This window comes from Lactuca saligna, chromosome 8, assembly GCF_052625555.1.
Source record: "Lactuca saligna cultivar CGN05327 chromosome 8, ASM5262555v1, whole genome shotgun sequence".
NCBI lineage: Eukaryota > Viridiplantae > Streptophyta > Magnoliopsida > Asterales > Asteraceae > Lactuca > Lactuca saligna.
In genome coordinates, this window is record NC_136424.1 from 188720869 (window position 1) to 188792520 (window position 71652).

Below are 71652 nucleotides of genomic sequence, written 5' to 3' on the forward strand. Positions count from 1 at the left end.
TAATCGATGCACATCCGGAACGATCCGTCTTTCTTCTTCACGAACAAGACCGGAGCTCCCCAAGGTGAGAAACTCGGTCTTATAAAGCCCTTGCTGAGCAGTTCGTTGAGTTGACCAGATAGTTCTTGCATTTCGGCGGGCGCTAGACGGTAGGGCGACTTAGCTACGGGGGTAGCTCCTGGAATTAGGTCGATTCTGAACTCAATCTGACGTTTGGGAGGTAGGCCGGGAAGATCCTCCGGAAAGACATCAGGGAAATCGCATACTACGGGAATATCTTTTGGATCTTTCGATTTCTGGTTAGTGTCGACGACGTGGGCCAGAAAGGCGCGATATTCCTTGCGTAAGTATTTCTGAGCTTGAACACTGGAGATGATACGAAGGCTCGTACTCGGCTTATCTCCATATATCAAGATGGTTTCGTGATTCGGAAGGTTCAGACGAATGGCTTTGTCGAAACATAGGATATCGGCACGATGGAGACTCAACCAATCCATACCAACAATGACATCGAAATTTTTGATTGAGACTGGCATAAGATCGATTGGAAATGAGTGATCGTCTAACATGAGAGTGAAACCTATGTAGATTTCGCTAGAGCTTTCCGTTTTCCCATTAGCCATTTCTACGACAAATGTTTCTTTTAGTGGTTGAGGGGTTTGTTTGAGTAAGTATTTAAAGTTATGATTTACGAAGCTTCTTTCTGCACCACTATCAAATAAGACACAAGCATAGGAGTTGTTGAGAAGAAACGTACCCGTGACTACTGTGGGATCTGCTACCACTTCATTGTGACCAATAGCGAGTAGCCTTCCAGTTCCTCCAGCATTTGTGGTCTTTGGACAGTTTCTCTTAAAATGACCCGCCTCTCCACAGCCATAACAAGTTGGGGTCACTCCCGTACCAGGAACCTGCGTAATAGGTTTGGGAGGGGCCTTACAAAATCGGACAGTATGGCCCTTTCGACCGCAGTTGGAACACTGCAGTTCACGGCAGGGGCCGTTGTGGTGGAAAGGGCACTTGGGACACTTGGGCAAGTTCCCACTGTAAGCTTTCGGCGGGGCTGGAGCAGCTGGAGTAGTCGGGGTGGTGGCAGCATGGACCGCCACAATTTGTTGGTCCTTTGAGGAGGTTTGAGTTTTCTTGCCCTTCTTCTTATCCCATCGCTTCCTCTTTCTGTCAGATGAAGCGGGTGGTGCAGTGGTTGTTGTGGTTACTGTTGCTGGAGTGGAGGAGATTTCGTGATTGATCAGACTCTGGGCCAATTCCTTGGCGCTGTCAAAAGTTGTAGGACGTGAAGCTAGAACATTCCCTCGATACGGAGGCACTAAACCCCAGATGTACCGTTCAATCTTCTTGCTTTCCGAGGGACCATATTGGGGCACATAGCTGCCAAGTCACAAAACCTGGCCGTATAAGCCGTTATATCAGTCCCCTTCATCTTGAGGTTGCAGAGTTCTTCCTCAAGTTTCTGAACCTCGCCCTTAGGGCAGTACTCTCCTCTCATGAGGTCTTTCAGGGTGTCCCAACCCATAGCATTGGCTGTGACCAAGGAAAGTGAACTAACATGGCCGTTCCACCATGTCAAGGCCCTGTTAGTGAGGGTAGCAGTAGCGAACTTGATTTTTCTCTCCTCGGGACAAGAGCACATCTCAAACACCGCTTCAGTTCTTTCGAACCATTGGGATAATGCCAGGATTCCTCCGGTACCGTCGAAGAAGGTAGGTTTACAGTTCATGAAATCCTTATAAGTGCATCCCTGCACTCTATGATGGACTTCACCGAACCTGGAGTTACCACCGCTCGCATCCCCAGAATTCATTTGGGCCATGGCTGCTGTCACGGCCGCAGTCACCGTTGTTTGGAATAGCACCGGATCGATCTGTGGAGGAGGAGGTGGTGGAGTAGGGGTTTGAGTTGCAGGCCTTCCTCTGGTGGGACGCTTTCGTGGAGGCATCCTTTACTGGAAGAATTATAGAAATGATAGTAATAGTAAGAGCCTATTGCGAATATAAATAGAGTGTTTCATGGATTAAATCAACATAATCCAAGATCAGGATGAGAGTTATAGCAATAGAGAAATCAACTGCCAATATATTGGTATTAATGATGCAACACAAGTTCATGAAAATTTGATCTAGCAATAGGTCTTACATCATACCATAGAGAAAATGTTGGCAGTTTAGAGGTTTAACTAGAGTACTTTTAAGCTAGGAAGGTTTACAGATAATAGATCTACGGAACATAGAGTGAAAAGGTTAATCCATTAAACAAAAGATTGAGGTAACTAGACGTCTTCTACTGGCGACGGTTGCTTGTTGGGCGAATCCTCAGATCTGCTAGCTGACGCATAACTTCTTGAAGGTGTCGATCATGAATCCTTTGGCGTGCACGGAGTTCTCCAACTTCGGCTCGGGATGCAGCCAGCTGGTGCTGCAGAGCCTCGTTGGTCCTCCTTGTCCTGTCCATGGCTTCTTCGAGTTGGCGGATGCGAACCGTGTTGAGATTTGAGTTGGCATCCACTCCCACAACTCGACCTATTGTAGCTTGACCTTGCTCGACATTCCTAAAAATCCTTCGGATCATGATGGGCAGAACCCGATCTGCTGATCCTCCTTCGTTTATGTTGTAGAAACTTCGATCTCCATTGTATGGCATGGGCTGACCCTGCTCTTCGCTCCATCTGTGTAAGGATATGGCCCACATAGGAGTGGGGCCCTGAAATGTCGGACGGGGGTTGGGGTTAGGAACTCCGGGAGGTAGGTTATTAACTTCTGGCTCGGAGTCAGAGTTATCCGGAAAGCCTTCTGCTCGGTGGTCATCCAAAGGGATTGGGTGATCATCGTCCGACTCTTCACTGAGCCATCCCCCATTACCCTGGTTTGGGTAGTACGGGTCGCCAGGAGGGTTGAAGCCAGCCATGGTATCTATGCGAGAAAAAGGGGAAAAGAAGATTAATAGGCGCACTAACCTAAATTACTTATAAGATGGTCGTCACGAGTTGGACCAATACTTGCATAATGCATACTAATTACATGTGACTGGGGCAGGATAGTCCGTCGAATAGATGATCCTAACTCTAAATCCACAACCAAACAAGGAACAGGAAGTAAAGCAAAGATCACAGATTCTAAGTCTATAACGCCCTAGTCACATGTAACCGGAAAGTATCCATTTAGCAACTATTGCTCCATCAGTAACGACCCTTTTTAGTTCTCACAGATGTATATTTTTAGAGGTACCGAATACTCCTATAGTATTCTAATGTTAACGTTATGGTGGTAGTGTCGGTAAGTTTTAGACTTGTTGTAACACCACAACCAAGCTTAGGCACATGCTAGTCACTCCCAGGAAAACGTAGTTTATCAGGCTATATCCCCCTAGATGTGACTATATGTCTCTAAGCCCAATTGTGCTATCCAACAATCTTAATACTTTTGTTTTGTTCTAGGATGATACTGACTTCTGTGTTTTATAGTGATGTGTGTATATATATACTTAGTTAAATCTTTTAGATACTTAGCAGTATATATTCTTGGTCAGAGTGTCTTAGTCCCGAAGTGTTTATAGTTCGTATATCTTTTATAGGTTGATATACCTGATTCACTATAAACAATGCTCTGATACCAATCTGTCACACCCCAAAACCGATAACGGCGGAATACGTTTCGGGGTGGATGACGTAGTGTACAGTATCATCACATTTGTATAATAGTAAAAGCAAGAAACATACAACCATTTCATTTACATAGTAAGTGTATTTACAAGTGTGTTTTGTAATGTTTGACAAACACCAAAAGTAAACAAAAATAAGAGATGGGTCTTGCATATTCCATCTTCTCCAAAAATGCTGCAGCTGTACCTGTCTATCTTTGACCTGAAGATACAAGTTATTTTGAAAAGAATATCAGCATAAAGCTGGCGAGTTCATAAGAGTTTAGTGTGAGTTCTTGTATAAAAAGCATTTGAATCATTAGTATGTAAACTGAAGTTTGTAATCATAAGTAATAGTAAAACCTAGAAAATCCTATATTTTCCAGAACTGTATAGTAAATAAAAATCTTTAAGAAGTATATTGATTCTATCTTTGAAAGCCATTTATCGTAGAAGTGTAATAGTGACTCACCATTAAGTAAGGCAATATAGTGAGTTATTCTTGGAGTACATAATAGTGTTGCAGCATCCTTTAGTATTAGATACTTATTTACTTCGGGATATTACTTCATCTTTCTTTTAGTATTTTAGTGCGGTTATAGTGTCTTTCCTTGTATGTTACCAATAGTGTGGGTAATAGCGGACCACCATGACCTTCCCTGTCATACATAGTGTAGTAGAGTAAAGGCATCCCTGGACCTGAGCGGCTCGGACTGAAGTTATCAGTCGGGATGTAATAGCGTCTGCCCCGTATAGATCTATACATATAGTGTCGTCTTCCTATCGGAAAACTCCGGGCGTAGTGTGTAGCGTATAAAGTATCCCGTAGTGGATTAATGAATTATCTCATAATTAGTACATTCTCTTGTATTATAGTGTAGTAGTCTTTTGTATAACTTGTATTGTATTCTCTTATTAGTGTATTTCTTCATAATAGAGAGAATTATAGTAGTGTAGAGTAGTAGTTAAAACAAGGGATAGGGTCCTTAACTATACCTATTATAGTTAAATTAGTGTGTATGGTTCTAGTTAGGTTAGTGATTTAGGCATCTAATGAAATAAGAAGTACTCGTAACCCGTACTAATATACGAGATATATAACTAAGAAATCAATGACAGTCGGACGGATAACCACTACCCTAAGCCCACAATCAAACAAGAAACAGGAAATAAGGTGAGCTATCGGTCCTAAGTCCTTCAAGTCTTACTTATATAAATATATTAGTATGGTTACATTCTTATAAGGAGTTTTATTAAACAAAAGTGTTGTACGAAAGAAACATTTAAAACTTTTTTGTTTATCCAAGATAGTTTTGAAAACAATTGATTTATTTGTAAAGCATAGTGATAAATCACATGTGATTCGAACTACAGGTTGTGAATCACATGTGATTAATTCTGTAATCTGAAAAATTATCTTGTATAACTTTTCATAAACATGTATATTCAACTTGTATCTCCCCCCTAAAACATATAAAACATTTGAAAGGTTCATTAAAGGGGTATGAACTCACCTGAAATCGCGTAAATCGGGTGAACCGGGTAAATCGGGTAAAAGTGTCGGTTGAGCGTTTTGTTCCAAATAATGACTTGTACACCTTTAGGACCCTAATGTCATATGAAAATATGTGTTTTACAATAAATTAATCATTTTATGCTTTCCGTTTAAGTATTGAGGCATTCTAGCATCAATTCGGGGTTTTAGGGCCTAGAAGGGGTTCCCGGGAGTGGTTTAAGGCTAAGGAGGGTTTACGGAAGGGTCCATGAGCTCACTCCCTTGGAGTTTACGGCCTAAAGGCCACTCCTTGGGAGTTTACGGCCGTAAGCCCCCTAGGCTTGGCCGTAAGCTCATGTGGTCTTCCAAATTGCTTGTTTAAGGCTTTATTTCACTTCCTTACTTTAATGGCATGTGTCTTGGACCAATATGGAGGGATTAAACTCTTGTTTTGTGACATTTTGGGGAGTTTACGGCCAAGACTTGTTCTTGGGCCGTAAACTCCATTAAATCCTTCAAGATGGGTGTTTAAATGGTACAACATGTTCTCATTCACCTTAGATAAATCCTAGAAGGCCTTACAATGAGTTTTGGGACAATTTGGCATGAAATTTGGGGAGTTTACGGCCCAAGAATATCCTTGGCCGTAAAGTCTTCATTTGGCCTCAAAATGGGAAGTTTAATGGTACAACACCCCTCCAAAGGCCTTAGCTAAATTCCTTACATGCATTTGAGGGGTTTTGGGACTTGTTTGACACAAAAACATGGGTGTTTACGGCCCAAGCTTAGCCTTGGCCGTAAACTCCTCTTTTTGCCATCAAATGATGTTGTTTGATGCATTTAAGCCTTCCTTGTTGTCAAGTCTAATTTACCAAACACCCTAGATGAGTTTTTAGGACTTTAAACAAGGGTTTTTGGGGTGTTTGAGGTGTTTACGGCCTAAGCACAAGCTTGGGCCGTAAACTCCTTTTTAAGCTTCAATTCTTTGTGTTTTAGTGTCCAAACTCCCCTAGGTTTATGCCTTAATTAGTCCATGAGATTTAATAAGGAAAAACAAGGTCTTTGGCATGATTTTGGGGGTTTACGGCCTAAGGGGCTTCTTAGGCCGTAAACTCCATTTTGTTCCTTGTTTTCTATGATTTTGGACTCTAATTGCAGTAAAGTATGTTTAGATTAAGATAGGGAATGAGTCCTTACGTTTGGAAGTCGGAAATTCGCGGATTTGGGGTCGATTTCGGGTCTAGAGAGAGAAAGTAGTGAGAGAGAGGTGAAAGTGTGGTAAAAGAGTTCAATTGTAGTGTTCAATCATTTTTATATGTCTCGGGTATTGTACCCGATACACGGCTACCCGATGCTAAAGTTTAACGGGGTTAAAACTTTTTACCCGGGTGAAGTGGTCGAAAAGTAATATAACTCTATTTAGTTAAACGGGGTTAACATTTACAAGTTATAATTACTTATGATAATACCGGAACATGTAATTAACTAGATATTTGTTTATTGACGACCCAGACAATACCGAGAAATAACATATAGTGACGCATTCCGTTAGTGAAAATAGGGTTTGTAACGACAATATATTTGGGGTTGTCACAGATATTGGGTGGATCAATGTCATCTGATAGAACTCAAAAATTGTTTGATTCAATGTTGATACTACACCTTAAAAGTCTACCAAAACCGGAAAAGCTTAAAGATGTTGGACTGGTAATTTAATTAACTATTGTTTTTTATCGATTACAACCCTAACATACCAAATTAGCTTATTGCTATAAAATTTGTTTTATGCCAGGTTTTCTTCCCAATAGTTGATAAGAGTAAATATTATACGATATGCTTTGATCTAAGGGTTCCAACTTACTACATGATAGACCATGTGAACCGAAATGGTGTTGTTGAGGACATCTATGGAATAAAACACGTTCGTGTGGTATGATTCAGTTTTATTTTTTATAATATTTAAAAAACATGAGTTTATTAGTGTATTGTTAATTGATTGTATTGTATCGTAGAAAAAATGGCTTGGGAATTATTTAAAAACAGAGAATTACCAAAAGTCAACAACTTTTAACAAATTTAAAGCTTGTGTAATGAAAATGCCATGGAAAGTAGAGAAAGAAGGATCATACTATGGAGTATATCTTATGAGGCACATTGAGTCATATATGGGGGAAATTGAAGGGAATTGGGATTGCGGTTTTACAGGAAAAAAAACAGAGTGATGTAGTTGCTTTAAATAATATAAGAATCAAATACATGGTAAGACTTATGAAATCGGAGTACAACAAGCATAAAAGTATGTTGGAGAAAGATGTAGAAGAGTATGAGAGGCTCGATACATTGCAGAAATTGGATGTGATGAATGAAGTGAAAGAAATCAGGGAGAAGTAGAGACGTGGAAGGCGTCGATTTTAAGATGGGCATTTTATGATGTTAGGATAGTCTGTGTTGAAAGACTATTGTTATTATGTTTGGTTTAAGTCTATGTTTTTAGGAATTGAAGTATGTTATGTTCCTTTATTTTGTTTTAGTATTGTTCGTTTTGGGGAAATTGTTTATCAATGGTAGGATGGTTTATGTTGAATGACTTTGGGTATAATGGTTTATTTTGTTATAGATATTAGGCTTGGTAAAGTATGTTAATGTGTTCTCGGGAGATAGTTGAATGTGAATGATATTTGCTCTACTAGTTTTATATTTTTTTTGGTAAAAGATAGTATTTGTTTTCCAAGAATGTAATTATTATATACATTTGTTGTGGAAGTTTGATACTAGTTAGTGTACACATTAATCGTGGGTAAAAAATGTTATAATTATTTGTACCATATATTCTGGTAGAATTATTATATGCATTTGTTGTGGAATCAAATGTTATAATCTAAGAATCAAATACATGTAAGTTTTGTTTTCCAAGAATGTAAGTATTATATGCATTTGTTATGGAAGTTTGATACTAGTTAGTGTACACATTAATCGTGGGTAAAAAATGTTATAATTATCTGTAGAATATATTCTAGTAGAATTGTTATATGCATTTGTTGTGGAATCAAATGTTATAATCTAAGAATCAAATACAGCTAAGTTTTGTTTTCCGATAATGTAATTATTATATGCATTTGTTGTGGAAGTTTGATACTAGTTGGTGTACACTTTAATCGTGGGTAAAAAATGTTATAATTATTGGTACAATATATTCTGGTAGAATATATGTAAAGTGGAATGCATGTAACAATACATGTAAAGCGGAATTCATATAACAATGTATGCTGGTAGAATATATGTAAAGTGGAATGCATATAACAATATATTCTGGTAGAATACATATAACAATATATGTAAAAATCGAAATGGTTGTGAATTTATGAAAGAATATATGTAAAGTGGAATGCATATACAAATATATGATAATTATATTAAAGACTATGAAATTTGTAATCAATAAATGAAGTTATTGGGGAACGAAAAAGTTTTAGAGTAACATAAAATTAAAACAAAAACTACATGTAAAACATACTACTTAGTCACGTTTTTTAAGAGGACAGTTACATTTATCATGGTTAACCAGCTGTTTACATAAAGCACACTTTCGCTTAGGCTTTGAACATGCTTTTTCCAGCATTTCTTTCTTTGATTTTAATCTCTTACCACGACTGCCAGTTCCCTTATTACGAATATCCGATGGGTTGTCAATATCGGGAGCATCATTAGTTAATTGTACGCCTATAATCTGGTTGTAGAATGATTCTCTTGATGGCATCTTAGGGGCTGGACAATCATCTAACAATTTTTTCTTCAACTTATTCAACTCTTCAAGATATGACTTTAACTTCGATGCATCATGGCTTAAAAATGAAACACAACGATCTACATTTTAGAAAATTTCAATAACCGTCATGTCAGAGTTAGAGTCTAGTAAAGAATTAGAAAAACGCCTTTTAAGCAATTCTGTTCGAACAACATCCTGACGCCACCGTCTCATAGTGTATTCTTCAGGAATCTGTTCATTACTGTAGTACTTAAATACATAGAATATGTGCCTACACAAAAGACCGACATGTTCAAAATGCATGCAGGTTTGAGTGTGTAACCTGGAATATGTATGATAAAATAAGAGTTTTAGTTATAAATTGTTGTTGTTTGATTAAAACAAATAAGTATGCGGTGGTAATGAAATAACGTACCATGTATTGGGTATCATCTGTAAGAGAATCGTAATGGTATTCCTCAACTTTGTCATCAACAATAGGACTTGATGGTTGCCTTGTTGTTATGTTCTTTTGCTTCTCCAAAATAATAATAGTGTCAACACCATTATTAGAAGTAACACTCATCTAGAAACAAGTTTTGTCGGAATCAGAAATCTCTTTCTAAACCTGGTAGAAAATTTTACGAGTGTAGACTTTTGAAGCATGTGGTTCAATTGGAATAGATGTGATTAATCTAGGAACTGTTGTAGCAGTGTTAAAGTTGTTTACAAATTGATTACGCCTTTGGCGTTCCATAACACCCTCAAATGCGATCATAAACATTAAAAGATAAGAACCGATAAGGGTGTTGTTCTAAAACGACCAATTTTGGCCTTCTGATAATGATGTAGTTCTCATAAGACTAGACATCGGTATGTCCTTGAAGAATGCAGGTACCCAACGTCTACGCAACCCATACATCTCTCGCATCCACTTGTTATTTGAAATGTTAAACTCATAAACAAGATTTCCATTCCTTTTCAAAAACATGTGGTTCTAGCTTAGAATTCCAAATTATGGAGTGAAAACGCTTTCGAAAAGCTGAGTTTGTGGCTAGTTCAGATGTTATCTGAAAAAAATAAAAAATATATATTGGTATAAAATGTATAAATGTGTTAAAAAATGAATGAAGGGTACGAATGGTGTATAGATGAATTCTTGCAGAATTTAGCTTTTATTCTATCAGAATACACCTTTGGAATGCAGTTCAGTCATATCATTGGTTCTGAGAAAAATTAAATTCTGATTGACATTGTTTTGAATATAAAAAAAAATATACACCTTGTTTGGAAGGTAAACATATTGACATATTCTATCAGAATACACCTTTTGAATGCACTTCAGTCATATCATTTGAATGCACTAACAAGGTAAACATATTGACATTGTTTTGAATATAAAAAAAAATATACACCTTGTTTGGAAGTTTTTTGTAATATGCCACATACGAAACCTGTGTGCAGACATTGGAAATACTTTATTAATAGCCTTGGTTAAAGCTGAATCTTGATCTGTAAGAACAAGCGTAGGATATTTTTTGAATGCTTTCAAAAATGTTGTAAGCATCCAAGAGTAAGAACTACCATCTTCTCTACTCAAAAGTCCAGCACCAAAAGTCACACATTTCTTATGATTATCTATCCCAATGAAAGGTACGAAAACCATATCATATCTGTTTTAAAAGAAAAAAAATTATGTGTTACTGGAAGCAAGAAAACATATGTGAAAACATTGCAGAATGTAAGAATACTTATTCAAGCTGAATGTGGCATCAAGAGAAACAACGTCTCCAAAAGCATTGTAGTTGTACTTTGAGGTTTCGTCAGCCCAAAAAACAGCATTCAATTTTTTCTCAACAACTTTAAAATTAAAAGAAAAACTTGGTATACTTTTTTTCCTTTCCAGCATCTTCCTTACAAGGAATTTTGCATCCCTGGAATCTGTGTAAGAATTGAGATTTCTAGTACTGTTCTTGAAATCAGAAACCAACCCACCGCGAATGTCAGAACCACCCTGAAGTCCAGTATACAATCTATGTGCTCTTGAGGCACCAATATTTTGCTTTGACAAATTGTGAATAAAGATCTCCTGTGAATAATCAAGTTTCCTCTTGTACGAGACAAAAACATATTGTCCTTACCAAACAACTTATGATTGTGTTGTTCGACAAATTGAGCAACAATATATTTATTAGTACCATGTGCTAGAATAAAAACCATTTTGGTTTTGCATTCGCACCTAAATGAGTCTTTCCATCTCTGGATCTTATTATTTTGAGGGTCTAAAGTATCCACTTTAGTTGTTCTTGGTTTACCTTCCCGATTGCATAGCAATTGTCATTATCTTATAATGCCGGATTCAGTGGTTCTAATAGGTCCAAGTCTGACATCAAAGCCTGCTAATGATGCGTAATTATAGTACATTGATAATGTTGCTTTGTATGAATCAAAAATTGAATTGATTTTAGGTTTGATGTGGTCTGAAACAACAGGAATCCAATAAGACGATCCACCAGGCGAAACATAATCATGTGTAACATGAGATTGTTCTACATCGTCTATAAGATGATCCACCAGGCGAAAAAAATTAAAAAACAGACAAATAATTAATCTATTTTATTAAAAATTTTACTTATTTATATACTAAACTTTCTGAAAATCAATGTTATCATTGTCTATATTATAATTTGCCTCATTATCATTGAACTCGAGTTCGTTTTCTGCCTCTTTATGACTACTACAATCACCGAAATGATATTCGAAATTGTCATACATCTAATCTTGAATATGTTCTAATGGATGCTCATCTTTTCAAGTGCAAGTTAGGCCATATTGCAAAAAACAATATAAAATATCAACATTATTATTATAAAATATGGAAGTATAAAAACTTATAAAGTAAATTCACCTAAATTTAGATCGCTAGTATCGGATATTTGAAATCCATATTATGTAGAGAATCATGATCAGCTAACCCGAAATCTTCATAATCATGTGCATAATCCTTAGGATATTCATGTTGATCATAAATATGATCATCACTAGCTGATACTGTATCATCCATAATATAAGTTACATCACGATTGAAGACGAGCTGATTGGAAACACCAAAATAAATTCAATATTACAAACTTCGAGCCAATTGAGTATATATTAACAAATGGGAAACCGTGTAATTGATATGTAACTAAAAAGGCGTGATATATGCATTCATTGTTAACAATTATTTAGTTTTTTAAATTTTTATAAACATTGTACATATAAGAATCAACAGAAAATCGTATTCTTAATCATGATATTCTAAAATATTTGACATATTCACATTCCTAATATAATAAATTCCATAGATAATACTTCGGCACATCCTGCGTTTTAAATTAGACATTTAATAAATTTATTCAGCAAACTTAAAAAAAAAAAAAAAACAACAACAAAAAAAAAAAAAAAAAAAAAAACAAACAAACTTTTTTATGAATTTACAAACGATTAATTATTTATTATGGCATAAATGCATATACTAACAAACGAATGTTTATTACAAGAATATTGTTCTCTGAGAATATTTGAAACAACATTTACAAAAAAAATATTTCTCACACATTTGTTCTGTATATTGTCGTACAACTGAACAGATACATGCTTATAACACGTTATCATTATACCACATTCCTATTCTGTAAGAATGTATTGAATAAGAATAACAATACATTTTTTTCTTCGTGTTTTATTTGTATATTGTAATACAACTTAACATTTTGTAAGAATTTGAACGGAATCTTTGATTAATCATTAAGTAAAAACGAATTTGGGAACACTTATTCTAAACAAATAATAATAAATTTCTATTTGTTTATTCTATATCTTTGTAATCAACAATTACATTCTAGAACTTTTTATATCTTTCATTCTAATAGAATGTGCACATATCTGTAATCATATGATAAGTAAGAAAATGTATGGAATTTTAATCAAACTCAAAATGAAAATTATTAATATTAATTGAATGAAAACATAAAGTTACAAGGAGAACCCTATAATTCATGAATCCATATAATTATTATACTGAAATAAAACTCCATAAACTCCGAAAAGACTAAATTGAAAACATTATTCGATTCCTAAAATATGTTGACGAAGTAAACATCTACTCTGTGTTGACCCTTGCTTGAGGACAGTTCCTCATATCATGACCAACACCAAAACAAATCTCACATCTTCTTATTTTCTTCCGATCTTTGTGAACTTGACATTGATTCACATTTCGATCATTGTTATCAGAAAAGTCATTCTTGTTGTTATCAATATTATCTTTGTTCTGAAAAAAAAAATATGATATGAATCTAATGAAAGATTATTCTGAACAATGAATATAACAAAATTTATCTGCATATAATAAACGATTATTCAACAATATCAAGATACAAAAGTGAATGAACAATATACCTCCATTAACGAAATATCAGATTAAGACTAATGATATGAAGATGATGAAAGATGAATCTGTAATCGACTAAAACGTATACGATGCATATAAATATATATAAGTTATTTTGGTTGATAAGATCCATATTTAATAGCCTTATATTTAGGAATTTTATTGATATCAATCACACCTTAATTAACTAGGAAAATATATATTATATAGTAATATTACATTAATACCCCCTTTAAGAATGATTGGTCTATATTTGTGCATACAATAACACAATACATAGAATAAACACCTAAACCTCTCTCTCTCTCTCTCTGTATATATATATATATATATATATATATATATATATATATATATATATATTACCTATGAATAACCTCTTTTTTCATAATTTGTTTGTATAAATGCCATTAGTTTTTTTGTTATTCGATACCATGGGGAAGGAAGAAACAACTTACTAGGCTGAAAAACAAAAAATATAAACATTTACTTACAATGTATATAAACTATTAGATTATATTGTTATCTATAAAACTTTACCTAAGTGGATGGAAAAAGAAAAGCTCTTGTTTTTTGCCCAGTTCTCTGTGGTCATATTTTTTGGCTTCCTCTAGTAGGGCAATGTATTCTTGTATAAATATTACAAAGCCATTATAAAAAAATAACAAAAAAGAAAAGAAAAGAATAAATGAAAAGAAAGTTATCTTGAGGCGTTTTTGGTCAGGATAAGATATCTCATAGACCCTTTGCAGATATATAACAACAAACTTCTTCAACATTCATGAAAAGAAACAACCAGGAGCACGAACACAACCACGAAAAATCACAAAATAAAAACTAAAATCAAGCAACGCCTCACCACACCAGAAATAACCAAGGGGTAAAATGGTCAAGGTAATAAGATTTCCATAGTGCCACCATATCACCACTCTTTTCCATAAGACTCACAACTCAAAAAAAACCATTTAATTGCATCACAATGTTTCCCTGCTTTATAATTATCGATTTCTTTGTTCTTTATAATTAACAGCTTTATATATGCATTTTCAACATTACTAAATCTGCAGGGAATGATCAAAGAATCTACCAAGTAAAATCCATGGCCCTTAGTTCTCATCTATGAATTAAAAAAAAAAGGACAACTTAAAGTTCTCTCTAAACAGGGTTCACTCAGACATTTTATCAAACACATAATAGGCATGAAATTATGTCACACAAAGAGTTACTTAGCAAAATAGTCATGAAAATTTATACAGAAGAAAAAATTGAAATCAATTATTGGGGACATGATATAGATATAGAGAAAAGGGTGAAAAAAGGCACCTAAAAGTTGTGTGTTGAAGGCACCTCCGACATCCTCCTTTTCTCTTGCATCCATATTTCATCTGCACTTTGTTCCCGAAGATACACTTCTCTTTATCAAATCCTTTCTTCTTTCCTTTCAAAATCCCAAATCAATGCTCTCAATTCATATGTTCTCAAGGAAGTTAAGTTTCTTGGATTTTTTTATTTTGAGGGGAGATATGGAAGAGGTTGAAGCTGCTTATAATTCTCGATCGATGGTTTTGGAGAACATCAAGCGCAAACCCATAACAAAAGCCAAATAACACAAAACCCGATTTCTGCTTCGTCTTCTTCCAACCAATCACAATGCATTGCTATTTCTCTTTCTTCTCGCCAAAACATCGATGGGTCCCCGGTAGCGACCCACTAGTGAGTGCTAGGGGCGGTGTTTCAAGGTGGCTAGCGAGCGCAGCGAGGCCGGTGGGGACCTCCTGTAACACCGTTAAAATTTCAAATAATTTTTCATTTAATTTTAATAAAACATTTCATTTCCAAATCATTCCAAAATCATGTATCTAATATTTTCACAAAACACAATACATAATTCATATCCCAAGATCTCAAAAACATATCATCTACAAGTGTGTACTGATAATGTCGGCGCCTTCCCGAGATCACCACTGGTACCTAAAACACATAACACACAAACGGTAAGCATAAATGCTTAGTGAGTTCCCCAAAATACCACATACAACACATACGCCTTTCCAGGCCATAACAATATAGGATCTTCTGATCCAAGTGTCTTAGGGGATTTCCATCCCATAACTCTATTGACCTTCCGGCCCATACTCTGTTGACCTTCCAGTCCACATCATCATACTCATATCATAACATATCACATATAAAACATGCATCACATAAACATCATACACATAAGACCTTCCGGTCACACATAATTACCCCATCGGGTTAGGCATAGTGAGAAGACTCACCTCGCTGATGTTGGATAATCACTCGTGCTCGATTCCCCGACCTATCGTCCTCCTATATCATAAGTACATCTCTAATTAATACTTTCCTGACTTAGTTTGACTAACACTATTAAGTCAACACTAGTCAACCCTGGTCAACGGTCAACCTTTGACCCAACTCATCGAGTCTTGCATAGACTCGTCGAGTCCATACGTGAACTCGAGTCCTTTGAATCCTTTCTGACTCACCGAGTAACTCACCCAACTCGGCGATTCATCCACTGATCTGAGTCACGGAACAACCCGCTCAAACTCATCGAGTCTGTTCATGGACTCGGCGAGTTCATTTCATGAACAACCTCAAACAACCTTCTAAGGTCAGATATATTCCTCTAATCCTTAGATCTAACCTTCCCAAGCTCATTAATCACGTAAAGTCTCTATCTTGATGCACATGCAACATCTATATGACCATATATGATGATTTAGCCCCAAATACCTTATCCCAAGGTCATAATCTCCATTGTTCTTCATAAAGTTTGATGAGTAAGGCTCGTTGGACCTCTATGGATCCAGATCCAAAGCCTCATCACCAGAAAGGGACTATTTGGACATCAAATCAACCTAACAAAGGGCCCAAGAAACCATAAATCCATATATTTATCATAAAACAGAAGAAGAGTCGAATTACTACCTCAAATATGGTGATCTTAGCTTCAAATCCACATAATAGCAGCCTCCTTTGCTTCCTCTTGGCTAGGACCTCCTTCTTCTTGCTAAACAACACCACAAAGGTCAAGAATGGCTTCCTTTCTCTCTCAAAACGCTCAAGCACTGTAGGGTTTCTCTCTATGGACTGGTAGCTGCAAATGAATGCCATAAGGGCATTTAAATAGGTCCTAAACCCAAACAATTAGGGTTTCTTTCGCCAGCTCTGACTCAGCGAGTCACTCCTCTGACTCGTCGAGTCCCCTCATTAACCACGTCATCCAGTCGGGACCAGACTCGACGAGTCTAAGCACCAACTCGTCGAGTCACCTTACATAATTAAAGAAATACAACATAAATCAATATACCTGGGAAACTGGGTGTTACACCTCCACTTCGTTTAGCCTTACAATGTGGGATTGAAGAATAAAGCAACGAACTAAAAATGAGCAAAAAAATATTTGAATGATAGCAGCAGCAAAAATCGTAAACAGATGCAAGAGCTAATTCATGAAATCTAAAAAATTAGGTGAAACATGAATCAAAAAACATACCAAATTAACACCAATATTGCTAATTATCATGAGAATCCTGCTAATTTGGGAGCTGATTTCTGGACTATAGTTAGGAACGTAGCGGAACTGAGGAGTGTAGAAGAAATGGGGGGATTTGTGGAAACTCATATTGAAAGAATGAGCGGGAAATTTTGATTGGAAGTGGCTTAGAGAATGCCATGTGGGATAAATCCTCTTATTTATTATGATAAGGGATTTCTATCCTGATTGGTCGTTCACTCATATAAAATGACTTTTATACCCTTTTAATCTATTTTACATTTTTTTTAAAACTAAAACTATTCAAAAAAATAAAGAATAAATACCCCACCCCGCCTTCTTCCTCACATCATCGAAAAAATCCACTCGCCACTAAACCACTAACGACTTCTCGTTGCCTACCTCCTCCATATTGGTCCCAAGATGAGATAGTGTTACTGATTGATGCATATTGTGGTAGGCCTTTTTTCTTCAAATCCATATGTTGATATGATAAATCAAGATGATGATGTATTCGGGTTTACTTGGCTCTCCCTCTCAATCGACGATCTTAGGGTTTAGTCGACTCCCATACATTTGAGTTTGTATTTTTTTAGGATTTGATTTAAGTTCCATCTTATGATTTTAGTTTAAGGTCTCATAAAATGTGTCTCCTTCTTCCCTACTCTCTTCCCATTTCAAAATTAAACATCAGGTCTGAATGAGAGTATGGGATAACGATAGTCGAGTATTAATTTGGCGGCGGAAGTGTAGGTTATAAGTAATGTTTTTGCTTATGGTGTAGGTCGTGGATTTATATCTTTGTTGCAGATTTTCTAGTCCAGAATTGATGAAGGCTTGGTTGTAAGTTACACCACCATAAAGCTCCTTAACCATGAACTTACTCCACCACCAGCTTGGTTCTCAACCACCTGCGATCAAGGTAATCAAATAAGTTCAAAACATCAAATATATTTGGAATTATGTCATCGTGGCTCTCTGAAACTTATAGTTTCTCTCCCATGAATCGAATATGATTGTTATTTGGTTAACCGGTAGTATGTTTGGCTTGTTCAGTGTTAATTTTGGTTGATGCCTTTTAATTTGACTTGTAAATTGTAATATGTTTCCTGATCACCCATGTGTTGACTTTTGTTAATCAAATATGAAATCTTTTTATGTTTATGGTTTCTTTATAAATTCTCTTTAATTGGTGTGTATTTATGATATGATAATAATTTTGGACAATCCTCCGGTGACGACGGAGGTCCGGTGGTGGTGTTGGTTGCTTGAAAATGAACATAGTAAGAGAGAGGGGGTGGGGTGGGGGTAGTCTTTACTTTTTATTTTTTTGAATTGATTTAATAAAAAGGAAATAGAAAAAGAAAATAAGAAAGATAAATAAGTATTTCATATTGGTCAGGAACTAACCAAATATTGGTCAGGATCTAACAACGGTAGAAATTGAAACCACATGCATCTTACATAAGACCGAAAAAATGTAAAGATTAAACTTGATATTTGATAAACCATGGGGACCATTTATGAAGTTTTACCTTTCCCAAGATTTCTTCCATAATTTCTAAAATATATGATTGTCTAAACATATTTAAAACTCAAAGCAAAAACAAAAAAAAAAGTTCTAAAAATGTTTAATTGGATTATAAACACACACACACACACAAGGTTATAACCTGTGAGAACCATGGTTACAAAACTAATTAAAATTTTATAATAAAACTTATAATTATTAATCAATTGTTTTCAATAAGTGATTAATTAAATATGATTTTGTAGGATTTTAAATATAAAAATACAATTAATTATTGGCAATCATAATCGAACCTTATTGAAGACGAATTTAAATTTCTCCTAAAAATCAATGATCAAATAAATAATTGCTTAATTTATTATCAACATCAATACTTTAAAAAAAATAAAAAAATGATAAGAAATGACAAGTGTCATTTTTATAGAGGAATTGAAAAGAAAACGTAAATTATGAAAAATGAAAAGCGGCATTAATAACTATTCTTTTATTACTATAGGAATATATATATATATATATATATATATATATATATATATATATATATATATATATATATACACCCTTTGGTATGAATGTTTGAATTGGAGGTAGACAAATGTTTAAGCTAATATGATCTAGATGTGTTATCTGAGATCATGATGATCTAACTTGCTTTCAACAGGTGCTCCATGTAAGTTGTAAGTGCTCCAAGTTAACTTCAAGTGCTCCATGTCAACTTCAAATGCTCCAACATCTGATTCTTCAAACACTTGTTGAAACTTTAGTGTAACATCCCTAAAATCAATGATAAACATTTTTATTATAATCAGTCATAAATGTAACTTGATCCAACACTTAAAAACATTTCTAATTAACACAATCGTAAGAGTTGAATCCTAAAATCATATATTATGAAAAAACACGGGTGTATGCGTTACGATTAAGATGGGCCCTTCACTTCCGAACCGGAAGTACCTGAAACCAAACCACAAACTATAAGCATGAAACTTAGTGAGTTCCCCAAATACCACATATAACGCAAACATACTGTTAGGAATATTTAGGTACCCGACCTACCATGCCGAGCATATTTGGGTGCTCGACATACCCTTATCAGACATATATGGGTGCCCGATCTATCCTTGTCAGGCATATCTGGGTGCCCGACCTACCCTTCGGTCTTATTCCAACCGATTACAGGGTCTATCCCACCCCTACCAATACCATATAAAATCATGCATATCTCATATAATCATCAATCAATACATACCACCTTAATAGTTATCACAAAGACAATCATTAAGCTATATCAATACTATTGGGTCGGCCTTGGTGCCTTCGACCCACACATTCTACGAAGGGAGACTCACCTTGAATGCAGAAGCTCACTAAAACAAATCCTTAGTTACTGCACTAACGACTTCCCAAGCTATCAATACCAAAATATCACCCAATTAGCAATTGAGTTCTAAACCATGATCCATAATCCAAACTTAGGGGTAAATTGACCATTTTACCCCCGGTTTGACCATTTTTCCCCCGGTCCAACAAGACTCACAACCAAGGCCCAAGCCCCAATTAAAAATTGATTTCTAAACCATGATCCATAATCCAAACTTAGTGGTAAATTGGCCATTTTACCCAAGCCCCATATTGGGCCCAACCTTATATGGGCGTTACCCAAAAGCCCAACGATTCCCGGTCCAATAATAATCCTCCGATGGCCCAAAGGTCCAAGCCCATTTGGCCCACTAAAGTCCAAAACCATTAGGAATCTTGGCCCAACTAGACATGTCCAAAAGTCCCAAAACATTCAAATTCTTCTGACCAAAAACCCCCCACAAAAACCCAACCCAAAATCGAAGCCCAAACATGAAACAAGCCTAAAGGCCCACAAAACACGAACGCGGGGCGTACGCTTAGCCTACGTTGGGTGTACTTGAGGAACCTGGATCGTGACCAAAGAGGAGGCATCTTGGGCGTACCTCTAGTTACGCAGGGCGTAATCGTAGATCCTCTAAACTCAATTTATGACTTAACCGATTAAGCACTTCGCATTTAAACTTCAAGGAACCTCCAACTAAAGCTCTTAATGCATAAAGTCGGCACCTATATGCATTTTCATGACCCAAAAACCCTTTTAATCCATTAAAACCCAATCAAGAACATGCATCAACCTTATCTAAGCATCAAGCACGCATTTCTATAAACTTACAACCTTAGATCTGCTAAGAGTGGCAACTCAAAGCTTCTATAGTGGTCTCCGACCACTAGATCTTGCTCATGAGGTTAAAATGGAATCAAAACCCACATAATCGTAGATCTCAACTTCTAATGATCAAGATAAGAACTTTTTACCTTCAATGAGCTGAAAATTTAGCAAATAGTCCAAATCCACAACCCTTTCCTTGAACCACCACCTTGTCCCAAGCCACCACTTCTTGAAATACACTAGAATCCACCAAAAATACATACACAAGGCTCACTACACACTTGGATGAAGTTATAACTCGAGAGTTAGGGTTTAAGACAATATAGGATGAAAGGGAGGCTCACACCTTGAACTTAATGTGCTTAAATTGTGAGCCAACCCTAAAAATTAGGGTTTTGGAACTCAGCCCACTACGTTGGGCGTACAGCTCTAAGTCATGCGTTTCACTTATCCATCACTACGTTAAGCGTACCTAGCCAAACACACGCATTCATCCTTGCATGCAGGGGACAACCTTGCCAATTATTTCCATTAGGGACCAAAACTGCCAATAAGTTCAAAATACCATAACTCCTTCGTCTCAAGTTCATTTCCAATGGACCTTATATTCACGAAAATGTAGCGAGAAGCCCTACGCTCCTAACAACACACCCACGTCTTATATCCAACGGACTATATATATATATATATATATATATATATATATATATATATATATATATATATATATATATATATATATATATATATATAAAAGTCACCAACTTCTTCGATGTTTATAAAGAACCTACGTCAAAGCCTACAAAAACTATTTCTAAAGTAATTAAAATATTTTGTTTAATGATTTTGCTTCCACCTACCCCTTTATTCTTTATGCATCCCCTCCCAATATATGCCTCAAGATTATCCCCATTATAGCCATATTTTTCGTGTGGTTGACTAAATATAGACACAAAATCAACTAGATTCCGTAGAGCTACCTCCGAGGGTTCTGCGGAATGTACTAATGCTCCGATAAATCAATGTGGAAAAATAACAAAAAAGTTGAAGAACAGTTACGCAAAAGGTTCCGCTGAGCACCCTCTGCAGACCTCACTATATCCTTTGTAGATCCATCAATTTTATGCATATGTCCCTCCTTAATTTATCATATTTCCATTCCGCAGAGGGTATACTAATTCTATGGAGCCGGTGGAAGTCACATAGGCCGATTGCATGTCAATTTGTGGAAACAAACGTTTTTTATATCTTTACTTTGGAAAATACCCTAACAATATATCTTTTGGGGGCATAACCATCATTGGAAACCCTCCAACCACACATTGCTACCACTACCCCTCTACAAATCAATAAGTAAAAGATCGTATATGAAACATTCTCGCCACAAAAAAAGCAAATAGTTAGTTTATGTGATGCGTGACAAATTGGAACGTCAACGACTTCCAGAGCACGAATTGTGAATGTTGGTTTGATTTATTTTAGGGTAAACGGCACAAAAAACACTCTTTTTACACAGAAATTCGATTTTGACACCTTGTTATTTTTTGTGTCAATTTTGACACTGTGTTTTGCAATTTCTTACAATTCTAACCACTTGACCGGTTAACCATGTTATATGCTGACGTGTCAATTTTGATGACGTGGCATGCTGACATTATATGCTGACGTATCAAAATTGAATTTTTTTCTCACAAAAAACACTAAGTTTTCATTTTTTTCGATTTTAACACTAAGTTTAATTTTTTCTTTCAACTTTGACACTATGTTTTTTTGTTTCAAATCGAATATTATTTTTTCCAATTTCGTTCAATGTTGATAATTTTCTATTTGAAACCGTATAAATATTTTTTTAATACATTTAAACCGTATAAATATATTTTTTTTTTCATTTAAAAACCATAGTTTTGTATAAATACATTTTTTTACACTCAAACCATATTTTTATATATAAATATGTATTATTTATATAAAGATTGTATTTTATATTAAATATGCAATTTTAAAATGTGTTTGGAGGTTTGGAGGCGTGTAGTCGATCAAAACCCAGATATCAAGTTTGCAACCCATCAAATTTTTACATCTTATTAGAAGCTTATGGTTAGTTTGATTCTCATGATATAACTAATGCTTTGAATGTAAGAAAAAAAAACACTTTGTATTTAAATAAAAATGTGGTTTTTAAACGAAAAAAATATGTTTATACGGTTTAAAATGTAATAAAAAATATATTTATACGGTTTCAAATGGAAAATAGACAAAATTGAACAAAATTTGATAAATGATGTTCGATTGGAACAAAAAAAACATAGTGTCAAAATTGAAATAAAAAATTAAACTTAGTGTCAAAATCGAAAAAAAGTGAAAACTTAGTGTTTTTTGTGGAAAAAAAATCAATTTTGACACATCAGAATATCATGTCAGCAAGCCACGTCATCAAAAAACTGACACGTCATCATGCCACATCAGCATGTAACCTGGTTAACCGGTCAAGTGGTCAGAATTGTAACAAATTGGAAAACACAGTGTCAAAATTGACACAAAAAAAACAGTGTCAAAATCGAATTTCTGTGTACAAAGAGTGTTTTTTGTGCCGTTTACCCTTTATTTTATTACGATAAACTAGGTTTTGAATTTTTCTTTTTCTAGTTTTTTTAAATTTTTTAATTTTTTTAAATTTTTATGGATTTGATGCATGTTTGTTACAAATCAAGTTGAGTTTTTAGTTTTTTGGTATTTTCTAGTTAAATTTGTGGACTAAAATCAATCATTTTTTTTCTTTTTTGTTTATGATGGTTCAAACCAAGAACCAAAATAATCACTTTCTCAAGATTTTATGATTTTTGGTTTCTCCGATAGTCGCGACGGTTTATGGTTTATTTTAGGAAAAATAAGAAATCTAACCAAATTTTGTATGTATTAAAAAAAATAACAAAAAAAAACATTTTTGACAAAATAACCCTTTGTTCAGAATGGGGCATTCTGGACCAAGAAAAAACATTTTTTCTAACAAAAGATATATTTGGAACTAACATTTCGGACCAATATTCCGGATTCCGCAATAAATTTTCGGATTTTGGAAAAAAAAAACTTTTTAAATTTAAAAAACAAGTCCAAATCCGAAGAACAATTCTAGAATTTCGAAAAAAAAAAACAAGTCCAAATCCGAAGAACAATTCTAGAATTTCGAAAAAAAAAATCGTTTTTTATTTAAATGTAACAAAAAAGTTAAACCATAGTAGTTGTAAACTATATGCGATATTGGTACAATAAGAAATTTTATTAAAAAAATATGATTTAAACACTTTGAAACAAACAATTTGGATATAAGTAGAATTTTTTTTTGAAAAAGAGAACTCCGAAATTTAAACTGGATTTGGGCATTCCAAAGAAATTAATTATTTTTCAAAAAACTTTAAAAAATAGTTATAGGTTATACATTACTCAATTGCTCTTCATTTTATTTACAACAACAAAAGATAACAAAAAAATACTAACAAAAACAGCATATTTATTTTATATTTACCATGAACAAAAACCATGATAAAATAATACCAGAAAATTGTACCATGGAGACCATATTTGACATCCTAGCTAAATTAAATGACAATACAATTATATTAAATTATTTGATTATTAACTAAATAATAATAATTATATTTTATTTTAATATTAATAATAATTATATTTTGATATTTTAGTTATTAAATTTATTATGATATAGCTATATTTTCATACAAAAAAATATATAGTTTATAAAAGAAATAACCGGTATAAATCTATACTAATAAATAAAACTAATTTTCTACCACATATCATGTCCTCATTGATTTGGACACATGGTATTTTAATAGATTTTTAAAATTTACTTATTTCTACATGTAATTTTCTGATTTGTTCACATATCACAACTTATTTCGGTTACAATATTGAGAGAAATAAATGCTTCTTTGAAAAGGAATTGATATATTTATAATGTAATAAATGTCATAATTAATGAGAGCTCTAAAGTTGATATTGATATTAAATATTGATTTTAAATTTAAAGTTTAAATATTGATATTAAATTTTTATTTTTAATAAACCCGTATAGTACACGGGTCTCATACCTAGTTTGATAATATAACAGAAATAACCGGTATAAATTTAATTTATTATTAATAAAAGAGTACTTTGCATGTTACGTGTCCCTCTTTTGCACCTCCAACTTGCCACGTGTCATTACCAGGAAATTCTTATGAGTCATTTTCCCGCTCATTCTTCGCACCACAAAGTCGAATACATCATCTCCTACAAATTAGCCCGCACATTTTGAATTACCTGCAAATATACATTGATATCAACTAGAGGGAATTAGATGCGCTGTTGGCGCTGTTTACATTGTTTTGTTTGGTAATCTGAAACTATAGTACATAACCAACCATATTATAATACTGATGAAATGGGATTACATATACGAAACGGAGGTTGGAATCGATTAGACAGTGACGATTACGTTAGCAAAAGATTACCATTTCACATTTTTTTGGTAAAAAATGAATAAAAGGGTCAACTCGGGGAAAATGAAAAAAAATCACATGATGTGTTTTTTTTACACGCTTTAATCCATACTAAATTATAGAGTAATGGATCTTCTTTTTGTAGTTTGTCACGTTCAGCCTACAACCTGCATCATTCACGGGTTGATTGGAATCACAAAATGAGTGAGCGGATTAGATTTCTTATTATAAAAGACTTAAATAAAACCATACCAGTAGGTTGTTTTCTTATTCTCGAAACACCTGCAAGTCATTGCAATTCATTACCATCTAAGTTTTCTTTCGCATCAATCATGCAATCAGCTAAAGCATTAACAATCGACTCTATATCAAAGTTAGAAAATTTATGAAAATTACTAATAGCATCTTAACAATCAATCAAATGACATATATAAAGAAAGAATTCAGTAAGCAAACGAACGTTCAAGTTTCTGAGCATCGTTTTCGGATGGTACATGCTTAAGCTTCTTGTAGATAGTGGAAGGGCCTTTCCGTAATATGTAGTTGCTTCACTATACAACCTGATATTTAAAATGCGAACTTACTTGAGTTTTCTTAAGTATGAGCAAGATTAACCACAGTTGATTCCCACATTTCCCTTAATGGTGATGGGTAAGTCTTTTTTTAAACCATCATTCCGCCTTTTATACCTATAAAATTTGCCCAAGGGCAAAAGCGTCATTTAACAAAAAAACAAAAGTCAACGAAATTTGAAACGAAACCTGGCTATAAGGATCTTTTTCAGACAAAATACTCATTTTTGGATTGTAGGTAGAAAAAGTAACATACCACATACACTAAAGGGCAAAATGGTCATTTTTTGTGTTTTCTCAAATAAAGAACGAAGTAAAGAATGTGCGCTCTTTCATATGATAAGCAACAACTCCAAGCTCATTATACACAAGTTGATCCAAAGGATATATCGTCTTTGCTTGCAAAAAAAACTACACACAACCAAAAAAAAAACGAAATTACATCAAACGAAATAAAGAAAAAAGTCTTTGCTTGCAAAAACTACACACAACCAAAAAAAAATGAAGTTACATCAAACGAAATAAAGAAAAAAGTGTTGTCGTAGGTTTTCTTGTAGGCGTTACAATTACTGACCTCAAATTCAAATTCCCTTCCCTTGTGCGTGTGGAGTCTACAAAAACAAACACACATTTAATTCCTCAAAATATGTATTCATTTTAAAAGAAAATATATTTTCAAATTCTAGACGTATATACATACCATTTTGATCATGCTCTTTGGTGTTTCTCTTTCATTATAAGAACTGGGTAATGGCCGAGCTTCAAGGCAGAAAGTTTGACAAAGTCTTGTAAATTCTGTCTCTGCTTTCTCCTGTATTTTAAAATATTCGAATATAAAAAAACACAAGAAAATAAATGGAAATTTGAGAAATGCTCAAGATTATAATCTATATAACCTCTAATGATGTTTGCAGCTGCACTTTCTGTGCTTCTTTTTCATTAAACTTCTCTTCAGGCTTCTAAAAATAATTAAATAATAAAAAAGGGTTAAACTAAAAGAATATTTTAAGTTTTTTATTAAAAGGCTCAAGAGTAATGAAGTAGGTTGTTATCCTTGCTTGTTTTCTTTTTTCAGATCTTTCCTCTGTTCTCAAAGTGAAAGGAGATGATATAGTTGCTGACTCCAACTTGTTTCTATAAGCACTCAGGGACTTTGAACTATAAATTATTAAGACACAATAATTCAAAAGGTTAAAAAAGTAATTTTTCCATTTATATTTAGAGTATGAATGCTTTGAAATGTCAAAATGGTAATTCCTGAAACAAACAACTTACACAGCTGAGAAAATGTGCCATTTTTTATTTGGATTTTTGCTTCCAACAGCTGAAGGAATTTGTGTTTCCACCCTTTATAAAAAAGTATAAAGAAACAGTGACATTATATTTAAACCATTTAAAAAAAAAATTAAAGTAATTTATTACTTACCATCTTTTTAGCGAAGGTGTTGCCAAAGGTTGCTTATTCACCCCACTTTTAACCTAGGAAACAAAATTCACATAAGTTTAAGTTGCATTGCGCATAAAGGAGTGGCAAAAATGTAATTTACCTTAGAAGAAGTCCTTGTAGGTGTTGGATAGCGTTTGGGTGTGGAATGAGCACCAGGAAGAGGTTTTTTGGTTTCAATCGTTTGAACATTTTGACAGTTTAATTTGCATGATTGTGATTCTTTAACATAACCAGAATTCATTAACGTGTATAAAGATCTTCGAGTTATTCTCTTTTTATCTACAGAATCCATTGTAGTGGAAATGGAATTTTTGGATTTTGGAGTGATGATGGTGTTTTCTTTTCTCGGATTCATAAAAGCAACATACTTTGATGGTGCACAACCAAAAAAAATGAAATTACATCAAACGAAATAAAGAAAAGGGTATTTTAGACATTTTGTTAGCAATGTGGTATACCCATTAGCAGCTGATCAGCTAGTGAAAAGGATATTGAAAACACTTCCACCAAGTTTGCTTCCTTTCATGTCACCTAGTCTAAAACACCCTTCATCCTGCACCAAATCAAACGAAAACCAAACCGTATTATTAATATTTTATGCAAACAATAGTATAGTATAGAAAATTTGTTGGTTACCTAACTGAATTCCATGAATTTTAGGATAGGATGAAAGTTTCTTAGCAGGACCATAAAACTTCCTTTAAGGGCTGGCCCAAAACCAGATTCAACATTAAAATTGTCTTGAAACATGGAAGGCAAGCTTTCCAGGAATGCATCAAAACGACAAGTCTAGAGTCTGATAAGTTGACAAGGAAATAATATGCCAATCAAAAATTAAGGATTTCAGTACTCTGTAATTGAACTTATGAATCACTAAAAGAGATGTATACCTGACGATTGAGGATGGCAGGATCATGGCTGTTAGGGCTTAAATGTTGTAATAGTCGAAGAGTCAGTTAGATTGTTATGAAGTATATTTTGTCTTCGTAAGAAGGAATCTTCGGATGTAATGTTATTTGTACTAAGGCATTATAAAGAGTAGTCTTAATGTCTAGTCCTTAGTATTGTTATGCTTTTGTTCTCCTATAAATAGGGGTCTGTACTAAGTGATTAGATAACATTTTCACTCAGTCTTTACAGTTTATTCATTGTAATCTGTAAACTCAAAAGCATAATACGAGCTGAACAAATATTCTATTTACTCTCGTATTCACCGTTATTACTCTTCCTGAATTCATACTTGAATTTGATTCAAACTCGATTACAAATCACATCAATTGGTATCAGAGCAGGAATCCTTTCTGTGATCTGATTTTCATACGTTCAAAAAGATTTTTGAATCTACTGTTTGATTCAAAAAGTTTCCGTTCTTTTTGAGTGTGAAAATTTATTCTTGATCTAAATCTAGGATTTGATTCTGCGAACATATTTGTGAATCGAGTGTTCGTTGTATGATTCTGATTTGAAATATACAATTTGATTTCAAAATTCTCAAAGTTTTCGTATCATCTTGAAGTTTTTGTCCGTACAACAATCGCATCATTCAATCTGAATTCCATGACATCATTTTCTCATTTGCTTGGTTCATCCACAAAAATTCTGATGCTTATTCCAGAATATTACGATCAGTGGGCAGATCGTATGCAAGATTACTTGAACGGATTGGATGAAGAATTATGGAAGTGCATTTCAGGAGAAATCAATCAACCTGCAACAGTTCAGCCAATCGGTGTGTCTTCAAGCAGTTCGGAAGTTGACAATCAATCCAATCGTTTAAAACAACCGGAGAAGAAATGCATGAGGGAATTAAGAGGTGCTTTGCCTCCTGTTGTGTACAATTATGTCAGAACATGCACAACAGCTAAAAAAATTTGGAACAATCTCAAAGACAAATTTCAAGGAAGTGAAAAGACGAAGATCACATCTGTAAAACAATGCCTGGTGGAACTCAAAGATTTCAAACAGAAAGAATCTGAATCCATTGAAGTATACTATGATCGGTTCAACGAGTTAATCTATCGTTGTAATCGTTATGGTATTACAAGGTCATCAATGGAGTACAACTTGATATTTGTAATGGGACTTCGAAAGGAGTGGAGGAGTGTGAGTATGATGGTGAAAAACCAACAGAGTTTTGATACTTCGACTTTGAATGACTTGTACAATCAATTGAAATCTCATGAAAATGAGGTTAATGAAATAGCTGAGGAAGCGATAGCAAGTCTTGGTGGACCATTGGCACTCGTTTCGAAGGTTTCAGAAAGAGAGAATGAAAAATCGAAGTCTGATGAAGAAGAAGGTTTGCTCATGAATTCTGATAATGAGGCTGTTGCATTTTACTCAAACAATCGAGTAAAGAAATTTTTTAAGAAACCTTTTAATCCAAAGAACAAGTCATCAGATTCGAAGGGTAGTTTTGAGAACAAAAATAGAGTGGATGAAAAGAAGAAAGAAGTGAAGACTGATTCGAAGAGTGAAATGGAGCAAATGAAGAAGATGTTGAAAGGTGATACAGGGATTAATTGCCATTATTGCTATGGTGCAAATCACTTGGCAGTAGATTACTTGTTGAGAAAGAAGGAGGAAAAGAAAAATAAAACAAAGGATGAAGCGTATTACACTGAGAAACTGGAGGAAGTAAAGTCAAAGGCAAAGAACTTGTCATTGGTGGCTCATGGAGAAAATGAATCGGATGGCACATATCAAATATGGTCCTCAGGTTCAGACGATGAATAAATGAAGAATCCAACACACGGGGCCATGTATACAAAAGTTGAAAAAGATTCAGATGAAGAAGAGACTTACGAAGTACGTGGGTAGTGCTTCGTATCGAAGTCTACCGACATGTCGCCTATGACTACCAAGGTACGTAAACTTCTTGAATCCTTTAATATTCTAGTTTCTGCATATAATTCTGAGTTAGTATCTTTTGATGAAACTGTTACTTACTTTGATTCAACTGTCGTGTCTGCCAGCAATGAAAGCTAAAAAGTTAAATGATCAATTACTAGAGACAAGAAAGAAGTTAGAATCAAAAGTCACTAGAGTTGATTATTTAGAATTGCAAGTGTCAAATATTATGGAGGATATGGAGAGTTTAGCAAAGGAAATAAACTTGTTGTTAGCACAGAGAAATATTTTCTGTAATTCTGTGAAAAGATTGTATGGAAAATTAACTGAATTACATCATTCGAGTGAGATAAGTAAGGAACAACACAGAAAAGTGCTACCATTTTTAGCATATGATAGAACTAAGGTAGATAGTGTTTCATATGATTGTGAAAAAGAAATTTATGATTTTAACAAAGTTCCAGATGATAGGTATAGATATGGAATTGCTAAAGTCGAAGATTATCTTGATGCTAATGATTTAGTAAAAATTGTAAATGAGACCTTAACTAAATCAGAACAACTTCGAATTTTGAAAAAGACTGAGAATTCTACATCTAATTGCCAAACTAACTTTGCTGATATTGAAGATAATACTGATAATATTAGTGAAATTAATGATTTAGAGGATGTAGATTGTTCTCAATTGTCTGTCATAAATGTAGCAAATTATTTTAAAGGGACCAAAATAGGGAGAGCTATCAGAAAAATGAAAGAAATAAGAAGAGACCCAAATAAGTTTTTAAACTGATTCTAGCGACCTCATTAGCTACCCCAGAGTCCAGCGAGTCAGTTAGCATACACCTCCGTCAGTTCATGTGGCCCTACAAAAGAGAAGGCAACTCCTCCCTTCCATTATTGAACCCGTAAATATATTGTAGTTGATTTAGAACCCTAGCCTAACCTCTAAACCCTTAATCTGAATTTCAAAGTCGAAATTCTGCTCCATCACCGGCGATGCTCCTCACCATCGTAACCTCTCATAAAAAAAACGGTAATATGTTCCATTATCTAATCAAACAGCTGATAAGTTTTACCTTCTCAATGTTCACCATCATCACACCCATGACTTCTGAAACCTAGGCTTTCACCTCTGCAAGCTTGCTGACCTCTTGTGGATGGTTTACACAATATTGCATATGTTCCTTTCAGCTTGGGACCAAAGACAATGATGTGTGAGTAGATATTAGTAATAGAGGAGGGATATTAGAGATTAGAGAATAAAAGCAAAATGGTGTATTACCCGGATTCTTTGTTGAGACCGCTACCAACAACTATAACAGCTTTCCCACCTCCATATTTCTTAGTGAAATCGTCCTTCGCTCGCTCAAGAAAAGCCAGATGAACCTCTCTACCAACAGATTCAACCGCGACAACACAATATGCTTCATAATTCAATCACATGTTAAACATAGAGTTAGTCAACATGTGTTGAGAAAACTGCATGAGTCAAGTTCGTGGGTATTACGGAGCCCTTAGCCTCAGCACTCGAAATCATCCGGTGTGGTGGAGTCGGTGTTTTCTGGTTCCCCTTTGTTCTTGCGGCAAGTGAGTCGTCGATTTGATTTCGTGGAGATATGAGAGAGAAGAGGGATTTAGGGCTTCGAAGCACCCACCACAGAACATTGAAAGAATGAATCAGGGGAGCACAAATAACCTGAAATTTTGCTTCTTACCACAAAATTCATGAGAAACTCTAGACGTTCGAAGCACGAGGCACATGGAGCTGGTAGAAGGAGAGCGGTGGAAGAACTGGAACCTGGTTCAACCATATGGTGAGCAAATCGATTTCTAGGGTTCAGAAAGTAGAGATAGAACGAAATTGGAAGAACTTAAATAGTGAGAAGGAAAGAAGCAAAGAAGAAGGAAGAGTAAAGAACAGACGGGAAAGAAATAAAGAAAGAGAAACGAACCGTATTGGAGGAGAATGGCGGCAACCGACTTTGAGGAAGAGAAGATAAGCATCAGCACAAGTTACAGGGCAAAATAAGAAAGAAGAAGACTTAGGTGCTCTGCAAAATAAGAAAGGAGAACCTCTATGGCTAAAAAATAAAGAGAAAGAAGTTAACTGTTCACCAAGGTTTTAAGGTTTTATGTTATATATAATATCAATATCAATATCATTCCTATATTTATGGTCGATCCTACATTTATGGTTATTTGTTTTACTGCATATATACTGAAATTAAAAACATAAAAGTCGAGCATATCATTTCCTATAAATCAGGAATCAAATTAACCCAAATCGTTGACTTCTACAATGTAAACTACAATTTCGTTTTTTTTTCTGCAAATTTTCAAATTTAAATCAATTACCCACTAATCAAATTCATAAAAATCAGGAAGAAAATCTACAAAATAAAATACTTTTCTGCAATTAATAAATTTATTGTTCCTCATTTCTCTCTGCGTATTTATATGAAACCATCGAATTGCACATAATCTTCTACTGCTTTGCCCTCGAATTTGAGTTTCTTATCTGCTATAATGTCCGTAGATCCGGGCTAGTCAATATATAGATAATAGGGGTCGAAAACAACTTTTCGACAAAAGATTATTTAGAATAAATAATCTTAACCAAGTTGTAGAATATATCTCAAGGGTTCCGTACATATAAAGAACGCCGAAATCCGAGTTATAACGAATAAGTTATGGTTCGTCGAAGTTTTACGGCAAAACCGACACGACACCGAGAGACATAAATAGTGAATTTACGATGGATGACTTTTTAGCCTTAGAAATCTAAACAAAAGTTATAGTATATGTTAAACCAAGAACATACAAAAAAAACGCTCAAATCTGACTTCATATGAGAAAGTTATGAATTTTCTAAGATTTGGCTTAGCAGTGCACAACCCGAAACTCGAATTTTAGATCGAGCGGTTTTTGGCCTACGCGAACTAAATGATAATTGAATATCTCATTAATAGGAACTCAACGGTAAAAACTCTGACGAAAGAATAATCCGTATGTAGAAGTTATGAATTTTACGCGGACATTTAACAATATAATCTCCTCGTACTGTTATTTAAGATCGGTCGAGAATTAGTCGACGGAGTCAAAATGAAAGTTTTTGATCTTATATTTACCTATGTGTGGATATAAAGAACTTCAAAAACTAAGCTCGTATGTGAAAGTTATGGATTTTAGAAGTCGGAAGTGTGTTGTACGAAAATGGATGACGTGGCACAATCTTGACCATTGTTTTCTCCCCAAGTCTTGCCACCGGATGGTGACATGTGGCACCAAGTTCGGCCATATTTCACCCTCTAAATAGAATCTCTCACACCCTCATTTTCTTCACACCTTTACTATTATTTCTTCTCTTTACTCTCTCTCTAGAATTTCTCGCTAGCCCCAATCCCCACCCCCCCCCCCACCCCCGAAAAGCCTAGGGAACCTCCCTAGAACGAGGCAGGAGCCCCGGAGTGCTCAAAGGATCCGATAATAAGAGCTTTTTGGCTGGGAATGCTGCTCCAAGCAAAGCACGATTTTCTATAAAACCCGATGTAAGTGAGCTACGCCTACGCTATTTTTAATATAGTTTTTATTTAATTATAGTAACATTATTAGAAACTTATAATAAGTATTTGGGCTATTATTATGGGTTATATAAGTATTTTTTAATGCTTATATAATACTAATAATATCTAGACTATTAATTAGTCTCGGCGAATAATAGACTAAATTCTAGTGGTAATAATACTAGATTTTGTCGAAGAAAATTATTTTTAAGAAGCGAAGCGTTGTCTGAGTTCGAAATCACCACCTTTTCAAGTGAGTGCGTAGTTACTTTCATCTTACACATAGATATAAAGTATTTTATATAAATTACGTGCTATGTGTGCATATTATTTGAATACTTGTTGTCTATGTTGGATGAACGATTTTATACATGTTTTTAAAAGATTTAAACAGTACATTTATTTTATATCTACAAATATGTTGCTACTGAAACATGAGTAGATGAGATAGTTGGTGTGTGATGAAATAAAATGATGAGAGATAGGTGATGATAGAAATGTGATGATAATTAGGTAAATAGATGATGATGAATAGGTGATGTAGGATGAAATGAGATATCATAACCTTAACCAACAATGTGGCGATGTAGTCATCTACCAGAGTATAGATGGCGACCACGGACTATTATAGACAACCCTGTGGAAACACGAGCAGGCTCATAACCAGTAGGTGATGAATTACGAGTTCAGACGATGTTGTAACTACTTATTCATGTAATGATACTCTAACTGTTACTATGAATTTTGAGTTCAGACGATGTTGTAACTATGTATTCATGTGACGATACTCTAACCCCTTGCTATGAATTACGAGTTCAGGCGATGTTGTAACTACGTATTCATGCGATGATGCCCTAACCCTTGTTTGGCACGTATTGAGGGAGTAATCCCTGAAACAATATTGTCTATGCGATGTAGGCGATGATCCTTAGGGAGAGTCCTTAGGAATAAACATATAAGGAAATGCGATGTAAGGAGATGAGAGGTAAATATGATGAAAGAGACAATCCTTAGGATAAATCCTTAAGGAAGGTACTTAGGAATAAAGAAGATAATGGGGATGGGTAATTGGATTAATTGTTTGATGATTAAACATTATAAATATATTATTGTGGGTTGAAAACCCTATGTACTCACCAAGTTTCCCAACTTGACCACTCAGTTTACTTATATCATAGGTGACGAGGTAAAGTTAGATTACACTGAGAGATTAAGAAGATATAGATCACTAGTGTATATGAATGTAAGTTCTGTTTATACTTATGTTTCTGTATTGACGATGACATCCCCAATGTTTTAAAATGAATAAAAATGCATTTCTTCGGAAATGCTTTGATAATGAAATTATCATGTTTTTCTGGAAACAAATTCCACAATGTTTTTATTAAAAGAGGTACTCTGATTTTTATAAAGCATAAACAAAATCGGTCTTTTCTGGCTGTGAAAATGGGGATATCACATCTCCTCTGCTCTTCGATTTGCAGAAGTTTAGTAATACATTCTTTTCTATTGTTTTTTTCTTTTAACATCAAACTCCACATCAATTTCTGTAATTTTAATCATTCTTTGTTCTCTTTTATTTCTGTCATTATGTTGAGAATGTAATACTTTTTTTAACATCACCATGGAACATTGGCTAATGATGATAGTGTAACATCCCGGAATCGCAAGAGTAGAGTGGAGGGTTAAAAGAGTTTTGGAGGGCGACTCGGCGAGTCACATGGATGGACTCGGCGAGTCAGGTCGCGACTTTGGTCGCGTGTCAAATGGCCTACTCGGCGAGTCCAAAGATGGACTCGGCGAGTAGGTGCTGGGCGAAGAAAAACCCTAAATCCGGGGAATGAGCCCTATATAAAGATCATTATGTTCCTCCACAGCCTCCTTGATCCCCCCTTGAGTCCCAGAAACCCTAATTTCATGGAGGAACCCCCTTGTTGAGCAATTTGGAGCTTGGAGAGGTGCTTGTTGAAGAAATCTTGAAGGAGAAGTGGCTTGGATCAAAGGGCTTTGCTTGGATTCGAGTTTCATTGCTGTTGAGGCATCCTTTGGAGGTAATACTTTCTTTCTTGGGCTGTGTTTTCCTAGATTCTCATTTTGGGGTTGTGTGGGGAGCTTAGTTGTGTGGCATCTTGATGTTTGAAGGATGGATCTGAGGTTGCTACCTCAGATCTGGAGTGGAGAAGATCTTAAGAGCATTTAAGCCCCTGTTCTTGTGTTGTTAATGGAGCTATCATGTCCCAAACCTTAGTTCTAATGTGTATTATGCTTAGATCTTTATGGATTCACGTAAAGTTTGCCACTTTACGTGATGGATGGGTTGTAGGAGGCTAGATCTATGTTTTGGATCAATTGCATGGCCTGAGATGCTTCTCTATGGATTCAGACCGGTGGTACTCGACGAGTCACAAGGGTGGACTCGACGAGTTGCTTGAAGATGGCATGGAACTCGACGAGTTGGAAGAACAACTCGGCGAGTAGGTTGAAGATAGCCTTAGACTCGGCGAGTCTTGTCGAAGAGTCCCAATATTTCTGGTTGAGTCGATGAATCGGTGAGTCAAGGGATGACTCGGTGAGTTGGGTGCGAGTGGACTCAGAGTGGTCGGACTCGGCGAGTCTCGGGGTGACTCGGTGAGTCAGGTCGCGGATTGAGGGAAGTTTTGAGTTTGGGGACTCGACGAGTCATCGGGATGACTCGGCGAGTAGAGTCAGTCAGGGGTTGACCAGTTGTCTTCCAGGGGTATTTTGGTAAATAAGGTTATATATATTGAGTTGAATGTTTTGATGTTCAGTGAAGGAGCTCGTGTCAGAGTTCGGAGCAGCAGGATCTTATCCTTTAAGCCGGCAGTTTCGAGGTGAGTTATCCTCGCTATATCAACAGGGTCTAAGGCACCAAGGCCGGCCCTTTTATTGGATTGAGATTCGGATATGGTTAATATGTTATTGTTTGATGTGTCTGCATCCTGGTAGCTAGGATGGTACATGCTAGGAGACTTTGTTAAGGTCAGTTTCCCGATATAAAGAGTGATGCTATGCTAGTGACCGGTTAGGTCGGTAACCTGGTTAGGGTAATGATATGCTATGTGATCTGCTTGCTCGGTTTGTTGGCTATGACTGTTATATGATTGTATGTTTTGTGCACATGGTTGTTTGGACTGGAGATGGGTTGAGGCGGGTCCTGCTTTGTGTTGTAGGCCAAGATACCCAGGGCGGACCGGTTATCCCGAAGGCCCAGCGAGCGGTCCGGATAGGCTGTAGGCCCCGCGAGGGCGGACCAGACGTGCCGAGGCTCGAAGAGTGGACCAAGCTGACTGAAGGCCCGATGCGGGCGGACCAGTCACACTGTAGACTCAGAGAGTGGACCAGGTGGGTTGAAGGCCCGATACGGGCAGACCAACCCCACTGTAGACTCGAAGTACATGACTAGACCTGGAGGATGGATCCGGTGGACTGAAGGCCCGATACGGCGGACCAGTCACACAATAGACCCGATATGCATGGCTGTTCTATGTTCTGTTATGTATGTTTTATATGTTATGGGCCGGAAGGCAATATGTCTTGGACCGGAAGGTCGTAGCTTGGAAAGGCGTATATGTGGTTGGTGTTTTGGGGGTATCTCACTAAGCTTTCGGGCTTACAGTTGTGATTTAATGTTTTTCAAGTTCTTCAGGAGACTGTGGCAAGGCGAAGGCGTGATCGTACCGCTCCTCATGATTTTTTAGTAATGCGATTCTGGGAATACTCTAAATGATTTGTATTGAAAACCTTTTTGTAAACAATTTAGTGAAATCGGGTGGTTTTTGAAAAATTTAAATTGATTGTATTTTCGGTCGTTACAAGTTGGTATCAGAGCCTTGGTTTGAGTGAATTGGAGGAACACTTGTGTGACTCCAGTCTCAAATCGAGGAGGGTTTTCAAAAGAGAATTTAAAATGGTTTTCAAAATAAGTAAAGGAGGACACGGAGGTACGATCAGCCGGAGCCAGTAAGTAACCCCAAAATACCATACATGACAATTGTTTTATTGAGCTTTGATAGAATAGCATGCTAGAGTTAGGCTAGGGATCTTCAGGATTTCTTGATGAGTTGCCTGATTTATAATGCCTGCTACCCTAGGGTTCCTTGTGAGAGATTTATAGTGTTCCTCTAGTTGTGTAAGATCCGAAAAATACAACCAATTTAAATTTTTCAAAACAACCTGATTTTCACTAAATTGTTTACAAAAAGGTTTTCAATACAAATCATTTAGAGTATTCCCAGAATCACATTGCTATGTAATCATGAGGGGCGGTACGATTTCGTCTTTGCCTTGCCACAGACTCCTGAGAACCTGAAAACATGAAAACCACAACTGTAAGCCCGAAAGCTTAGTGAGATGCCCCCAAAATACCAACCACGTATACGCCCTTCCAGGCCACAACCTTTCATTCCAAAACATATCGCCTTCCGGCCCATAGCGTAATGCCTTCCGGCCCATAGCGTAATGCCTTCCGGCCCATATCATATCGCCTTCCGGCCCGCAACATAAAAGCATACATATCATGACAGAACATAAAACAACCAGGCACATAACATGTAATCATATAACAGTTCACAATTAGCAAATCGATCAACAGATCACATAACATATCATTACTCTAACCAAGATACCAGCCTAGCCGATCACTAGCATAACATCACCCTATGACTCAGCCAACATACTAATTATGCACATACGCCTTTCCAGGCCATGACCTTCCGGTCCACATCGCATTGTCTTCCGGCCCACAACATGTAATGCCTTCCGGTCATAACGTAACGCCTTCCGGCCCATATTCCGCAATATTATACAACAGATAATTACTCGGATTTCCATCCGATAAAAAGGGTCGGCCTTGGTGCCTTAAACCCTATAGATATAGTGAGGATAACTCACCTTGAAACTGCCGACTGAACAGATAACCCGAACTACTCCTATCCCTGATACGATCTCCACCACTGGACAGCCACCAATGCACTGAACTCAAAACCATAATCAACAATTACCAAAATACCCTTGGAAACCACTGGTCAACCCTTGGTCAAAGACTGGGTCAAATTCAACCCCTGACTGACCCTACTCGCCGAGTCAACCCTATGACTCGCCGAGTTCCCAACTTAAAACTTCACTCAATCCGCGACCTAACTCGCCGAGTCACCCCGAGACTCGCCGAGTCCAACAACTCTGAGTCCACTCGCACATAACTCACCGAGTCATCCTTTGACTCACCGATTCATCGACTCAACCAGAAATATTGGGACTTCCTCGACAAGACTCGCCGAGTCCAAATGGACTCGTCGAGTCCAAGGCTATCTTCAACCTACTCGCCGAGTTGTTCCTCCAACTCGTCGAGTTCCAGGCCATCTTCAAGCAACTCGTCGAGTCCACCCATGTGACTCGTCAAGTACCACCGGTCTGAATCCATACAGAAGCATCTCAGGCCATGCAATTGCTCCAAAACATAGATCCAACCTCCTATAATCCATCCATCACGTAAAGTGGCAAACTTTACGTGAATCTAAAGAGATCTAGGCCTTATTCACCTAAGAACCAAGGTTTGGGACATGGTAGCTCCATTAACAACACAAGAACAGGGGCTTTAATGCTCTAAAGATCTTCTCCACTCCAGATCTGAGGTAGCAACCTCAGATCCATCCTCCAACATCAAGATGCCACACAACCAAGCACCCCACTCAACCCCAAAATGAGAAACTAGGAAGATACAGCCCAAGAACGAAAGCATTACCTCCAAAAGATGCCTCAATAGCAACCAAACTCGAATCCAAGCAAAGCCCTTTGATCCAAGTCACTTCTCCTTCAAGATTTCTTCCACCAACACCTCTCCAAGCTCTAATTTGCTCAATAATGGGACTCTCCACGAATTTAGGGTTTCTGGGACTCAAGGGGGGAATAAGGGAGGCTGTGGAGGGGCATAATGCTCTTTATATAGGGCTCAACCCCGAAAATTAGGGTTTTCTCCATACAGCACCTACTCGCCGAGTCCATCTCTGGACTCGCTGAGTAGGCCACTTGATACGCGACCATAGTCGCGACCTGACTCGCCGAGTCTATCCATGGACTCGCCGAGTCACCCTACGAAACTTACACTTTTAGTCCTTCAACTCTACTCTTGCGATTCCGGGATGTTACAATTCTCCCCCACTTAAATTAGGCTTCACCCTCGAAGCCTGCAGCAACTCAACTCCAAAGATGTTCCCACAACGTGCCATCTGGCCTTAACCGGACCAGGTCCCACAAGGCATACCCGTCGAAACTCGAACGCACTTTCCCTTCCCTTACGGTGTCCTGACCACCGTCTCTAACTGGGCACCGACAGTAGCCTCTGATAATCACACTCAATAACCGAAAAATACCCAAGATGCATCACTGTCCCAAATCTTCAACAATCATACGACTCATAAGGGCTAGAAAACCATGAACCATAGGATTCCCGATCCGAATCCCACTCTATCCATTCCATGACGACAGAAAGACCCATTCTTCCATTCCGGAGCAACTCCCGCGAGTTCTCCTCTCGCAATCACACACACATGTTGATCTAGCTCTAGCACCCTCAGGTTTGGAAAACCTGATACACTGATGATATCCTCAAACATCCTTCCAGGATGAACCGCTAATACATACCCAAAACCCTGATCAAAATTACACTGAGAGTTCAAGACTCTCTCCCTGCATCATTTCCGAGCCTCTTGGCTCTACACCTGCGGAATTCCCTTCGCAACCTCAACAGGCATCCAAACCGGATAAGCTCCTATTCCACTGCCGTAAACATGCTGCTCAAACCATACTCGAAGTACTCGATTCATAACTTTGCTCTGCCATTTTTACTTCCGTGACTTGCACTCCCTCTCGGAGTTACACCTCCCTCTCTCTTCCTTTACCAAGGAAACCACTCGACCACATTGTCACTCCGATAAGTGCCACGGTGCTCGCCCAACGCTACACCACCCTCTCATAGTGTATCCGCTATCCATCCAACACACATATTATGACTCTCATCGCAGGGGACCCTCAAGCCCATGCACTATCTCAACTCACCAAGATCACTACCCGGGGCCAGACCTTCTAATGCAAACACACTACGACATACCCAATCCATATCCTCAAACTGATCCAATAATACCTGCAGAGTCTTCAGCATGACTGGACCGTCTTACCAGGCCTTCAGTCCATTCTGGACCGCTCAACAAGCATTCATCATTCCGAGCTATCGCCCCCGGAAATCCTCCCATGCATACCGTTCTAGCCCTCTAGGGGTTTCCGAACTCTAATTCCATCATGCATACTCGATCCCGGCCTACTCCCAGACCTCCACAATCAAATGCCCTAGGTCGGTATTCCTGCCCTGCATGCCCGACACTCGCTCCTATCAGCCTATACTCTGGGCTGACAGAACACTGCTGAATCCCAACAGCTAAGCACTCTAAAATACTTATCGATCTCCCAGAGAGTTCTCCAACTCTCCCCTACTTATAGCACTGATTAACAACCATCGGTCACCATCACCGACCTTCCAGAACAATCCTGCACAAAGAGAACACTTACACGCGGACTGCTTCCCACAAGCATAAATAACCTCAACGAGATCTGATATCAACACTGATTAACCCGCTCGAAAGAAACTCAAACTGTATCTAACCACTCCTCGGGAAGCCGATGTTACCCGACCTTCAACCCAATGTCGCATCTCCACTAATAACCCTCACGAATGATAACCAACGAAAGCACAAAACACCAAAATATAACCATACCCAAACCTCAGGGAACAACGGATACCAAGATGAAAACCCGAAACACAATCCATAACCTTGCCAAACCCTCAAGGAACAACGGATGCCAAGACGAAAACCCGAATCACAAATCCATAACCATGCCAAACCCTCAAGGAACAACGGATGCCAAGACGAAAACCCGAATCACAAATTCATAACCAGAACCTCAACCTGCAAAACGACGAATACCGCATCAAAACCACACAAAGATACCAGCACAAACAATACACCACAATAATCGCAAGATAACATGACATCCAGAAAGAAACATATCCGCAGCTGCATCCAGCACTGCTCTGACCTCCTCTGCCGCAAGCTAATAAGCACGACCCTAAGCCCTTGGGGGCTCCGCTCCACCTTGACCTTCTCCTGAAATCCTCAAAGTGGCCGGTGCTGGAGCCTGCACCGGTCCCATGGAAAACTGTGGACAGTTGACCCTCATACGTCCAATCTGACGACAATGATAGCAAATCCTCAAATCCCGAACCGGCACTGACCGCCGACAATCCCTCGCATAGTGTCCCTCCTTGCCGCACTTGCAGCATGCACCACCGGACCTGCAATTTCCGGTGTGACTCCTCCCACACTTCCCACAAGTGTGGCTGCTCTGATCCCCCATCCTGAAATCAACGATCTTACACCGTTTCGTTGCCGGCTCCAACTGAACTGGAGCTTGCCTCAGCTCACGCAACTGCAACTCAATCTCTAACTCACGCCGTCGGGCGGCCTCCTGCAACTCCAACAATGTCCCACACCTCCGTGTGGACACAAACTGTCTGATGTCTCTCTTTAGCATACTCAGATATCGGGACATCTGAGCCTGCTCCGAAGCGAACTCAGGGCAGAACATCACCCTCTCAGTGAACATTCTGGTGATTTACGTCACCGACTCCGAATCCTGCTTCAGCTCGAGGAACTCCCGAGCCAACCTCTCCCTCTCCACCTGCGGAACATAACGAGTGCTGAACATCTCTCTGAACTGATCCCATGAAATCGCAGCCCTCTGCGCATCCGAATATGACCCCGTGGTCAACCTCCACTAATCCTTTGCCCCGAGCCTCAACAGGTTCAGAGCACACCTCACCCTCAAATCGGCAGGGCATGAACACATGAAGAAACACCCCTCCACGTCCGATAACCATCTCATAGCAACAATCGGGTTCTGAACAACATCAAAGGTGGGAGGCTCCGTATTATCGAAGTCCCGATACTGAAAATCCCTATCAGCTCCTCCCCTACTGTTGCTACAGCCACTGTAGCCGCCGCGGCAGCCGTTTCCGCGAGAGCCGCATAGCGCTCATCAAAGTACTCAACCATGGCGGTCTTGATCGACCCAAACAATGCCGACAACTCAGCCCGGAACAATGCAGCAACCTCATCATGCAGGATCTCGCGGATCCTCGCATCCAACTCGCACGAGCTCATCTGACCAATAATCTCGGGCAATACTGACCCGTCCACAACTCCTCTTCCTGCACCCGATCCTGACCCGGATCCACTTCCAGCATGCATCGAAATCTCCATACTGAAAATATATTAGAAAACCTCAGACTCTTCCCACTATCCCGGGAACCGACTCTCAACCCAACCCTAGAGGTCATGGTTTCCCTGATACGCGTATGGTTCCTGTGCTTTCAGTAGTACGGGCCCATACTACCTTCCACACCAACCCATATTTGTATGAAGTACTACCACAACACCCTAGAGAAACATGCATAACAACGCTCAACCCTCACCACTAGGGGAACACTGAGAATCTCCCATAAGGAACCCTAGGCTACAGGCATCACAATCAGGCAACATTAACACGAATTCCTGAAGATCCCTAGCCTAACTCTAGCATGTTGTTCTATGAAAACTCAATAAAACAATGTCATGAATGGTAATTTGGGGTTACTTACTGGCTCCGGCTGATCGTACCTCCGCATCCTCCTTTTACTACATTTTAAAACCATTTTAAATTCTCTTTTGAAAACCCTCCTCGATTTGAGACTGGAGTCACACAAGTGTTCCTCCAATTCACTCAAACCAAGGCTCTGATACCAACTTGTAAGATCCGAAAAATACAACCAATTTAAATTTTTCAAAACAACCTGATTTTCACTAAATTGTTTACAAAAAGGTTTTCAATACAAATCATTTAGAGTATTCCCAGAATCACATTGCTACGTAATCATGAGGGGCGGTACGATTTCGTCTTTGCCTTGCCACAGACTCCTGAGAACCTGAAAACATAAAAACCACAACTGTAAGCCCGAAAGCTTAGTGAGATGCCCCCAAAATACCAACCACGTATACGCCCTTCCAGGCCACAACCTTTCGGTCCAAAACATATCGCCTTCCGGCCCATAGCGTAATGCCTTCCGGCCCATAACACATAGCCTTCCGGCCCATATCATATCACCTTCCGGCCCGCAACATAAAAGCATACATATCATGACAGAACATAAAACAACCAGGCACATAACATGTAATCATATAACAGTTCACAGTTAGCAAATCGATCAACAGATCACATAACATATCATTACTCTAACCAAGATACCAGCCTAGCCGATCACTAGCATAACATCACCCTACGACTCAGCCAACATACTAATTATGCACATACGCCTTTCCAGGCCATGACCTTCCGGTCCACATCGCATTGTCTTCCGGCCCACAACATGTAATGCCTTCCGGTCATAACGTAACGCCTTCCGGCCCATATTCCGCAATATCATACAACAGATAATTACTCGGATTTCCATCCGATAAAAAGGGTCGGCCTTGGTGCCTTAAACCCTATAGATATAGTGAGGATAACTCACCTTGAAACTGCCGACTGAACAAATAACCCGAACTACTCCTATCCCTGATACGATCTCCACCACTGGACAGCCACCAATGCACTGAACTCAAAACCATAATCAACAATTACCAAAATACCCTTGGAAACCACTGGTCAACTCTTGGTCAAAGACTGGGTCAAATTCAACCCCTGACTGACCCTACTCGCCGAGTCAACCCTATGACTCGCCGAGTTCCCAACTTAAAACTTCACTCAATCCGCGACCTAACTCGCCGAGTCACCCCGAGACTCGCCGAGTCCAACAACTCTGAGTCCACTCGCACATAACTCACCGAGTCATCCTTTGACTCACCGATTCATCGACTCAACCAGAAATATTGGGACTTCCTCGACAAGACTCGCCAAGTCCAAATGGACTCGTCGAGTCCAAGGCTATCTTCAACCTACTCGCCGAGTTGTTCCTTCAACTCGTCGAGTTCCAGGCCATCTTCAAGCAACTCGTCGAGTCCACCCATGTGACTCGTCAAGTACCACCGGTCTGAATCCATACAGAAGCATCTCAGGCCATGCAATTGCTCCAAAACATAGATCCAACCTCCTATAATCCATCCATCACGTAAAGTGGCAAACTTTACGTGAATCTAAAGAGATCTAGGCCTTATTCACCTAAGAACCAAGGTTTGGGACATGGTAGCTCCATTAACAACACAAGAACAGGGGCTTTAATGCTCTAAAGATCTTCTCCACTCCAGATCTGAGGTAGCAACCTCAGATCCATCCTCCAACATCAAGATGCCACACAACCCAGCACCCCACTCAACCCCAAAATGAGAAACTAGGAAGATACAGCCCATGAACGAAAGTATTACCTCCAAAAGATGCCTCAATAGCAACAAAACTTGAATCCAAGCAAAGCCCTTTGATCCAAGTCACTTCTCCTTCAAGATTTCTTCCACCAACACCTCTCCAAGCTCTAATTTGCTCAATAATGGGACTCTCCACGAATTTAGGGTTTCTGGGACTCAAGGGGGGAATAAGGGAGGCTGTGGAGGGGCATAATGCTCTTTATATAGGGCTCAACCCCAAAAATTAGGGTTTTCTCCATACAGCACCTACTCGCCGAGTCCATCTTTGGACTCGCCGAGTAGGCCACTTGATACGCGTCCTTAGTCGCGACCTAACTCGCCGAGTCTATCCATGGACTCGCCGAGTCACCCTACGAAACTTATACTTTTAGTCCTTCAACTCTACTCTTGCGATTCCGGGATGTTACAAGTTGTGAGGATAGAGCGTTGTTATGTATGTCGCTAGGGTGTTGTGGAAGTACTTCATACAAATATGGGTAGGTGTGGAAGGTAGTATGGGCCCATACTACCGAAAGCACGGACCCATACGCGTATCAGGGAAACCATGACCTCTAGGGTTGGGATGAGAGCTGGTTCCCGGGATAGTGGGGAAATGTCTGAGATTTTGGTGTTTTATTTTCAGTATGGAGATATCAGGGCACGCTGGGAGTGGATCCGGGTCAGGAGAGGGAGCAGGAGAGGGAGTTCCGGGTAGGTCTGTACAGCCCGAGGTTGTCATTCAGATGAGTACGCACGAGTTGGATGCTAGGATTCGTGAGATCCTGCATGATGAGGTTGCTGCATTGTTTCGGGCTGAGCTGCCGGAGTTGTTTGGGTCGTTCAAGGCCACCATGGTGGAGTATTTTGATAAGCGCTATGCGGCTCTCACGGAGACGGCTGCCGCGGCAGCTACAGCAGCTGTAGCAGCGGTAGGGGGAGGAGCTAGTAGAGGTTTTCAGTATCGGGACTTCGATAATACGAAGCCTCCCACTTTTGATGGAGTTCAGGATCCGATCGTTGCTATGAGATGGTTATCAGATGTGGAGGGATGTTTCTTCACGTGTTCATGCCCTGCTGATCAGAGGGTGAGGTGCGCTCTGAACCTGTGAAGGCTCGGGGCAAAGGATTGGTGGAGATTGACCACGGGGTCGTACTCGGATGCGCAGAGGGCTGCGATTTCATGGGATCAGTTTCGAGAGATGTTCAGCACTCGTTATGTTCCGCAGGTCGAGAGGGAGAGGTTGGCTCAGGAGTTCTTGGAGCTGAAACAGGATTCGGAGTCGGTGACGGAAATCACCAGGATGTTTACTGAGAGGGCGATGTTTTGCCCTGAGTTCGCTTCGGAGCAGGCTCAGATGTCCCGATATCTGAGTATGCTAAAGAGAGACATCAGGCAGTTTGTTTCTGCGCAGAGGTGCGAGACTTTGCTGGAGTTGCAGGAGGCCGCCAGGTGGCGTGAGTTAGAGATTGAGTTGCAGATGCGTGAGCTAAGGCAAGCTTCGGTTCAGTCACAGACGGCGATGGAACGGTCTAAGACCGTTGATTCCAGGATGGGAGATCAGGGTAGCCACGTCTGTGGAAAGTGTGGAAGGGGTCATGCCAGAGTTTTTCGGTCCGGTGGAGCATGCCGCAAGTGCGGAAAGGAGGGACACTATGCGAGGGATTGTCGGCAGTCAGTGCCGGTTCGGGATTTGAGGATATGCTATCATTGTCATCAGGTTGGACATTTGAGGGTCAACTGTCCACGGCTTGCTGCAGGACCGGTGCAGGCTCCAGCACCGGCTACGTTGAGGATCACATGTGGAGGTCAGGATGGAGCGGAGCCCCCAAGGGCTTAGGGTCGTGTTTTTCAGCTTGCTGTTGTGGGTATGTTTCTTTCTGTTGTTTTGATTATTTGTGATTATTGTGGAGTATTGATATCTGCTAGTTTCGTTGGATGGTTATGGAATTGCGTTTCGGGTTTTCGTGTGGTATCCGTTGTTCCCTGAGGGTTTGGTGAGTTGTGTTCGAGACTTCGTTTTGGTATCCTTTGTTCCCTGAAGGATCGATATGGTTATGGATTAGTACTTCGAGCTATCGTTGATTATCTTTGTGAGGATTGGTGGCGGATGCGGCGTTGGTTTGAAGGTCGGGTAGATTCTGCAGTCTGAGGAATGGATATTTGAAGATTGGGTTCCTTTCGAGCGGGTTGTTCAGTGTGGAAACATGATTTTTATGGAAGTTGTTAACGCCGGGGAGAAACATTTTGCGTGTAAGTGTTGGTCTTCTGCAAGGTTGCTTTGGGAGATCGGTGATGGCGAACGGTGATTAACTGTCAGTGTCTTAAGTGGGGGAGGATCGGAAATTCTCTGGATGGTCGTTAGGCTTGAGAGGTTGCTTAGCTGCTTGGGGAATTCAACGGTATTTCTAGCAGCCGAGAGCAGGCTCGTATGGGTGAGTAACAGGCATGCGGGGCGGAATACAGACCTAGGGCATTTGATTGTGGAAGGCCTGGGAGCAAGCCGGGATCGAGCATGTAAGATGGAGATAGAGTTCGGAACCCCTAGAGGGCTAGAACGACATGCATGGGAAGATTTCCCGAAGAGATAGCTCGGGATGATGAATGCTTGTTGAGCGGTCCGGATAGACTGAAGGCTGGTAGGCGTACTAGTCATGCCGAAGGCTCGGAGGACGGTCCAGTCAGATTGGCTGAAGGTTCTGAGAGTGGTCCAGATTGGCTGAAGGCCTGGGGAGGCGGTCCAGTCATGCTGAAGACTCTGCGAGTACTGTTGGATCGATTCGAGGTTATGGGTTGCATATGTTGCAGTGTGATTACATTGGGAGGTCTAGCCTCGGGTGGCGATCTTGATCAGTGAAGGTAGTGCATGGGCTTGAGAGTCCCTGCGATGAGAGTCAGAGTAGTAGTGATGTATGGATGTCGGGTACGCTTTAAAGAGGTAGTGTAGCGTGTGGTGAGCACCATAGTACCTGTCATGGTGATAGGGCGGACGAGTGGTTTTCTTGGTAAGGAAAGAGGGAGGAATGGAATTCCGAAAGGGAGTGCGAATTCACGGAAGTGAAAGCGGCAGTGTAGAGTTGTGATTGGAGTGGTCCGTCGATAGTTTTTGAGTTGCGTGTTTGCGGCAGTAGAATAAAAGCTCATTCGACTTGAGATGTCTGCTCAGGGCGCGGAGGGAATTCCGCAGGCGTAGAGCCAGGGAGAGGGGTTCGGAAGGGATGCAGGGAGAGAGTCTTGGACTCTCAGTGAGATCCTGATCAGGGTTTTGGGTATGCATTAGCGGTTCATCCTGGAAGGATGTTTGGGGATATCATCAGTGTATCGGGTTTTCCAAATCTGAGGGTGCTAGAGCTAGATCAGCATGTGTGTGTGATTGCGAGAGGAGAACTCGGGGAGTTGCTCCGGAATTAAAGAATGGGTCTTTCTGTCGTCATGGAATGGGTAGAGCGGGATTCGGATCGGGGATCCGATGGTCCATGGTTTCCTAGCCATATGAGTCAAGTGAATGATGAGAATTGGAGCAGTAAGGCATCGTGGGAATTTCTCGGTTGTTGAGTGCGGCTATCGGAGGGTACAGCTGGTGCCCGGGTTGAGTAGGTGGTTGGGACACTGCATGAGAGGAGAAAGTGAGCTTCTGGTTTCTATGGTTGTGCCTTGAGGGACCTGGTCCGGTTAAAGTCAGGTGGCGCGTCGAGGGAAGTATTTTGAAGTTGAGATGCCGTAGGCTTCGAGGACGAAGCCTAATTTAAGTGGGGGAGAATTGTAACATCCCGGAATCGCAAGAGTAGAGTGGAGGGTTAAAAGTGTAAGTTTTGGAGGGCGACTCGGCGAGTCACATGGATGGACTCGGCGAGTCAGGTCACGACTTTGGTCGCGTGTCAAATGGCCTACTCGGCGAGTCCAAAGATGGACTCGGCGAGTAGGTGTTGGGCGAAGAAAAACCCTAAATCCGGGGAATGAGCCCTATATAAAGATCATTATGTTCCTCCACAGCCTCCTTGATCCCCCCCCCCCCCCTTGAGTCCCAGAAACCCTAATTTCGTGGAGGAACCCCGTTGTTGAGCAATTTGGAGCTTGGAGAGGTGCTTGTTGAAGAAATCTTAAAGGAGAAGTGGCTTGGATCAAAGGGCTTTACTTGGATTCGAGTTTCATTGTTGTTGAGGCATCCTTTGGAGGTAATACTTTCTTTCTTGGGCTGTGTTTTCCTAGATTCTCATTTTGGGGTTGTGTGGGGAGCTTAGTTGTGTGGCATCTTGATGTTTGAAGGATGGATCTGAGGTTGCTACCTCAGATCTGGAGTGGAGAAGATCTTAAGAGCATTTAAGCCCCTGTTCTTGTGTCGTTAATGGAGCTATCATGTCCCAAACCTTAGTTCTAATGTGTATTATGCTTAGATCTTCATGGATTCACGTAAAGTTTGCCACTTTACGTGATGGATGGGTTGTAGGAGGCTAGATCTATGTTTTGGATCAATTGCATGGCCTGAGATGCTTCTGTATGGATTCAGACCAGTGGTACTCGACGAGTCACAAGGGTGGACTCGACGAGTTGCTTGAAGATGGCCTGGAACTCAACGAGTTGGAAGAACAACTCGGCGAGTAGGTTGAAGATAGCCTTAGACTCGGCGAGTCTGTTCTTGGACTCGGCGAGTCTTGTCGAAGAGTCCCAATATTTCTGGTTGAGTCGATGAATCGGTGAGTCAAGGGATGACTCGGTGAGTTGGGTGCGAGTGGAATCAGAGTGGTTGGACTCGGCGAGTCTCGGGGTGACTCGGCGAGTCAGGTCGCGGATTGAGGGAAGTTCTGAGCTTGGGGACTCGACAAGTCATCGGGATGACTCGGCGAGTAGAGTCAGTCAGGGGTTGACCAGTTGTCTTCCAGGGGTATTTTGGTAAATAAGGGTATATATATATATATATATATATATATATATATATATATATATATATATATATTGAGTTGAATTTTTTGATGTTCAGTGAAGGAGCTCGTGTCAGAGTTCGGAGCAGCGGGATCTTATCCTTTCAGCCGGCAGTTTTGAGGTGAGTTATCCTCACTATATCAACAGGGTCTAAGGCACCAAGGTCGGCCCTTTTATTGGATTGAGATTCGGATATGGTTAATATGTTATTGTTTGATGTGTCTGCATCCTGGTAGCTAGGATGGTACATGCTAGGAGACCTTGTTAAGGTCAGTTTCCCGATATAAAGAGTAATGCTATGCTAGTGACCGGTTAGGTCGGTAACCTGGTTAGGGTAATGATATGCTATGTGATCTGCTTGCTCGGTTTGTTGACTATGACTGTTATATGATTGTATGTTTTGTGCACATGGTTGTTTGGACTGGAGATGGGTTGAGGCGGGTCCTGCTTTGTGCTGTAGGCCAAGATACCCAGGGCGGACCGGTTATCCCGAAGGCCCAGCGAGCGGTCCGGATAGGCTGTAGGCCCCGCGAGGGCGGACCAGACGTGCCGAGGCTTGGAGAGTGGACCAGGTCGACTGAAGGCCCGATGCGGGCGGACCAGTTACACTGTAGACTCAGAGAGTGGACCAGGTGGGTTGAAGGCCCGATACGGGTGGACCAACCCCACTGTAGACTCAAAGGACATGACTAGACCTGGAGGATGGATCCGGTGGACTAAAGGCCCGATACAGCGGACCAGTCACACAGTAGACCCGATATGCATGGCTGTTCTATGTTCTGTTATGTATGTTTTATATGTTATGGGTCGGAAGGCAATATGTCTTGGACCGGAAGGTCATAGCCTGGAAAGGCGTATATGTGGTTGGTGTTTTGGGGGTATCTCACTAAGCTTTCGGGCTTACAGTTGTGGTTTAATGTTTTTCAGGTTCTTCAGGAGACTTTTGCAAGGCGAAGGCGTGATCGTACCGCTCCTCATGATTTTGTAGTAATGCGATTCTGGGAATACTCTAAATGATTTGTATTGAAAACCTTTTTGTAAACAATTTAATGAAATCGGGTTGTTTTTGAAAATTTTAAATTGATTGTATTTTCGGTCGTTACAGATAGTCCTTTGTTTGTTGAACATATGTATTTGTATTTTGGTTTGAAGTCTGATATTTTTATCACAACCCATAAAATTACATCTCTGCTTTTTTTTTTAACGATACTAAATATGTATGTATGCTGATGGTGTTTTGGTCTTTTAACAAAAAAAGAAAAAGAAAAAATGAAATTGAATTTCTTTCATCCGCCCTTGGGACTGAAAAAATTCATAAAATATGAAACTTGAAGAAATCTAGTGAAATTGAATGCCATTTGCAACAAAACACACCGTGGAATGGATTCTCGAATTCCAATTCCAATTCTGTCGGAATCCACCCACAAACCAAACACATCTTAATAGTAAGAGTAATGCAAAATCTAGTTATTACTATTACAATTGTATAGGAAAACTGAAAAATTGAAATAAAGAATGTAACCTCTTTAATATAATGAAAAAGATCTTGGTCTGAGGAACTCAATAACATTTCTTGTAGATCGTTAACTGTTAGAAATTCATACGCCTTCTCACTGCACCCAACAATCTCATCCCTGTAAATGAATTTACAAAATCATAATATAATTATTGTTCATAAACTAAAAAAAATGAAATGCACCCAACAATTGTTACCTGACTGTTCTAGGCAAAAGATCCATGCTTCATACAACTGTTTTCAAGACCATTTGCTCAAAGAAAATGTAATTCAGTGTGAAACTCTGCAATTCTTTTCTGAACAAATATTCTCAAAAGCTTCAGACCCAAGATTTTGTACTCTTGGGGAGATTGTGTAAGGCGACCACTGTTTTTCGAACAATAAAGTAAAAATCAATTATGACTAATGATTTAGGAACACAAACATTCATAAGAAAAATAAAAAAGATTAGATCAGACTATAAATACCCAGTATAATAAGGTTTTAGCTGAAAATCTATCTCAAATGCATCTTGATCTTCCATGTTTACACTAAGCACAACAAAATTCTAATAGATATCCCCTGAAATTGACCGATTAATCAAATTATATACTTATACTATGAATAAAATGTTACTTGATCTCAATAGATTGAAGGAAGATGAAAAGAAATGCAAGTTGTTGAACACTTACTTGCTATGGTTATGGTTAACTATTGAACTGCATTAAAAGTTTCCTCAAACAACGGAGGAAGTCTTTTGAATTATCAACAATATGGAATGGAATAGAATAAATTTTCATTCCATTCCGTCAAACAAACAACATAATTGACAATTCCATTCCCAGACAAAAAATCATCAATAGCATTTCTTCTATGCAGGTTTTACCCTGAAACTTCAAATAAATAAATTAATAATTAAATAAAAAAAAAAACTATTCGAAGTTCATATATATATATATATATATATATATATATATATATATATATATATATATATATATATATATATATATATATATATATATATAATCAAATTACTTTGCGGGTTACAGAATTTAAGATGATTTCTACAAAGATAGCGATTGTTACTCATATCATTGAAAGTAAATAATTAAAAAAATTATATTTTATTTTGAATATATACAATAAAGATTCGTCTCCTAATTTATAGCATTTTCGAATTCAAAAATTGAAACTATATTTTCTCAAAGCTTACAAATTACATGATCATTTCAAATACAGACAATATTCTTTTCGTTTTAAGGAGAACATGTTTTGCCTATCATCTTCAAAGAAATTGTTCATGCATCTTCAACATGTAAGTTATTATTCCTAACATGTATATTTTCTTACAAAAATTAAGAAATACGAACAATAGATACAGGGACGTGTTAAATCTTATCTTCGTATTTCTATAACGGCTCAAATTTTTGAACTTTCAACCTGATTTTCAATCGCCTCAAACAATAGTTCTTCAATCTAATTTGTTTCAAATACAATAACTTGAATTATTTGCTTTTGATCTTCAATCAATGTAGACGGAGCTTGAAAACAAATTGAAAATTTAAGAACAAACATTGTGTGTTTGTTGTGCCACAAAAATGAGATTGTCTTAGGGTCATTGGTATACGTAATGCAATGATATTTTGGAAAAGTGTATGACGAAATTGTATACTATACCGTGCGTATGTATATGCATTTCACATTATTTTTAAATTAATTTAAATTTAAAAAAAAAAAACATTATATATATACTTTTTTAACAATATTATTAGTACGTTTAACTTAATTTTACTTATCATTATACATATTATACATATGAAATATTTTAATGTTTTTTCTAAATAACATCCTAAATAAATATTATTCATTAATTATACATAAGTTATAATATTACGTTTTCAAATTAAAGACATTATATAAATATGTAAATTATTAATTTTTTCAAAATAACTAATTACTTTACATGATTTAGAAATATCATTTATTTATTTGATAGTAGTTCAAATTTGGAAAAAATAATATTCTAATTAAAAAAGATATAAAATCGTCTGTTACCCTAACAATGAAATTATTAATTTTATTTTTAATTTTATTATTTTTCAATTCAACCAATCATTATATCGTTACGAAACTACTTACAAATACAAAACATTACTCAATAATTAAGTTATAAATTAGTTGAAATTATTATTAAAATTTTCGCATGGATATCTAGGAGTTATAACCTAGTATTAAATAACATTGGTGTGTTCATAAAAAATAAAAAAAAAAATCGATCGAAGACCGAATTGGTTTTTACTTTTCACATATAATTTAATAAATTAACTGTTTTATATATATATTTTTAGCACATATTAATAACTTTGTCGTACATTCAAGATATATTAATATTTGAACATTTGAACATAAGTCAACACAGCCTTAAACAAAGTAGCAACATCAGTCAATACTCAACAATCAACACAGCTGCATTAACGCATTCAAAGTTCCGATTTCGTCTCCGAATCAGACAGCGGCGCAGATGGTTCTCCGGCACCAATGCTCACCACCTTCGGCCGTTTTATCTGGTCCGATGTCAATTTCGCGATCGAAATCGTCAACACTCCGTCCTCAAGCCTCGCATTCACCTTGTCTAGATCGAGATTTTCAGGTAACCTAAACTGTCTCCAGAACTTTCCATACGACCGTTCACAGCGGTGCCAGTGATGACCACCACCGTCTTTCTCCACCTCCTCCTTCTCCTTCTCCCTCCTCCGCTCTCCACTAACTCTCAAAACCCGATTCTCCTCCACCTCAATCTTCAACTCTTCCTTCTTCATCCCAGGAACATCCATCGTGATCACATGACTGTTTCTTGTCTCCTTCCAATCCACTCTCGCCGGCAACACAATCACTTCATCGTCTTGCTCGATTCCAAACGGAATCTGCTCCAATTCTTTAAAAGGGTTCGAAAACAGATCGGATCTGATGAGGTCGGACAACAAACTGGTTCCGATTGGATCAGGATGGTGATCGAGTAACGATAACAGAGATCCGCCACATTGTCGGGCGAAGAACAGAAACAGCATTAATGCTGATAGTGCGATTGTCCTCATGGTGAAAGGTATGGCTTCTTAGTTCGTGTAACGTTGCTTAATTAGCTTAGATGAATGTCTGCTGTTATGGTGGGATTGTTTAATGGAGTTTAAGGTTTATATACACGTAGAAAATTTCTTGAAAGTTCTGGGGTTAGTGTAAAGCAAGAAATAGGTAGAAGCTTCCATATGCATCTTCATGAAGTTCGGAGGTGACTCTGGAATATGGTAAAAGATATTCTCAACAAAAGTGTTTTGGTATTTTGACAGAAAAATATGATCGTTGTTTTTTAATATGAAATTTAGGATCAAGAGTCATCCCCTTAAAGAATTGATTTTATATATAATTTTTAATTTGAAAAATTGTTGCAAATCAACACCATTTAAAGAATTGATTTTGTATATAATTTGTTTTGATATAAAAGTAGTCTAATCAAACAATATCATTTCTTTTTTTTGGGGGGTCATGAGGGTTATTCTGCAATTTTTGTCAACAATAAGGTAGAAACTATTTACTGAATGGAAAATTTAAACTAAAATATCAAATAAATTTAAAAAAAAAAAAAAAAAAAAAAAAAAAAAAGAAGTGACAACAGTTCGAAAAAATTATATAAAATATAAATTGAAATATCAAATTAAGTAAGAAAAACCATCCAAACAAATAGTAATTAAAACAAAAAAATAATAATAATAATAATAATAATAATAATAATAATAATAATAATAATATATAAAATTAGATTTTATATTATGATATTTAAAAAAAGACAAATGGCATGAAAATCATGTGTTATAATGTGTTATAAGTTAGGTGATGTTTGTTTTTCTATAAAAACCTCTTCAAAACACTTATTGCTGCGCGGCGCAGCACACGCGCAACACTTTCCTTCTCACAGCAGTTTGTTTTTTGGAAGACTTCAGACTACAAAACCTCTGCGCGTGTGCTGCGTGGTGCAGCACTTGATTTGTCTCTTCTAACCTCTTCAGCTTTTATTTTTTCTAAGTGTTTTCTTAAAAATTTTTGTATAACATTTTAATTTTTTTTTCTTAAAACTTTGATTTTCTTAAATTTTTATTTACGGATGTGATACAATTTATTTTTATAATTTCCACGATTGGTATTTTAACTTGATTTTTTTAATTTTTTTTTACCATTTTATTAATAATATTTTCAATTTCAGTTACATCTTTTTTAACGTATGTAATTTTTTACGAACTTTGTAGACAACGTTTGCAATACTTTCTTAATTTTTTTATTATTTTCTTTTTTTAATGTTTTTTAAAATTAGTTTTTTTTTCTAGAATAAAACTATTAGCTTCGTTTACATTTTTTTAAGTTTTATATTTTTGTTTTTTACATGTTCTTGTTATTATTATTTCAATGTTTTAAGATTAGAATTATTAAATTTCAGTGTTGAGAACTATTTTCAGTTTATAAAATTAGTTTATTTAAATTTTAGTTTACTGCAGATGTTAAAAAACAAACATACTTCTTATTATAGGCTGCAGCCGTTTGTTCCACCTCTTCTGCTACAGAGGATTGCAGAGGTAGTCTGCAGACTTCATGAATTTTCGCTTCGAAAAAACAAACAGCACCTTAGTGTTTTTTGATATCTCATTAAATTTTGTTGACAAGCCGAAAATCAATTTATCAAATTTTTAATCAATCATCAATCATTATTTTATATATAAAAGAAAAAATCGAATTGAGCATCACTATATTGTTTATTTTGAATTGAACTTTACAATCATTTGCTTTAAAAAAATCCAACATCACTTTTATGCTTTACAAACTAGGTTATTAGGGTTTCCAGAAAAATCGAGTTTAAATTTTAACTTTTTAGGTCATTAATGATGATCTTTGTGGTTTAAAAACTCTTAATGTTTGATCCTTTTGGCTAACTTCGTCGATTTTTTTCTGTTAAGTCTAAACATATGCTTGACATGTGAGGGTAAAATCCTCTTTTCATATCATAATGGTCATTCTTAAAATTTTGGGTTAAAGAGACCACAAAAGAGATCACAAGCTCCAAGTTGCAGACCATTCTTGAGCTTGTATGCGTCCGCTATCGACAGGAATGAAACAATTCTCCAATAAATGACCAAGCCCTTCTCTCCTCACACCTACTTTTGATTACATGTGTTAGGGATGTACATCGGAACTGAGTATTCACTTTCAGAACCGGAACAACATCGAAACCTGTTCCGGTTCCAGTTGTTATTTTTATGGAACTGCTGCTCGTCGGGTACCCGCCGAAACTAGGGTATGTGCATGCATGTGTGTGTGTCTATATATATATATATATATATATATATATATATATATATATATATATATATATATATATATATATATATATAGTGAGGTTCAATAGAGAATCATAATTAACCAATGAACCAATCTTTTTTTCAACTTTTAGAATTTATTTTTTATCAAAAAAAAACTAAAAATACAGAAATTTATAACTTTTTATCCTTTTTCCAATGATATAAAATTCAATTTTTTTTACGTCAAATTCACAATGTGAATTTTTGAAAATTCACAACGTGAATCCGGATTCACACGGTGAATCCGAAAAATATTTTTCACATTCACAATGTTAATATATGAACTTAGATATTTTTATATTTTTTTCGATAAAAAATAAGCTCTAGAAATTGAAAAAAAAAAGATTTAGTTTCTTGAAGAACTAATAATTATGGTTCTCTGTTGAACTTTTCTATATATATATATATATATATATATATATATATATATATATATATATATATATATATATATATATATATATATATATATATATATATATATCACAAGTACATACTTTACACGGTATCTTGAATGACATCATTTAAAATTCTAAAATTTTGAGTAATTTGTTTTAAACCTATAAAGGTTTTAAGAAACATGCACCCATTTTTTTCGTCGTCTTCTTCGAGCTATTGATATTTTCTAATCCTTACTTATAATACGAGGCGAATTATGTATTGATATTATAGATAACTTTCTCATAGGTTTACAATAGATATGCTTTTATACGTTTTAAATTTCACAAATTTAATGAACCAGACACCCGTTATTGGAACCGCTACCTACCGGTTCTGGTTCCAGTTCCAACATTTTAGGAACCGCCAATTCCGATTCCGATTCTAGATAATTAGGGCGGGTACCCGCCTATGCTCATCCCTAACAGGTATACCCTCCCTTTTCATTATTCTTGATTTGATCACAACCCCTCTTTCTTTTTTTTCATTTTCATGTTTTCTACAGGTTTAACGGGTTGGAGATAGAGAAGGGTTATTGTATCGGTTGTGGTAGTGCGTAGAGGTTCAAGGGTGGTCTTGGAGGTGGGCGAACGATGGACGGATTCAAGAAATAAGGGTGGCTGTTGGGTTGTTGAGGTGATGATAGTGGTGGTTAGGTTTGATGAAGTGGGTGCTTTTTTTGTGGTGTTATGACAAGGCAAGGAAAAGAGTGGTGTTATGATGGGTTGTTTTGGATAAATAAGGGTAGAGTGAAGTTGCCGAGGGCTAAAGGTAAGGGTATGATGGGTTTTCACAAAAGTATAAGGTGGGAATATGTTGGTGGTGGACGGAGGTATAAGGTGGGAATGACATCTGATTGAATGTGGCTGCAATGGTTGGGTGATGGATGTGATAAATGTGAGGGGTTCGCTGTAATGGAAGGATAATGGTGGTATTGGGTGGTTTTCAGTGGTTTAGAAAAAGGTGAAATAGGGTGTTTGGTTGTGGCTATGGTAGACAAGGGTAATGGTGAAGATGGCTTCAAATCCTGAATTTAGACCCGATTTTTTCAAACTCACACACCTAAAATCGTTTGCATTCTTCAGTTGTTTTCGTAAATCACCAATTTTTATTCCTTCATAAAACTAGATTGAGTATTTTGGTATCCTAGAGTCGGCGGAGTTTCGATCAAACTTTGGTCTCACCGTACCAATCCCAACCACTTTCAGTCAACTCCACACGATTTAACTTTTAGTGATCACTGGAATCGGATTTTCGAGTAGTTTACCGGCTAACATCGGTAACTTGACTCATTTGAAAAGATTGGTTTTATCGAAAATGGGTTCATAGGAAAAAACGGAGACAATTATGGTTATTTAAACGACTTATTAATCTTGGACTTGAGTAGACACTCATTAGCAGAGAGTATACTATAAACTTTTGGTGGGTTGACTTTTATCTTGAAGTATGATTTGAGTTAAAACTAATTAAAGGTAAATTCCCAAATGAAGTCAGCGGTTTAAAGAATCTAACCTTTTAGACCTGAGTAACAACAGGATTTTAAGTGGGTCGACCAAGTCAGTTTAAGAAATAGGTTATTCAAAAGAAGAGGAGGTGCTATAGGATGAGAGTAAGGGAGTTGTAACGCCTGTGTTTCTGGGCCTGTCATTAATGATGATATAATAGTCTAGGTTAACCTTTGTAACCCGTTTTGAAATAATAGAAGTGTATTATTTGAATATTATGTGTTTTGTGCTTAATTGCTTAATTATGTGGTTTGATTAATTAAGAATAAAAATAAGCGTCAAAATTTAAGTGTAAAATAAACTTGATATCTTTAGATAATGTTGTAGTAGTTGAAACAAGGTTTCCGAATATATAAAGAATGCCGAAATCCGAGTTATAACGAAGAAGTTATGACCTGTCGAAGTTTCGCGACAGAACCGGCAACGCTGAATGACGTAAAAAGTGAAATTTACGTTAGAGCAATATTTAGCCTTAGTGATCTAAACGAGAATCGAAGATCCCGTTATTAGTATCGAAGCGATAAAAAGTTAGGCGAGAAAGACCGTCAAACGAAGAAGTTATGAATTTATAACGAAATTTTCTGACCCGGCCTATTAAAAATAAATAATAAAAATAAAGTCAAAATTAGCCGACGGAGTCTAAACAAAACTTGTAGATCGTAGTCTCACTTTCGCGTGGATATAAAGAACGTCGAAAACGGAGTTCGTATGAAGAAGATATGAATTTTTGAAGTTTATTAAATAATTAATAATTAAAATTAATTATTAAATCCGGCATTATCCGAAGAGGAGTCACCGGACTCATCTGAAGTACGCCCCGCGTACTCGTGTACGCCCCGTGTACCCAAGATATGTCAACACTCGCACTTGAGTTCTTCGGATGATGCATGCGCTTACGAACTAAGGCGTACGCCCCTCGTACGCGCGTACTGCGAGGCCTCAGCCTCCTATATATAGGATGCGAGGGCAGTCGACTCCTTTGCTATTTTTCTCTCCTCTCTCTCCCCTTTTGCATCGATTTGCGTGCCAGAAGTACCTCGAAGCCCCGGTATTATTCTTGAGCCCCGAAGCAAGTCCCGAGATCCCAAAGATCCCGAGAAGTGCGGTTCCCGAGCCGAAGCTCTGCCCGCGAGAAGTTCGATTTTTGTAGAGATCTTCCAGATCTGCTGAGGATTACTACTTCTACGAGCCGTAGTGCTGTCCGATCATCTTCTGATCAAGTGAGTGTGTAGTTACTTTCTTCTAATGCATAATTATGAAGTATTTTATACGAAATACGTGTTATGTGTATATTTTGTTGTTATGTGTGTGAATGTATATTAACTTTCTTCTATCTTATAGATTTGATTATTTCTCTATGAAATACGTGTTATGTGGGTGTGCCTCATCTGTTATATGGAAAATGTATTGATTGAGCATGCTATACAGGTTTTGAAACTATGTATAAAAATGTATGTTTTATCTACTAATATGTTGGGTAGAACATGGGTAGATAGTTGGTGTGTAATAAACAGATGAGAGGCCTTGATGTTGTTTTGATCCAGTCATCTAGCGGAATTTAGATGACGACCACAGACTTTTCTAGACAGTACCGTGGAACGCTAGCAGGCTCATAACCTGTAGGTGTTAATGAACTTGGGTGTTCATTCGCTGTATTCCATCCCCCTCATGGTTGCCTTATTTGACTTATGTTGCTGAGGAACCCCCGAAGCATGTGTTGTCACCCCGATGAAATATTCTTAGACTAGGTCCCTTGTGTTAGTTATTTTAGGGACATAAAGTGAAAATAACGGGAATGAGTAATTGGGTTATTGTTGGTTGATGAAAAATTAATTTAATTATTTATTGTGGGTTGAAAACCCTATATGCTCACCAGGCTCCCAAGCCTGACCCACTCAGTTTTATTTGTATTACAGGAAGTGGCGCGAGGGCGTAAGATGGATGAACCATCAAGTTGTTTTGTTTACAAGTCTGTATATGTATATATTTGTTGAATGACTTGTAATGTTATCGTTTATGATTATTGGTCTGTATCGGAACATGACACCCCGAGTTTTGATTATATAATGAAAATACATTTCTTTTATGAAATGCTTTGGTAAACATTGTTTTATCATGTTTTGTTTTTGGGAACAAATTCTGCAACTCTTTCAAATCAAAAGGATTTACTCTGAAATTATTTTAAAAGCATAAATGAAAATCGGTCGTTTCTGGCCGAGATTTTGGGGATGTCACAGTTGGTATCAGAGCATTAGTTTAAACGAACTAGGAATTTGTAGGATTGCTAGACTTAAACTTAGAATGCTAAGTGGAATTTTGAGATGTGTGTCTGTTATATTTTAGACACGAGCACTAGTTTATTTTAGGAAAGTTGCCTAAAATGCTTTATGTGCTAAATGTTATATGTTGCCATATATGATATTATTTGTTCGGATCTATGGACTGTTGCCGACGGGATCTAGAAACTTTATGTGTGTAGGATTCTAAGCGTACGTCTACGATATTAGAATTAGCATGTAAACGTTTCGAAGTGATAAGGATGATCTGAATATCTATCGTGAATGAGGATCTAATTTCACCTTATTCGGTGTGTAGATCAAAAATGGTGAGAACAATAAGTGGAGTTGGAAATGCTGATGAAAACAAGAATCAACCACCAGTGATTGAGCAAATACATGTCGTAGCAGCAGCACCTGAGCCAATAACCATGGCTGGTGTGCAAATGATGATTTAAACAATGTTGGATCGTCAGATGGATGAAACTAGACGGTTGCTTCAACAGAATCGTGAAGAACTGTCAATTCGTGTGGAAGAGCCTGAATTAAATGAAGGGCACTCGGAAGGTGGAAACTTCAGTGGGTCTGTTGGTCAAGCCAACCCACCGATAGTTAGACGAGACAACCATGATGGAAGGAATGATGGAATGGGATGCAAGTACAAGGACTTTCTAACTTGCAAACCATCGACCTTCAATGGAAAGGAAGATCCGATTGGAATTATGGATTGGATCTTAGAAATGGAATTGGCCTTCATAACTTGTGGCTGCAGAGGCAAGTTGCAGACTATCTATGCAGTGCGTCAATTCCAAGGTGGAGCCGTTCGTTGGTGGAACACTCTAGGGAAGACTTTAAGCCCTAATGAGCCACTGCAATTGACATGGGCAGAATTCTTGGTGCAGTTCAAGCGCAAGTTCTGCTCGGCTCAAAATCTATTGGAACTGGAGAACAAGTTTCTGACATTGACGAAAGGCAGCATGTCACTTGATGAATACACTAATAACTTTATAGATAAGATGGAGTTTGCTTTGCACATCATTCCAGATAAGCTGACAAAGGTGGACCAGTATGCGAAGGGACTCCCATGGGAGTACAAGGTGCCAGTACGTCAGACACATACTCTAGAGGCAGTTATCTGGGCTGCCAAGTCTGTGGAGAACATGATTAAGGGGAGAACCACCGACAAGGTTGAAGTTGGTGAGAAGAGAAAGATTGAGGGAACATCTGGTTCCGGTAAGAAAGGCAAATTTTCGAAATCTGATTCGAAAAAGTTTGGAGGAAAAGGAGGCGAAGCGAAGTGGTGTGATAAGTGTAAGAAAAAGCACTTTGGGAAATGTAGCGAGGATGTAACCTGCTACAAGTACGGAAAGGTTGGACATTTTGCCAATGAATGTCCGAACAACAAAAGGATGTGTTTTGGTTGTAATGAAGAGGGGCACATTTTGAAAGACTGTCCGAAGAAGAAGGAGGCAGCTAAGCCCAACATTCCACCAAAGCCAAAGGCGAGAGCATTCCAGATGACACTGGAAGCTGCTAAAGATGAAACTGATGTCGCTTTAGGTACCTTTCTTGTAAACACATTGTCTGCCCAAATTTTATTTGATTCTGGAGCCAACTACTCCTTTATATCGCATGAATTTGGTAGAAAACTAGCTTTGCCTGTTGATAGACTAGATAATGCTTTATTAGTCGAAGTTGCTAGTGGCAAGTTTGTACCTGTTAGCCATCGTATGAAAAACATCTTAATCGACCTTAATGGGAATAAGTTTCACGAAGAATTATTACCTATCGAACTTAATGGTTTCGACATCGTGTTGGGAATGGATTGGCTTAGAGCCAATGATGCTGAGATATTGTGCAAGAAGAAGATAGTTAAAGTAAACCCGCCTGGGAAAGATTCGTTTATGGTGTATGGGGACAAAAGCAGAGTGAATTCTGGAATTATTTCCCTAATGAAAGCTAGAAAGTGTTTGACCAAGGGATGTACATCATATTTAGCATTCGTGATTGATGCTAAGAAGGAAAAGAAGGTGATGCAAAGTATTCCAGTGGTGTGTGATTATTCAGATGTATTTCCCGAAGATCTTCCTGGATTACCGCCTGATCGACAAGTGGAATTCCGTATTGACTTGTTACCAGGAACAGCGCTAATTGCAAAATCACCTTATCGATTAGCACCGACGGAGATGAAGGAATTGATGATGCAACTTCAGGAGTTATTGGACAAAGGTTTCATTAGACCTAGTTCATCACCCTGGGGAGCTCCGGTGTTATTCGTGAAGAAGAAAGATGGAAGCATGAGGATGTGCATCGATTACCGAGAGCTAAATAAGGCAACAATAAAGAATAGATATTTGTTGCCGAGGATTGATGACCTATTTAATCAATTGCAAGGTTCGAGCTATTTCTCGAAGATCGACCTAAGGTCAGGATATCATCAGCTGAAAGTAAGAGAGCAGGATATAGAGAAGACTGCATTCAGAACCCGATATGGGCACTACGAGTTTTTAGTTATGTCGTTTGGACTAACCAATGCTACAGCAGCATTCATGGATTTAATGAACAGAGTTTGTAATCCGTTCCTTGATAAATTTGTGATAGTGTTCATAGATGACATTCTGATTTATTCGAAAAGCCAAGAGGATCATGGCAGACACTTGCGAGAAGTGTTAGAAGTCTTGAAGAAGGAGAAATTGTATGCTAAGTTCTCCAAATGTGATTTTTGGGTTCGAGAAGTCCAATTCTTGGGTCACGTGGTCAACCAAGAAGGGATAATGGTTGATCCAACAAATATTGAAGCTGTAATGAAGTGGGAACAACCGAAAAGTCCCACAGAGATCCGAAGCTTTTTAGGATTAGCCGGATATTACCGTAGGTTTATCCAAGGTTTTTCTTCGATTGCTACTCCGTTGACAACTTTGACCCACAAAGGAGCTACTTATGCTTGGAGTGAGAAGCATAAAGAAGCATTCGAGAAGCTAAAGAAGAAGCTATGCGAGGCACCGATACTTTCTCTACCCGACGGAGTTGAAGACTTCGCTGTTTATAGCGATGCGTCTGGGGTTGGATTGGGTTGTGTTTTGACCCAAAGAGAAAAGGTGATAGCATATGCGTCTCGACAGCTAAAAGAGCATGAAAAGAACTACCCGACTCATGATTTGGAGTTGGTAGCGGTAGTTTTCGCTCTAAAAATATGGAGGCATTACCTCTATGGCACGAAGTGCAAACTTTTCACTGATCATAAGAGTCTCCAATATCTCTTTAATCAGAAGGAATTGAATATGAGGCAACGACGTTGGCTGGAATTACTCAAGGACTACGACTGTGAGATACTTTACCTTCCCGGTAAAGCTAATATTGTTGCTGATGCTCTCAGTCGGAAAGTCAATCTTGAAAGGAAAAGGCCAAGAGCGTTAAGAATTGAAGTTGTCTTGACCATTGTGGAAAGTATAAAGAAAGCTCAAGAGGAAGATTCTGAAAAGAATGACCGAAAGGAGGAACGTTTGGGCAAAACGTTGGTGTTCGGTGTAAACAGTCATGGACTGAAGATGTTCCAAGATCGGATTTGGATACCTAAGACAGGAGGAATCAGGGATCTTCTGATGGAAGAAGCTCACAAAACCACGTACTCGATTCATCCCGGTAGCACTAAAATGTATAGGGACCTGAAACCCTACTACTGGTGGCCGACGATGAAACTTGATGTTGCAAAGTATGTGGCTGAGTGTGTGACTTGTGAAAGAGTCAAGACACAACATCAGAAACCATACGGGAGTTTAGAACCAAACGGGAGTTTAGAACCATTGCAAAGTATGTGGCTGAGTGTGTGGCTTGAGGTTGGGGAAAATCAGTTTATGGGACCGGAGATAGTTCATCAAACTGCTGAGAAGTTGAAAATAATTAGGGAAAGAATATTAGTAGCTCAGGATCATCAAAAGAGCTATGTTGACAACAAGCGAAGACCAATGACTTTTGAAGTTGGAGATTCGGTTTTTCTTAAAGTCTCGCCGTGGAAGGGACTTATAAGATTTGGAAAAAGGGGAAAATTAAGTCCAAGATTTATTGGACCGTTTAAAGTTCTTCAGAGGATTGAGAACTAAGCTTACAAGCTCGAACTACCAGAAGAACTGAATGGAATTCATACATTTTTCATGTGTGTTATTTACGGAAGTTCACAGGGAAAGTTCCCGACATGATTCCACTTTCGGAGTTGAGAATCGATGAGAACAAAAGGTTGATTGAAGAACCAGAGGCAATTGTTGACCGAAAGACTAAGAAGTTGCGACGCAAGATGGTCGAGTTAGTGCTTGTCCGATAAAAACACACGAATGGGCCGAATCTCACCTGGGAGACGGAGAGTGACATGATGGGTCGCTATCCGCATTTGTTTGTTGATGTGTGATTCCGGGGACGGAATCATTCTAAGGTGGAGAGAATTGTAACGCCTGTGTTTCTGGGCCTGTCATTAATGATGATATAATAATCTAGGTTAACCTTTGTAACCCGTTTTGAAATAATAGAAGTGTATTATTTGAGTATTATGTGTTTTATGCATAATTGTTTAATTATGTGGTTTGATTAATTAAGAATAAAAATAAGCACCAAAATTTAAGTGTAAAATAAACTTGATATCTTTAGATAATGTTGTAGTAGTTGAAACAAGGTTTCCGAAGATATAAAAAATGCCGAAATCCGAGTTATAACGAAGAAGTTATGACCTGTCGAAGCTTCGCGACATAACCGACAACGCTGAATGACGTAAAAAGTGAAATTTACGTTAGAGCGATATTTAGCCTTAGTGATCTAAACGAGAATCGAAGATCCCGTTGTTAGTATCAAAGCGATAAAAAGTTAGGCGAGAACGGACGTCAAACGAAGAAGTTATGAATTTATAACGAAATTTTCTGTCCCGGCCTATTAAAAATAAATAATTAGAATAAAGTCAAAATTAGCCGACGGAGTCTAAAAGAAAGTTGTAGAGCGTAGTCTCACCTTCGCGTGGATATAAATAACGTCGAAAACGGAGTTCGTATGAAGAAGATATGAATTTTTGAAGTTTATTAAATAATTAATAATTAAATTTAATTATTAAATCCGGCATTATCCGAAGAGGAGTCATCGGACTCATCCGAAGTACGCCCCGCGTACCCAAAATATGTCGACACTCGCACTCGAGTTCTTCGGATGACGCATGCGCTTACGAACCAAGGCGTACGCCCCGCGTACTGCGAGGCCTCAGCCTCCTATAAATAGGATGCGAGGGCAACCGACTCCTTTGCTATTTTTCTCTCCTCTCTCTCCCCTTTTGCATCGATTTGCGTGCCAGAAGTACCCCGAAGCCCCGGTATTATTCTCGAGCCCCGAAGCAAGTCCCGAGATCCCGAAGATCCCGAGAAGGACGGTTCCCGAGCCGAAGCTCTGCCCGCGAGAAGTTCGATTTTTGTAGAGATCTTCCAGATCTGCTGAGGATTACTACTTCTACGAGCCGTAGTGCTGTCCGATCATCTTCTGATCAAGTGAGTGTGTAGTTACTTTCTTCTAACGCATAATTATGAAGTATTTTATACGAAATACGTGTTATGTGTATATTTTGTTGTTATGTGTGTGAATGTATATTCACTTTCTTCTATCTTATAGATTTGATTATTTCTCTATGAAATACGTGTTATGTGGGTGTGCCTCATCTGTTATGTGGAAAATGTATTGATTGAGCATGCTATACAGGTTTTGAAACTATGTATAAAAATGTATGTTTTATCTACTAATATGTTGGGTAGAACATGGGTAGATAGTTGGTGTGTAATAAACAGATGAGAGGCCTTGATGTTGTTTTTATCCAGTCATCTAGCGGAATTTAGATGACGACCACAGACTTTTCTAGACAGTACCGTGGAACGCTAGCAGGCTCATAACCTGTAGGTGTTAATGAACTTGGGTGTTCATTCGCTGTATTCCATCCCCCTCATGGTTGTCTTATTTGACTTATATTGCTGAGGAACCCCCGAAGCATTTGTTGTCACCCCGATGAAATATTCTTAGACTATGTCCCTTGCGTTAGTTATTTTAGGGACATAAAGTGAGAATAACGGGAATGGGTAATTGGGTTATTGTTGGTTGATGAAAAATTAATTTAATTATTTATTGTGGGTTGAAAACCCTATATGCTCACCAGGCTCCCAAGCCTGACCCACTCAGTTTTATTTGTATTACAGGAAGTGGCGCGAGGGCGTAAGATGGATGAACCATCAAGTTGTTTTGTTTACAAGTCTGTATATGTATATATTTGTTGAATGACTTGTAATGTTATCGTTTATGCTTATTGGTCTGTATCGGAACATGACACCCCGAGTTTTGATTATATAATGAAAATACATTTCTTTTATGAAATGCTTTGGTAAACATTGTTTTATCATGTTTTGTTTTTGGGAACAACTTCCGCAACTCTTTCAAATCAAAATGATTTACTCTGAAATTATTTTAAAAGCATAAATGAAAATCGGTCTTTTCTGGCCGAGATTTTGGGGATGTCACAGGAGTGGGGTTATCTTTCTATTTTTTTGTTATTACTAAAATCATATGATTTCAAGAATGGTCCTGAAGTATGGAAAATACTATTTTATGATGCAATTAGGGAATCAGAATAACAATATATATTACTTTGATCAATTCAAGGATCGTGTTTTGAACACTTTTCAGGATTTGTAATTCGTCCCTATTGTCTGGGGTACACGAATTCAAAAGTGGGATAATCCAATAACAAAACCAATTTGAATTACATGCCTAAATTTGAATTGTGAAACACATAATACCTTTGCTTGATATTTTTTAAAACATGGAGAAAATATGTTCAATAGATTTCGATTATATGTGAGTTCAACCCTTTTTTGGAACATTTATATCTTATTTATACATGAAAGAAAAGTAGTTAAAACCGGTTATACCAAAATTGGCACCAAAATATGGTAGTTAGTGGACATAACCAACTCCTACATTATCATGATGTCATCAGTGGGTTTTAGTGTGAAAATGCATGGTTGGAGTCCTGCTCGATAAAGAAAACACCGCTAGGGGCTCTGCCCCTTGGACCCTACTAGGGGCGATGCCCCTTGGAACCCTGTACCCAGGGGTATTGTCTTTGGACCCCTGAATCCCGAATTCATATTTATCACTCCCAATGTGCACCCGCACCTCCAATCTTGGTTAATGAAATAGAACTCAACATATCTTAATATTAGTAACATCTACGCTAAAACATGTTGATAACACTAAAATCACCAACATTTTACCCTCACATTAGTTAAACTTAACAACAAAGAAGTAACAAATTTAGTCATAATGACCATCTATTAAAAGTTTTGAAACTACAGGACCAATGTTGATGACCTAAAAAGTTAAACATTAAACTCATTTGACATCTCATTAAATTTTATTGACAAATTGAAAATCAATTTATCATTTTTTTTAATCAAACATCATTTTATTAAAAATAAAAATTCAAATTGAGCATCACTTTATCTTCTATTTTGAAAAGAACTTCACTTTACCATTTTCTTTAAGGTTGGTAAGTGTGGGCAACGCCCACACTGGCGTTTTTAGATAAAAAGAAAGAAACGACGTTAAACGAAGGTGGTGGTGGCAACGGGAAGCAACGGAAGGCGTATAACGCTCATAAAAATGTGAAGGGGCGGTGTTTGTGCGTAATAATGCCCAAAAACGCCCTATGAGTGTCGCCCATACCCATCACCCTAAATATCAAACATCACTTTGATGCGTGGCAATCTAAGTATTCGGTTATATGATATACATTGAAAAAAAATATTGATAAAATGATGTTTGATTTAATTTGTTTCCGATAAAATGATATTTGATTTGTATAAATATAAATAGAGTATAAAAAAACCTTACAATATAATGGCGTTTGCATCATTTGTCCTTAAAATAATAATCATACTTACAATGAAGAATTTCATATATGCCCTTCTTAAACTTTAAAATATAATATTTGCCAGTTTAATTTCTTAATATCATATTTACCCTTTATAAACCTTCAAAATATAATATTTTTCTAAATCCATTTTTATAATGTTTTTAATATTTTATAATCATTTTTTATACCTTAGAATTATTATAATAATTAAGAAATTTAACCAAATTATCCTTACGTCTGTGATAATGAAATTTGAATTTTTAAATTGTTGAAATGTCGACTTATTGACAGACAAAAAGATTCATCTTCAACCATTTCTATGGAATGTATATATTTGATTGTTTAGTTTTTGTTGTTGTTGATTATTATCATGTTATAGATAGAGAATATTTTAGATATTATCATTGATATTTTGATGTTTAAAAAGTGCATCTACAATATTTTGATATTTAAGAATAACATATATGATATTTTGATGTTTAAAAGATACATATATGATATTTTGAAATTTTATGAAGGGTAAATATGATATTTAGAAATTTTATGAAGAATAAGTATGATATTTAAAAATTAAGTTGGGTCAATATAATATTTTGATGTTTAAAAATAACATATATGAAATTCTCCATACTTTGTAATCAAATAACACTAAATAAAAAGTTAGTGTCATTATATTCAATCACAATAAGAGATTGAAATTATTTGGTTTTTAAAAGAGTTCATCTATATTTATTGATTTTAATAATAGTTAAAACTAATACCAAATTTTAAAATTATATCTATTTATCTTTCATGTGTACGAGAACGGTTTTAGGAGGTCCACGGTGGCACCGACAACCCTTGATTTTTCGGTTGCGGTGAAAAAAAATTCGAAACTTTTATTTTTTCTACTATTATACAATCAGTGATTTTCCCACTCCGAACCATTAATTCATTAAGATTTTAATAAATGTTTTTTTTATCATAAATTTTAAAATAATTATAATTTTTTTATATCAACTAAAATTATTTGTTTATAGTTAATGACATGGTGTATTTTAGTAACACATATTTGTTGGGCTCAAGGGAGTTCGAGAGCTCTTGCCAATTTCCACCTCATTACGCCACTAATTTTGCCAAGGAGCGGAGTGGTAGTAAGGTACACCATTTTTGCCATTTTGAGGGTTCTTTGCCACTTTTAACATGCAATATAATAGGGGTGGTGTTTCTCATGCCATATATGCTCCACTTCATCTTTGTGGTACTCTAGTTTTAATGATATAACTAACTTTTTTAGTTAAACAAAGTATTAGGTCCAGATGGTGGGTAAACCGGGCGACCGCTTAGGTCCCACGATTTTTGGGGGCCTAAAATTTATGGGCTATATAGTGTATATATATAAAAAAAATTATTAGCAATATGATTTTTAGGACCTAAAGTTGGTTCAAACTCAAACTAGCTCAAAAGATAAACAATTCGATATGTTTCTTATTGTTAATTGAATGTGTTTATAGTCACTAATAAATGATATTTTTTTTTGAATGATTATTATATTTATCTATAAGGGGCCCTTTTTTTCTTTTCGCCCCGGATCCTATATACATTTGGACCGATCCTGAGTATTCGCCTAGTAAAAAAACAAAATAGTTTTTTTCTCTGTTCTTACAACAACCCAAGGGCATCGTCCTGATTAAATTGAAAGAATAAAGAAATCAAGTGTAGACTTAGCAAAAACTTACACTACATAAAAACTTAACTTAAAAATAAAACATTTAAGGTTAGATTCAAGTTCTTTTCAACTCGGCTATTGTTTCTGTATAACACAAAGCTTCTACAATGTCTAAACATCAATCTCGCTACCTAGACACAAATTCAATGTTAGATAAAAAAGTTTAGGTATGAGATTTCAACATGGGTTACGTAAACAAATTTGCACGGCAATAGGTAGGGGTGTGTATTGATCGGTTATTGATTAAAACCGAACCATAACTATTATGATTAATTGGTTAATGCATTTTGGTAGCCATTGGTATGTTTAATATTGGTTATGGTTAATAGTTTTTATCAGTTAACAGTTTTGGTTAATGGTAATATTGGTTAACCATAATGTTCAAAATAATACAAATAGTGAAAGTATCTTGGCATAAAAAAATGAAAATAAAATACCAAAAAGTCCTCAACGTGAATGTTTGTAACCTAACTTATAGTAATAGAATAAAGTGGGTACCTTTAATACTTAGAGTGAGATAATACATGGTGACTTTTAAAATAAAAAACATTCAATAAAAATATAAATTAAAAAAAAAATTGACATTAGTAATTTCATATATTGATAATTGATATTAATATTAAAATAAAGATAAACATTCATACATGCTTAATGCTATTAAATTAAAAACTATAAAATAAAAGAGCCAAACATCCATATTATTTGTTATCCGGATAAAAAAAAAGTCAATCACTTATCTACATTCAATGTGATTAATTCAAAAACAGTAAATAAAAAAGCCAAAAAATTAAAATATATATATATATATATATATATATATATATATATATATATATATATATATATATATATATATATATATACATTATTAATATATCACATAGTCAAGAAGAACTAAAAACTTAACTTACCTAGAAGTTTTGATTATAAAGTTAAAAATCATTCGAATAGGACTATAAAGTCAAAACAATCTTTGATTATGATTAACAGTGTGAGAAGCTTTTGATGATTATGAGTATGAAGATTAAATTAATTGT

General features: G+C 37.3%; 2 protein-coding genes and 1 pseudogene across 2 annotated transcripts; all 3 read right to left on the reverse strand.

Annotated features, from left to right (window-relative positions):
• Positions 1–26526: 26526 nt before the first annotated feature.
• Positions 26527–27877, reverse strand: LOC145010381 (uncharacterized). Its single transcript, XM_078968931.1, has 5 exons — positions 27187–27877; positions 27066–27118; positions 26915–26986; positions 26698–26797; positions 26527–26598 (listed from the first exon to the last, which is right to left on the reverse strand). The coding sequence occupies exons 1-5, from the start codon at positions 27439–27441 to the stop codon at positions 26527–26529; spliced, it is 552 nt and encodes a 183-aa protein (XP_078825057.1). The 5' UTR covers positions 27442–27877.
• A 3337-nt stretch (positions 27878–31214) lies between these two features.
• LOC145010382 (26S proteasome non-ATPase regulatory subunit 8 homolog A-like) lies at positions 31215–52112 on the reverse strand (annotated as a pseudogene).
• Positions 52113–53838: 1726 nt separating this feature from the next.
• On the reverse strand, positions 53839–54454 carry LOC145010383 (22.0 kDa heat shock protein-like). Its single transcript, XM_078968932.1, has one exon. The coding sequence runs from the start codon at positions 54452–54454 to the stop codon at positions 53840–53842; it is 615 nt and encodes a 204-aa protein (XP_078825058.1). The 3' UTR covers position 53839.
• Positions 54455–71652: the final 17198 nt, after the last annotated feature.

Coding starts and splice junctions, on each gene's coding strand:
- LOC145010381 (XM_078968931.1), bottom strand. CDS start 27,441: ATGAATCCGAGAAAAGAAAACACCATCATCACTCCAAAATCCAAAAAT. Junction 26,798..26,914: donor TGGCACATTTTCTCAGCTGT/GTAAGTTGTTTG, acceptor AATAATTTATAG/TTCAAAGTCCCTGAGTGCTT. Junction 26,599..26,697: donor GATCTGAAAAAAGAAAACAA/GCAAGGATAACA, acceptor AATTATTTTTAG/AAGCCTGAAGAGAAGTTTAA.
- LOC145010383 (XM_078968932.1), bottom strand. CDS start 54,454: ATGAGGACAATCGCACTATCAGCATTAATGCTGTTTCTGTTCTTCGCC.